A 66,589-nucleotide genomic window follows, 5' to 3' on the forward strand; every position below is an offset into this window, starting at 1 on the left:
GCGGATAAGTAGGTGGCGCCAATATTGTCACACCAAAGTGTAGGAGGATGGGGAAGAAAAATGCCAAGGTCACGAAGCAAGGATTGGAGCCAAATGAGTTCGGCAGCGGTGATGGCGAGGGTGCGATATTCAGATTCAGTGCTTGAGCGGGCAACAGTGCGATGTTTGCGAGAGGACCATGAGATGAGGTTGGGGCCAAGGAAGACGCAAAAGCCACCGGTGGATTTTCGGTCATTAGGGCAGCCGGCCCAATCAGCATCAGAGAAGGCTTGGAGGGTGCGAGAGGGGGACCGACGGAAAAGTAGTCCGTAGGAGATGGTGAATTTGAGATAGCGAAGGATGCGTTTTACAGCTTGGAGATGGATAGAGGTGGGGCGGTGCATGAATTGAGAAACTTTGTTGACGGCAAAGGAGATGTCGGGGCGGGTGAGGGAAAGATATTGGAGACCGCCAACAAGGCTGCGGTAAGAGGATGGGTCATTGAGTGGGTCCCCGGAGAGTAGAGATAGGGGATGGGCAGTGGACATGGGAGACTTGATGGGTTTAGCATTAGTCATGTTGCTTTTGCGAAGGAGATCCAAGATATAGCGTTGTTGAGATAGAATGAGACCATCAGGTGTAGAAATGGCTTCTATGCCAAGGAAGAAGTGAAGGGGGCCAAGGTCTTTGATTGCAAAGTCAACTCGGAGGGATTGCAGAAGTGAGGTGGTCTCGTGAGGAGTGGAACTGGTGATAAGTATGTCGTCAACGTAGATGAGGATGTATGTGGTATGTTAAGGGGTACACTGAGTGAATAGAGAGGAGTCAGAGCGAGATCCCACAAAACCAAGCTCAAGAAGACGATCACTTAGACGAGAAAACCAAGCGCGGGGAGCTTGCTTTAAACCGTACAGTGCCTTGTGTAGCTTGCAAACATGATTGGGGTATTGGGGATGAATAAAGCCAGGAGGTTGATCCATGTAGACGTCTTCGGAAAGCCATCCGTGAAGGAAGGCATTTTGTACATCAATCTGGCGAATAGACCATCCGGATGAGATTGCCAGAGAGAGAACTAAGCGAATGGTGGTGGGCTTGACCACCGGACTGTAGGTCTCGCCGTAGTCAATGCCATGTTGTTGATGAAAACCCTTCGCGACAAGTCGGGCTTTGTAGCGATCAATGGTGCCGTCGGCTTTGCGTTTGAGACGAAAAACCCATTTGCATCCAACAATGTTGGTATTGGGGGGTGGAGAGACCAGGGTCCAAGTACCATTGGTGAGTAACGCATCAAATTCAGTGTTCATGGCGGCGCGCCAGGCAGGGTGTGGAGCAGCAGAGGAGTAGCTGGTCGGTTCGACATCATCGGAGCAAGTGGTGGCAGTGAGTGCTTTTGGGAGAGGATACCGGATGAGTCCCTCTGGAATGGTCTTCGGTTTGAAAATGTTGTTCCTGGAGCGAGTTTGCATGCCATGTTGTCGGGGAGGAGGAGCTGGTGGAGCAGTTTCTGCAGGTGCAACCTGTGTACAAGAAGGAGAAATAGTGTTAGTAGTAGTAGGTGCTAATGAAGTGGGGGAGGTAACCTCAGCGAGAGTAGGAGGTGGTGGTGGAGTTGGGGGGTGACTCCGTGGGTTATGGAGGCTTGGAGGAGCGTGGGAGGGTGGGTTAGGGGAAGGAGGGAGAGAATAGAAGAGAGTGTGTTGAGAGGGTGGGTTCAAAGTGGAAGGGGAAGGACGAGAAAATGGGAAAGAAGATTCATCGAAAATGACATGTCGAGAAATATAGAGGCAGCCAGAGGGAAGATGAAGACATTTGTAGCCGCGATGGGAGGGACTATATCCGAGAAAGACACATTCGGTGGATCGATAATCTAGTTTGTGTCGGTTATAGGGGCGTAGGTGTGGCCAACACGCACATCCGAAAACGCGTAGAAATGTGTAGTTTGGGCGAAGGTTAAAAAGTGTTTGAAAGGGGGAGAGGTGATTTAGGACAGGAGAGGGTAATCTATTGATGAGATAGGACGCTGTTTGGAAAGCGTCATCCCAATAGGTTAAAGGAGTGGAAGAATTGGCTAGTAAAGTGAGGCCCATTTCTACTATGTGCTTGTGTTTGCGTTCTACAGACCCATTTTGTTTGTGAGTGTGAGGGCATGCTAAACGATGATGGATGCCATGTGAGGTAAAAAGAGGTCGGAGTTTTTGAAATTCACCACCGCCATCGGTTTGAATGGATTTAATTTTACGGTCAAAGAGCCTTTCGACATATGCCTGAAACTTAGGAAATATGGTGAAAACATCAGATTTGCATTTAATGGGATATAACCAAGAAAACTTGCTAAAATGATCAACAAAAATAACATAGTAACGAGCACCATTATTTGATAAAACAGGGGAAGGTCGGCGGGGCAAAGTGGTAGCTTCTTATTAGACGTGACGGGTAGGTGAAATTGAGACACAACTTGACGAAGTATTCGATCAGCAGGATGACCGAGACGCGCGTGCCAATCGTGATGAGAGGCACGTTCACTTGAAAAAACACTAGGTGGTGCGGCTGATGTAGAGGGGGACCATTGATAAAGTCCATTCTTACTCGGACCTTTGTGTAGAATCTTCCCGGAGATGCGATCCTTAACAAAAAAACAAGAAGGGTGAAATTCCATGAAAGCATTATTATCTAAAGTAAATTTTTGCACAGATAATAAATTTTTTGTAATTTTTGGAACATGCAAAACATTACGTAAAATAAAATTAGGTTGAGAGAATAGAGAGATGCCAATATTTTTGATGGCTAAGCGGGTACCATTGCCCACTTGAATTTGATCGGGGCCATCGTACTCTTCCGAGTGAATATTTAATTGATTTGAATCAGAGGTGACGTGGTGAGAAGCACCAGTGTCGGGATACCAGTTGAGATCCCGAGATGACGTGGCCATTGCATTGTAAGCTGTCAGATTTGGGCCAGGGGCTTGATGAGCTTGATTAAACCTGTTGTAACAGGTGAGGGCCGAATGGCCCAATTTTCCACAGTCTTGACATGTGGGTCTGGACCTTGAGGAGCCCATATGCGGGCTGGGCCCTGAGGAACCCAATTGATGATGTGGGTTATATGGAAGGGGAGAGGGACCCAAAAGTCCTCCCTGACTTCTGGACGCAGACGAGTGAAGATGATGAGGACGCCCCCGTGATCGTTGTCCTTGGCCGGAGGAGCGCTGGAAGGCTCGATGACTGTCACGGCCACGGTGGAAGTTGGGGCTCCGAGCTGCGACGTTGGCTGTCGGAAAGGAGGAGTCTTCTTGATGGTGTTTTGCAAGCCGAGATTCGTGGGCGAGGAGATGCCCAAACAGCGTGTCAATGGAGAGAGTCTCCACACGAGTGGTTACGGATGTTACAAATGGGTCGTATTCGGAACCCAAACCGCCGAGGAGATAGGAGGTGAGTTCTGCGTCACTGATTTGGTGTCCGGCAGCAGCAAGAGTGGTGGTGGTGTGCTTGATTTGGTGATAATAATCTGAGATACTCAAATTTCCTTTCTTGGCAGTGGTAAGTTGAAGACGGAGGGTTAATACACGGGCTTGAGATTCTGCAGTGAAAGATTTATCCAGTGTCTTCCATAGCTCCTGGGCAGTTTTGCAACCAAGGACCTGAGGCAGCAATTCATCGGAGATGGAGGACATGAGCATGCTGAGGACCAATTGATCCTGGCGGAGGCAGTGAAGGGTGTCAGGATCGGTGGAGGGACCGCCAGAAGAGTTGGAGATGGGTGGGCTGGGGGTATTTGTGCCGTCAACGTACCCATAGAGATCATGACCTCGGAGGAATGGTTCCACAAGGCCACGCCACGTCATGTAGTTTGTTTTATTGAGCTTGGTGATGGATTGGGCAAAACTGGAGAGAGGAGCTATGGGAAGGGCTTGCTGGGTATTGATGGGAGTGATGTTTGGGGTGGTTTCGGGGGAGGCAATTTCAGTGGAGGCAGAAGCCATTGGAGAAGAGCAGCAGGTGTTTGAAGAAATGCTTCAAAGGCGAGAAGAAAAAAAAAATGACGACGTAAGTCGCTCGTTCAAAGCTCTGATACCATATAGAATAGGTATTTTCTGTGTAATTGCTTGCTTGCATTTTCATTGATACATGATGAATTTATATACATTCTTTGAGAGATTTACAAAGGAAAGTATTGTACAAAATTAAATGACAGTTGCTTTGGTTTTCCTTTCTTGCACTAGCCGTTGGGTTGATTGGGTTTACCATAATTGTAGGATTTCATTGCCTTATTTTGGATGTAGCCGTTGCTTGAGATTCCTTGGGAGGATTGTGTTCTTGCAGGTCACACACTTGCCTTCTAGAGAATATGGACGTTGCCTTGGGAGGATTTGTGGAGTTGAATGTGTTGGTTCCATTAACAAATTCATCTATTGTCCATCTTTTGTGCAAATCCACCATTAAATCTATGCAACACACATGTGATCCAACAGATTCAATAATAGATTTGTCTGTCTCTTGTACAGAGATGGGGAAGATGAAAACAAAATATTTTTCTTTTTAATATGATTAATAAGACATGTGACATATGTTATTGGAGCACATGATTCTCATAAACATTTTTAAAATGCACATAAAAATCAAATACTCTAAAAAAATATAGATAAATTTAATAGACTGACTTAAATAAATTTTCTACTACTCAGCTCGAAGAATTTCTTTATCAAAGCAAAAATAACTCCACCTCCAATAGATGGGTTGCTGTTTATTATAATCGCATTATGTGTCCCAAATGCAGTGCTTAAGATCCCACATATAGTTTTCAAGATGCCACATCCCATAATAGTATGGCCATGTTGTGTACAGTGAATTTACCATACTTATCTCTTTATTGTTTGGTTATTTCACCCATAATTAAGAGAATTACAATAAAAATCGTAGTATATTTTAAACATTTTGGATTAAATTTTCAGCAATTTTATTGTTGAAATTGCTAATAATTATTATAATAAATGTAAAAGAGTTATTATGAGATCTACCGATTTGATCAATCAATAGGCCGGTGGAAATATGAACAACAACTTGCTGGAGATGGACTATTCAAACATTTTGCCTTGTTCTTATAGGTTCTGCTGGTCAGCGAATTTATGATATTGAGTACCACATTTATAGGTCCAACTCCTAACCAATATTGGCCATATCTGCAAGAACCATCTTTTTCTTTGTTAGTTAAATGAAAGTCCTTATTATTTGCCAGTGGATCCTACTTCCCATTAATGAATATGATCAAAATTTATTGTATAATCTAATGATATTGGACCCTTTTTTTTAAAAAATAATAATAATAATAATAATAAATTATTAAAAAAAAAAAAAAAAAAAAAAAAAAACAAGAGAGAGTTATCAGTATCACTGTGCATTGGGGATTGAAGCCTGTTTACAACAACGAAAAATAAATAAATAAATTATAAGTACAATGGCACAGAAAAATCAAGTTTAGCTCTCACTTGCTTTTCTTTATTTTAAGGCAAAAATACAAAATGATGTGTAATAAGCTCCCTAGTGATTAAAAAGTGACTTAGGGTTTATTTGGGTGTACGCTTAAGGAGCTTAAAAGTACGTTTAACACTAAAAAAGTTTATTTGAAGAAAAAAAGTAGTCGTTTGATAAAAAAAAATTGAAAACGCTTTTAAAAGTCTAAAAAACTTAAAAATGGTCAAAACACATTTGTCAAAAGCTTAAAAATAAAGTTTTAGCCAAAAAAACGTTTTTTTTTTTTTACTTAAAAACTTTATTTTTCAAACACAATTCCAAACATACTTTTAAAACTCTCGCTAGTAAGCATAAATGACCAATAACTTACCACCCCTGGTGACCAATAACTTAGCAATATTAATATGACACATGTCCCCAATAATACAAATATAAAAAGATAAAGAAAAAATATAGGAGGTGGTCGGACCACTCCAAATTAGCTGGAGGTGGTTTGACAATAGTTTCCATCAAGATAACAAACGAAAGCTCATGGTTAAAAGTTTATATTGAAGTCATTTTTAAACCCTAAAAAGCAAAATCAAACCTTCCCTTTAATAACCTTAATTTTACCATTTTGAATTTTTGATGCAAAAACCTGCAAACTTACTACATATCATTTCAAGAAAATTTCAACTATACTACTGCATGGCTCAACCAGTAGAACGTGAGAATTCTGCCTTGCTCGATACATGGTGGAGAACAAAAGCACAAGAAGACACAGGATATGCAGCATATAAATTATAATATTGTGATTGGGGGAGCACATTTAATGAAGAAAATGGCATCTGAGCAGCAAATTCGGCGGCATATATGCACTGTCAGTCTGTCTGTCACTATCTTTGTGTATGGTCCATAATCTTCGTAGCTTGCATGAAGGCATGAAATGATGAAAAGCCCCTTAATTAGTGCAGCGTAGGTGAGCCGCTTAAACAGCTTCAAAAGGCTCGCAATATAAGAAGAAAGGCCGATGGGACTCAAAAGAAGTCACTCAAGCATTGAAACAAACACACAAACTGCAGAAGTTTGCAGATTTAAACCGTTAATTAAGCTGTCATCTGTGTCAGCTGGTATAAGGAGGGCTATTCAGTATGCGGATTACGTCCATTTTCCAAGGGGCTCTTCTGAGCTTCTTGGTGTGCTGCTTGCTTGCTGTGAGCTGCTATGGTGAGGCCCCTTCAGGTACATGTTTGTTCTCAAAATTGACTAGCAGCTACTAGTACTTAGTGATATTTTAGAGTAAAATTGCTACTCTTTATGTGTTTTAAGTGACTCACATGAAAAACCACTTAAAATATATTATAAGCATACTTAGGATTGCAATATGCGTTAAGGAGCTTAAAGTACTTTTAATACATTTGTTCTCAAAACACAAGAAGGATATTTTCTGTAATTTTTTTAACGGTTTAGATTTAATTTCAAGTTTTTTACCAGAAAAATGAAGGGAGATAGTGGAATTAAGCATAGATGGTTGAAAAAAAACAAAAAAAAAAACTATAGAAAATCTCTTGGTAGTAGCCATATGATATTTTAGAATAATGTTACTTTTCACACCAATTTATCATATCGGTTGACGTGACAGTGTTTTAAGTAACGCTTTTTTTTTTAGTAATTGACATAAAAAAACTACTTAAAATACGCTACCGATATGAAATGTATATGAAAAGTAGTATTACTCGATATTTTAACATTGACATTCTTGCATCATATAAAATTATGGATGAATCACCCTGATCTTGTGTTATGTGTTTGTGTAGGGCTCACTGTAACCAATGATGGAAAGCCTCAAATTGAAGAAGTGGCTGCAGATCTCAACCCAGAAGAGAAATTTTATTTCAAGAAACATCTTCCACATGCCCCGTACTTCAAGAAACCACTTCCACCATTTAAGAAGCACCTTCCACCACCTATTCCAATTTATAAGAAGCCCCTTCCACCGCCCATTTCACTTCCACCGTCAATTCCAATTTATAAGAAGCCTTTTCCACCGTCCATCCCAATTTATAAGAAGCCACTTCCACCGCCCATTCCAATTTATAAGAAGCCTTTTCCACCGTCCATTCCAATTTATAAGAAGCCACTTCCACCGCCTATTCCAGTTTTCGAGAAACCACTTCCACCTCCTGTTCCTATTTTCAAGAAACCAATTCCACATGAGCATCCTTTTTTCAAGAAGCCATTTCCACCAAAAGTTCCAATTTTCAATAAGCCGTTACCACCACCAATTCCAATCTTCAAGAAGCCACTTCCACCACCTATTCCAGATTTTAAGAAGCCATTTCTTCCACCAATTCCAGACTTCAAAAAGCCATTTCCTCCACATCCCTTTTTCAAGAAACCACTTCTCCATCCAATTCCATTTCATAAGAAGCCACTTTTGCCTCCACTCCCATTTCACAAACCAATCATCAAGAAGCCTATTCCTTAGGAAATAAGTATTGCTTTAGTACTACTACTCAATAAATTAGGTGAGTGAAGAGTGGAAAGACTCACGATGAGTACTGATTGTTATTTCCCTTTATTTATAATGATGCTGCTGTAATTATGATTTGGTTACTATAAAATTAATAAAAAGTGACTTACGCTTATGAAAATTGCTAGTGCTTTCACTTTTACAATCAATCAACATTCAATCCTAATCAATAATCATGGTATTTCTTCAAGTCCAAACCTATAAAGGGCCACTTCTCTTGAGATCACTAGTTCATCAACTCCTCCGCTTTCACCCTATTGGATCACTCAATCACCACCTATCTTAAAAGTGAATTTAATCATTTAAATTGGATTCGGCTTACATGATCTTATTAAAATAACAGCATGTATGCAGTAGTTTAATCAACGGTCAAGATTGAATTTCTCAAAATCTCTCTTCATTTTCTCTCTCTCTCTCATATTAAAAGCTTCTAAAAGTAAGTTAACTTTAAGATTCAATCTTGATCGTTGATTAAATTACACCTTATATGTTATTATTAAAATAACAGCATGTAAGCCTGATCCATTTAAATTAAATATTTTAACACTCACTCTTATTTGTAAAATCAAAAAATACGTGAACTATTTTAATTGAAATGGGGGATAAATTATATAGTCCAGGTTAGAAGACATAATATTTGGTCTAATACTATGTTAAATTACAATTTACCCAAATTTTATGCTAAAAAATTCGATGAAGTAGACATTATAACAGTAAAGAACAACTGCCTCTTAGGAGCTTGGGCTGGGGATAACAGTAATAACATCAAATTTGGATATAAACAACCTTAGAAACGAAAGAGCAACTCAAATTAGGATATCAATGTAATTAATGACGGGCAAAGAAAGGGGAATGAAAAAATTATGTAACATATGCAAAGGCAGGACTGAAAAATCAGCCTAAAATACAAACCAAGGAAGCTGAACAAGTCAAACTCAAATTGGGCCCAAAACAAGCACAAGCAAAGAATCTATTTGATTATGTGATTTCGTAGGCCAAAAGCATAATTTTAAATAAAATTGTAAAAAGTGTATTGTTTAGACGTGCTTTTTTAAAAAATTACGATTTAAAATATTAGAAAAACTTGTAGTTTCAAATCACGGGTAAGAGGATGTGTTTTAAAAAACACACGATGTCAAAACCTAAAATGTGATTTTAAAGGTCAATTTGTGATTTCCCAAATGTTTAACTATGTTTTTAAAATCACCCGCTTTTAAATTGCTAAATTTTAAATTGCATATTTTGAAACTATAAATCCAAACGGACCACAAACACAGCTGATAAACAAAAAGAGCCTAATAACATCGTCCGACCTCGAGATCCATCCTCACAAATTGGCAGGGAAGGATTGAAATTTAAACAAAGAGTTAACCCTATTCCTCACAAATTGGCAGGGAAGGATTGAAATTTAAACAAAGAGTTAACCCTATTCCTAATCTAGAAAAGGGTATTTAAGAGCACATTAGCTACATTTCTGGGCATACCCCCCCAAGAAATTCTGGCATTCAATAAATCTGCTTTTCTATTAAAACATCAAACTCAAAAGGTTAAGCTTTTATTTGAAGAAGTTCAACTAATTAACACATAAACCATACCAAGTCATAAACCCAACTGAGCAGTGATTCTCATAAGAGTTTCTAAAGTCATCTGGCAAATATGTAAGTTTCTTGATATGCCAATTGCAATATTTCAGAACCAAATATATATAGGCTAGAAAATCATGTGGTTTCAGCAGAGACCCAATAAGAGATTGTATTTAAGATGTTACTTGTAAGACTAAACAAATCTTATACCTTGCTATGGCTGCAGGTGGATGGACAAGATACATGAGTGACATCAAATGCACTTAGAATATTAATGGGTACAGTCTATTTAACCCTCTCAAATTACTACTTCAATGACAATCTACCCCTCAAACTATCAATTGCGATAATTTACCCCCTAAACTACCAAAACAATGACAATGTACCCCCAGTTTTTTTAAAAAAAATGACGAAATTACCCTTACTAAAATAAAAATAAAAATAAAAATACTAAGTTTTAATATTTTTTTTTCAAAATTTTAAGGGTAGTTTTGTCTTATTGAATATATAGGGGTAATTTCGTAATTTTGCTAGCATTGTGGGGTACATTGTCATTGTTTTGATAGTTTGATGGATAAATTGTCGTAATTGATACTTTGGAGGGTAAATTGTCATTAAGATGGTAGTTTGAGGGGGTTAAGTGGACTTTACCTAATATTAATTAAAATGATAAATCAGCTTAAACTTTTGAAATAAGTGATGGTTTAACATAATATTAGATTAAGATTTCTGATTTTTAACCTTATTTCTGTCATTCACTTCTCTTTTCAATTAACTTATAATGGGTATAATTTGGATCATTCAGTGGGTACCAAAATTGGTGGTTCGACATTCGACAGTTCTGGCCGGCTTTCAAGCCCAAAGTACAGGTTGGGATTGAATGCTTGAGCCCGTAGAACGTGACAATGATAAATTTCGTCGGTGGATAGCAAATTTATAGTCAATGAAAGCACCAAAAGACAACCCTCATTCAATGACGCAAATCGCATCTGAGCAGCAAATTCGGCGGGCCGTGTCACTATCTTTTCCCCTTATTGCATATATTATATATTTTATATGGGTTAAATTTACTTTATTTCCTTAATTTGAACCCTAATATTTAAAAATTAGCAATGCAATCCTCTAATGTTTTAAATATTTTTAATTAAGATCCTCAGTTACCAATTTTCATCTAATTTGACGAAAATTTAAAAAAAGCATTGAGGGTAATTATGAATGTTTCAAACATTTTTAATTCCGACCCTTCGTTATTAATTTTCATTTAATTTGATGAAAATTTTAAAAAAAAAACATTGAGGGTAATTATGTAATTTCATAAATTTCCGTCTAAATTGACAAAAATTAGTAACGAAAGGTCTAAATTTAAAATTTTTGAAACATTAGGGAGTACATTGTCAATTTTTAAATATTAGCGTTTGAATTGAAAAACTATTGAAACTTCATAGGGGTAAACTAAATTTAACCCATTTTCCATTAACACCATACCATGTGTGAAGCCATTAGAGCACGTTTGGAACTGCATATAAAAATAGAATTTTTAAAGCAAAAAAAAAAAAAAAATTATAAAAAACATCATTTTTAGAACCTGTTTGAAATTGTATTAAAGAACATAAAAAGTATTTTTAATACTTACAATTGTGTTAAATAAAAAGCTGATATGTTTGGTAAAAAACTCTAAAAGTACTTCTTTTAACTTTTTTTACTTTAAAAATTGTCAAAATACACTTTTGGAAAAAAGCTTTAAAATCAAATTTATTCTGAAAAACTCTTTTGACTTTAAAAACTCTATTTTTCAACGCAATCCCAAACATGCTTTTAAGATTTTCTCAAAAGTGCATTTTAACTCTTTTTTAAAGTAAATAAAAAATCAAAGAAGTACTTTTTGTATTTTTTTTTTTTTGGCCGTGCACATCATCTTTTTATTTAGCACAATTTTTTTCAATTTTAAAAATATTTATTAAGCTTTCTAACAGAACTCAGAATTCCAAACAAGCTCTTATAGCATAGTGCCCGCTTAGAGTGCTTCACTATTATACGCTCTCAATATAAGATGCCTGAAGGCCATGGACTCAAAGACGTCGCTCAAGCCTTGAAACAAATTGCACAAGAGCAGCAAATTCGGCGGCACTGTCACTATCTTTGTATATGGTCCATAAACTTCGTACCATGCATGAAGGCATGAAGCCCTTAGTTAGTGCACCTAATTAGCCAAATCCGTTTAAACAGCTTCACTGAGATCACAATATAAAAAGAAGGCCGATGGGACTCAAATTAACTCACTCAGGCATTGAAACAAACACACAAACTGCAGAAGTTTACAGCTTTAAACTGTTAAGCTGTCATCTCTCTTCAGTTTACCATATATCACAGGGTGGTATAAGGAGGCTTATTCAGTATGCAGATTAAGTCCCTTTGCCATGGGGCTCTTCTGGGCTTCTTTGTGTGCTGCTTGTTTGCTGTCAGCTGCTATGGCGAGGCCAGTACTTCAGGTACATTTGTTCTCAAAACACAAGAAGAATATTTTTTGTAATTTTTTCAACGATCTAGATTTAATTTCAAGTTTTCTAAGAGAGAAAGTGGAATTAAGCATAGATGGTTGAAAAAAACTACAGGAAATCTCTTGGTAGTAGCCATATGATATTTTAAAATAATGTTACTTTTCACGCTAATTTATCATATCGGCTAATATGACGTATTTTAAGTAACATTTTTTTTTTTAGTAACCGACATAAAAAAACTACTTAAAACACGCTACCGATATGAAATGTATGATAAATGACTGTGAAAAGTAGCATTACTCGATATTTTAGCATTGACATTCTTGCATCATATCAAAATTATGGATGAATCACCCTGATCTTGTGTTATGTGTTTGTGCAGGGCTCACTGTAAACAATGATGGAAAGCCTCAAGAAGAGAAATATTATTTCAAGAAACCTTTTCCACATGCCCCATACTATCAGGAGCCATTTCCACTCTTTAAAAAACCATTTCCACCATTTAAGAAGCCTCATTCACCACACATGTCAATTTTCAAGAAACCACTTCCACATAAGCATCATTTTTTCAAGAAACCACTTCCACATAAGCATCATATTTTCAAGAAACCACTTCCACATAAGCATCATATTTTCAAGAAACAACTTCCACATAAGCATCATATTTTCAAGAAACCACTTCCACATAAGCATCATATTTTCAAGAAGAAACCTCTTCCACATAAGCATCATATTTTCAAGAAACCACTTCCACATAAGCATCATATTTTCAAGAAACCACTTCCACATAAGCATCATATTTTCAAGAAACCACTTCCACACAAGCACAAGCATCATATTCTCAAGAAACACCTTCCACATAAGCATCATATCTTCAAGAAACCACATCCACACAAGCACCATATTCTCAAGAAACCACTTCCACCAAAAGTTCTAATGGTCAAGAAGGCTTCAGATGTACCAATTTCAATCTTCAAGAAATCACTTCCACCACATATTCCAGTTTTTGAGAAACCAATTCACCCAAAAGTTCCAGATTTGAAGAGACCATTTCTTCCACCAATTACAGAGCCACTTCTGCCCTCACTTCCAGTTCACAAAACAATAATCAAACTCATTCCTTAGGAAAAGGGATTGCTTTAGTACTACTACTGCAGTAAAGTGAGTGAAGAGTGGAAAGACTCGGTGATTGTTATTTATTTCCCTTCATGTATCATCTGATGCTGCTGTAATTATTATTTTGGTTAATTTAAAATTATGAAAAAGTGAATTATGCTTACTAATATTGCTTGTACTTACACTTTTACAATCAATTAACATTCATTGGCACTAACTAATATTAGGCCCATAAAAGTTCCTTTCACTTATACATCAATGATGAACTATGGTTACATCCCAAAGTCGATGGTAATCACAAAAGTAAATAGGTGGCAAGCAAAACAATAAATACATAAATTAGTCCCTGCCATTAGAAAAGTTGACAGAATTTGTTAATGTGTCACATCATCACCAATCAGAGTGTGAAACATCTCACTTACAATATATATATATATATATTAAAAACAAAATATAAAACACAAATTAAAAAAACAAAAGGAAAAACAAGTGACAAAGGGTCTCAATTTATAAAAGAATTTGCTTGAGCAATGCAAAAGGATGGAGAGAAACAAAAAAGCTAGAACCGTGATTATGATGAAGAAACTAATGGTTGTGTCGAGCTCGAATCCGATTCGAGGAAGTTTACAGGCCGCAAACAAGGCGGACAATATGCATTGATCACATTCTCGTAGTTAACTTCCATCTGACCACTCTTCACATCAAGCTCATCATTTTCAACAGCATTCTGACCATAAAGAACAAAACATATCAGGTTTTTGGTGAATTATAACAAGTTAAAATAACACTTAACACTATGCAACTACTCCATGATTAAGGACTAAGGTATATGCCCTTAAAAGCCCCCACTTATTGGGGAAGAATTCCTGCATGCTAGAAATTTCATGAATTAGACTTGTGAGGAATAACTTGATAACATCAACCCTTGAAATGGCGACCCTTGTATGTGAGTATGATCTGGTCAATGCCTCTTGAAAGCTAGGGCATAATTGTAATAACATCAAATGAGGATATAAACAACCCCAGAAAGCAAAGAACTCCTCAAAGTAGGATATCAAGGTAATGGCAGGCAAACAAAGGGGAATCCGAAAATGATATAACACGCAAGCGAAATGGAATCATATTAACACATTACAATAAGAAAGATACATGGATTTGCCAGCCAGACAGAAGAGGTAGAGCAAGTTTAGGACCAACAAAAAAGAATTAACACATATTTTTTTGGTAAGCAAATAATTAACAAAACTAATGGCTTCTTGGCCTAGTGGTTGTGGGGTAAGCACTATGAGAACTCAATTGGAGCAAGGTCAAGAGTTCAAAAGATCAGTCAGTATGAAGTGAGAGACTCTTTACTTATTGAGAAACCATTTTAACCTCTTGGTGAAATATAAAGAGATTGTAAAGGACCAAATATACCTGGATAGAGTAATGGTGGAATGAGGGTAGAAACCGTTTCTTGCAGTACTCATTAAACATCAAAGTGAACAAGAGGAGTGGAATTGTTGATATGGAAGCAGCTGGCTTTGCCTTCAGTCCAAAAAGACCAATCATCGTGATTTGCATAAGAATGATCGCAATGAGAATATAAAGATGAATGTATGGCCAGTATTGTCCACATGTCTCGTACACAGTGTCATATACATCTTCAATCTGCAAATATTGTCATCATAATCCTTGAAATTTGTTACTCGGAGAACATAACCTAGTTAATACTCGAAGATTATTTCCTTCAATGTGTATATCAATCCTCCCAATGATAGAAGCAGATACTAAGAGTTCCATACATGGAAGTGTTGGAAACGTTTGATTCAACTCAAGAAACAAATGTTTCTACATACTACAGAACTAAATATGTCAAGATAGTTAAACCATCATGCTCAAATTTGAATAGTTTGTATGGAATTTCTTGCAAATGCTTTGACACCAAAATGACCATTTCACAAGGGACAACAGTTACTGAGTTGTTATGACTGTATGCAGAATCTCTTCTTTTCTTTTTTTTTGTTCAAGCATGCCCAGTTTTGCACCTGAAATTTAGAAGAGAAAAATGCCATGGGCATTGAAATGGCTTCCAATTGCTAACACTTGCTAGAATCATATATATTTAGTTAAAAATAATTGCAAGCTCATGTAATGGATGATAATTTGTCTTGCACGAAGAATTTTGTCATGAAGAAGCCTATATTGTTTATAAGGAGAAAAGTACAAAACCAACGAATGATTTTCTGCTTGGTTTTAAGTTAGATAATCAATTACTTACGAAGACTGGGACTAAAAGGGGCTTTACCATGCTTAAACAAGTATCAATTGAAGTGGGAAGGACTAAAAAAACAGAAGCTTAAAAAATCTTTCCTCTTCCGTTCTTTTTTGGCTGAGTTTTTAATGACTGCGAACTTGGCATTGTTAAAGTAATAATATGGCTCAAGGGTGAAACACTAGTACAGAGAAGCAGCCAATTACATATAAAATAATACAGCTGGTTGATATGAGAAAAGTAAGAAATTCAACCTGGTTGATATAAACAACATAGCCTAGACAGAAGTAGCCAATAAGAAATGGAAGCAGCAATGGTGCGACAACTGCATATACCATACCAATCAGTACAGACAAGGAGACCATAGGAATAATTCTAAAGTAGGGCAGCGAATAAAGATAAGGATTTTTCTCCCCCCGACGGCCAAATGTATTTGATTTTATAGCATGCCAAATAAGTAAGCCAGGCTGAAGAATCTCAAAAGAAAACCCTGAAAGCCCATCTGTCAAGATGTATGTAATGAAGAAATCTGCCTGAAACACAATATATTAGCTGTCGAACCTATAAGAACAGTACAAAGACAAACCTACTAAAGAGTCTGAATAATTTCCAAGCTTCCAATTTTATGCAAAATCTAAAACTAAATCAAGACAAGTAAAATAAATTTGGTAGTTCATTTTATGATGCCCTTTTTATCACAGTTTCAGAAAACAACATAAAACGACATGAGATGTAATGAAAGAAAAGTGAACATTATATGCCATAAAATGAATGAAGGTTAACCAGGCTTACTTGAGCAGAGACAGAACTAGCCAGACGACTAGGAAAACTCTTGGGATGAGTAAAAGATTCTCCGATTTCATCTAGTAAGGACCCCGATAACACGCTTAAAAAGAAAACATTTCCCACTAGAAAATAGAAAACCATGTTGCAAGCTTTAATCTCCTCCTTGCTCTTTGAGATACAACCAGCTAATTTAGCCATCCCAAACATTGCAAAGGGGACAATGTATATGAATCCTTTGAGAATGACACTAGGAAGATAACCTGTCAAGATAGAGCTTAATCCTGGTCTGTTGCATAATAAATGTGTTAGAAAAAGTTAAACGATATATTATTCGATTTGAAAACCAGAAAACATCGAGGCAACATGGTTTATTTTAAAGTTAAACACAACGTATAGACTAAGTACATGCAAATGATATCAAAGTAGTAAAAAAAAAAAAGAATACAAACACACAAAAAAAAAAAAAAAAAATGAATACACTCAATCTTAAAGTTCCTGGTGAACCTCAGATGTGAGAGAAACACCCTAATGTTACATCTATTAAAGTATTAATTAAATGATTGAATTTATTTATTCCTATCAGCTTAAAATTTTGGGATAAATTGTGATTTAACAACACCATACATGAATTAACTCCTAATAAAGTTTAAAGAGATTTGCCAACTCTGGTTATTTTGAGTTCTTAACTTGTATGGGTCATGTCACATTATGAAGTTTGAAAAAAATTTAGTGACTATCAAGTTGATTGTAGAAAAAAATGAAATTGAGGTTTTAAGATATAAGCAGAATAGATTCCACAAATATTAACTATCCCCACAAGGAGCACACCAAGAACAGAGTCCTTACATCAACTCTACAGCCATGGCTGGAGGGAACCATTTCTTTAGTTTCTCAAATTTAGCAATCCCTTGAACAGCAGTGACTGGGATGGCAAAGAAAATTGTAAGAAGTGATGCTGAAAGAACAACAACAATTTTGTTAAGTGGCAGTATCCTATAGGGAATCGCCAAGCTCCTCCATGATACATCCCTTGGCTCTGGAGCCATTTTAGTTATCCATAGAAGTGGATGCGAGTGCTGCTGAGATTGGGCGGCTAGTGCAGCACCCCAACGAGACTTGAATATAACAAAGGCAACAGGCAACTCCTACAAGAATGAAAGAACTCAAGATATGTAAAATTGGTGCATCTTCAAAAAGGCAAAATGTAACTTGTCCCAAAATTGTCTTAGTTATAAAGAGAGGGTTTGTGAGATCCACCAACAGCTTTTGCTTTTCTTTATCACTTGGGTGCTGGTGATTTTATAACTTGACGACTCAAAAGAACATTTCATGATGGATTGGTTTAACCTGTTCTACAGTCTTCTGTTACTGAAAGTTCATCTTAAATTTCAAGCACCCCAGAAAGAAAAGATGTACTACAAGAGTATGGTCTTAAGGAGGTGTAGCAGATGATTATTTTTATTTCTGCTTGACAAACCAGAAATAAAGTGACTTGTGCTTTAACTAAAACATTCACTTTAGTCTACTTACAAGTACTCCACAAGTATTTAAGCTTGACAACCCAGAGGATCATTGATAATTATATTTACTTATAAGGAGTTCAACAGAAGCTTCATTTTTATCACAAGTAAAATGACTCTAGGAAACACCCAAAAAAAAAAAACAATGTTAATTGAGGCAACAAATTCAGATTCCAGAAAAGAGGAAGCATCCCATTGAACCTAAGATCTCCCTCTCCATCCCATTCTTATAGAAAAATGAAATGTCATTTAAGCCAGAGCTCATTAGCATCCTCCACACATTTCTGAATTGAAGTGTAGAGACGTATGAAGAGAAAAGAAACTTATCCAAGTGGCTTAACTGAGAGAGTGCTACAAATACAAACTGTAGTTTCAAAGCAAAAAAAGAAAAAATGCACTCAGAATTTGTTAAAAAAACAGTAGTCTAACCATTATCCAAATGTTCAGACCAATTTAAATGCCCTCATCATCCATGCTAGTGTAAATTGTAACCATTGCCAACAACATAATTACCTGTTCCTTAATCACAATCTCATGCTGTAATTGGCGTATCTTTTCACAAAATACTTGAAGTTTTTCCTCTTGCAAGGATATCTTCACAGCATCTTCTCGAGCTGCATCAAAGAGCAAAGATTCTCTCTTATGTTTGTTAGCCATGGGCCTCTCTCTCAAGTCCTCTATCTTTCTTGCAATAGATTCTGCCTGGCTCTACATTTAAAAATATCTGTAAGAGGTGTCCATTACAAACAAGATAAAACTGAAAGGAATGATATCTCATGTGGGGCTATGATCATAAGGATGTTCACGGAATTTAATAGCTTTTCTTGAAGATTCCACATCTCATGTTGAAAAATTTAATGCACTAATGAAAAAAGTTTATTATTGTTGTGAGCCACCCCATCATTTTATTTGTAACCACTGATTCAAACTTGTTATTTTACTTCTTTCATTAGCACTTAAAATTTTGCCAATGAAAAATAAAATTAAACAACACACTGCGGCCAATTCTGTGGGACCGAAACTTAAATATAATTAGAAAGGTTATTCTTAAACAAAGCAAACTCTCATGCAAACAAGGCTAGAGCTTATTGTCCAGCTGTATGCTGATGTTCATGAATAAGAGAAAAGCTCCTATATGTGAAAATTAAGTTTAAAAAGTCTCTCACTTCACACCTCTCAGGCCAATTTTCGATTCGATAAAACGAACAGGTAACTGCAGGAGCAGGATGACGCAAGTGCCAACAGAATCAATCAGCTGAAGAAAATAAACACTTCATTTTAATATTCTAGGGCATTTATTTTAAGTCTCCATCATATCCACACTCATCAAGGAAGCTGAGCATCCCCAAAAGAAGCCAAAACAATTTAGATAATGTTTTCATGAAAATATTTGTTGTCATGACGTCCCCAACAACCAACCAGCAATAGTTGTTACTCGTCCATTGAGATCCTACTAGTCCAAAACTTTATATGTATTAATAAAACTATCCTTAGGGCAAAAAAACAGTTAGAAGTACAACTATATATCCGCAAGAATTGAAATGACAAGGACAAATACTGATACAGTAAATTATGTGGACATTGCAAGAATTAGCAGTTTCAAACAATTGAAACCTTACCAATAACTCCTCAATATCTTTTCCATTGTATAACATTTGATAGGAATGATAAGTGTACGGATGATGCTTAGAAAAGAAGTGATCAACAGAACACCCATGAGCCTTGTGTTCAGGGCAAAATGGAATTTCCTGAACTAGAATAGTAAACTGGTCAGGTCTATGCCTCAACTTCTTAAGTTGTTGAATCCTCTTAACCAAAATCTCGTTATATTCCTGGAGATGAAAAAATGGAGGATGTAAACTTCTCTGAATTTTGAAATAAAAAAACCAACAAACCATCTTTGTCTGTACAGGATAAAAGGAGTGAGACTTGCTTATACAGCAACTGTCACGCTAGAATTCCTCTACTAAAAGCATACCATTTCAGAGTGAACTATTAAACATATAGGTAGACATCTAACTGCACAAACTCACCTCATATAGCAGGTATAATCCATAGAAAGATATAAACCATAAGCATAAAAAATGTACCCAAAGTCTGCAGATTAGAAAAGGAAGAAATTCTGTAAGCAACTTTGCTTTTAATGTTGTCAGTTCAGCTTATATGATATGCTGTGCTGAATCAAAGAAAGTACCTAACACCAAGGAAACAATCTGTACAAGTATGATAAACATTTGTGCTTTTCATAGTTGTATATGCATATGTATGTATGTATATGCGGAATCACTCCCAGATATGGATATATAGCTAAAAAATAAACCAAATTCTACAAGTGAAATCTATGTTAAATCATTGATGATATCGAATCCTCACTTAATGCAGTTATACTTCCAAAATTAGAAGTATGAGATACAAACTTGAGGATTGAAGGGTATGCTTTTCTTGTTTTGCTCTTTCTATGTAGGAACATATCATTATTTAAGTCAATCTGAGAAAATCATCTACATATCTAGCATTAAATCCACAGGTTTTTTTTTTCCTGTTTTTCTCATGACATACAAGTGCACATACACACATAGAAATGTACGTGCATATCAAAATGCTATCCTGGTGCATATAATTAAATTAAAAAAGAAGAAAAATAGTTGCATCCAACATTTTAGGATCAACAGCCATAGTTGATGGTTCTTAGATTATAGATTTGGAACTAAAATCTAGAAAAAAAAAAAAAAAAAAAAAAACTCAGGAAATGATGTTGCAAGATGTTCACATTTTACTACATGCGGGTTTTTGTAATGGGTTTATGAGCAAGGATAAGACAATCTCACCTGTTAGAACCTCGACTAATGTTAGATATTGTAAAAGAATCCATGGAATAATAGGTCCGATATGGGGCATCCTGGCCATTGTAATTGACTGGGAGAAGCACCACCAATCCAACAAGAGAGCATACAACAAAAAATTTGATACTGCAAAATGAGCACATTCAGAATAAATGACGAGCTAAGAGAATCATTCTCAAGAAAAATTTGAAAAAATTCTAGAGTGTTCAAAGCATTGTTGATAAACTAAATCATTGCATACACCATTACGAAAATATAATCGCAGTAATTTCTTAGAATCAACTGCATTCATTTCTCCAATGTTTGAGACGACAACATTTGGCAAAGACACACACATCATAAAACTGAAAATGTAGAATAAATCTAATAATAGTTCAAGATTCTACATATTTTCTTTAAAACGAATCAAATTTACATTTCAATATTGGAAAACTACACCGAAGTTCACACTTTAGATATGAACAAGGTGAAATATTCGTGATTAAGCAATTAATCAGCATTCTGTGATTCAAACTATAAGTATGGAACATAAGACAGAAATAGCTGATGAGTTATTGAAGGAAATCCATTAAAAATGTAAGCTTTTTTTTTTTTTTTTTTCTTAAAATAAAGGTAACAGACGGAGAGATTGTCATTATAACTCAAATGATTTGGGAAACCCCCTGAAAGATTCATTAACCTTTAATTTATGCAGTATCCATTGAAGTCTCATTGTCTAAATAAGCCAACCAATTTTGTGTATGATTTGTACCCACCTAAATTCATAGACTGACCATCTCAAATTCCGAACAGACAACATTGAACTCACCAATCATTTGCAAACCATTGGATAGACAATTTTTCAATGGAAAAAACTTCCATAAAAGATATTCCAACAACCCATGTAGTAAAAAAAAAAAAAAAACTTTGGACACCATTTCTTTCAATATATATTCATTCATTCTGGTTTCAACCTTGACTAACAGGAAAGATTTAACCATATCTGCGCTTTTAAAGTCACTTATATAGCATAATCTCTCCATAATATTCTAACAAAAACCAACTAACCAAGGAATAGTAACGGAGAGAGTTCACGTAAAGAGACAGAAGAACTTCAAAAAAAAAAAAAAACTGACCCGAATTTGAAGAGTCTGATGATGACAAGAGCGTCAAGGCCGCCAGTTTCGAGGATTTCGTCTTCAGTGACACGAAAAGCACGTGGAATCCAAGAAACGGAAGGGAGGAAGCGACAGAGAGAGAGGGAGCGATGGAAGTGAATGTGGTGGCGTTGGGAGAGACGACGAGCATAGTAGATGGGAGCGGTTGAGGGCTGTTTCTTCAAGATGGAGAAGAGGGAGAGAACTATGAAGGCCAAGCCTATGTTAATGGCCGCCGAAGCAAACAGGCTATGTGGGTTCATTTTCAGTTTCAGAGACACACACTAGAACAGAGAGAGCGAAACAGAGATCTCTCTCAATGTGCGGCAACGTAGTGAAACAGAGAGACAGAGGATGCCACCTTTGGTGGTACGTGGCAGGGGGACATGCGACGAGGACGTTGGGCAAGCGTAACTGGTTTGGCTGCTTACTATTTTCTTATCAAAATTCTCGATAACTTTGCAGCTTGGATTGTTAGCAATTTATTTATCTGAATAGTTCTTAATCATCCTGAACAAATAAGCTTATAAAGACACTTTCATATTTACAGTTTTTTTTTTTTTTTTTTTTCATATTTACTGATCAAATTAGATTAGGCCATTGACCATCTCATCTAAAAAACAATTGGCATCCAGTGAAAAAAACCAAAGCCTTTTATGGCATTCGAAATCGCACCCCGCAAGACATATTCTAAGAGTCATTTAAGTGAGTAGAGCAGGGCATTATTGAACCTCAACATTGGGTTCCTGCGACTCAAACCCATGACCCTAACTTTGATACCATTTGTTGGATCGGACATTTGACCATCTAATCTAAAAACTAATTAATTTCTAGTAAGAACATTTTCAATGGAAGAGCTAAATGTTACTTTTATCTAAAATAACTCTTCAAATATTTAAATAATTTCCTACATTAGATTGGCAAAAAAAAAAAAAAAATGTAAAATAGATATTTGATTGAAATAACTATAAAAAAAAAAGCTAAATGTAATAGGACTTTTAAATAACTTCCTACTTCTCACCTGTTTTCTCATTTTCCCAAATATTTTCCTACTTTTTCTCTGCATGTTCTCTTTTTTCCATTTTTCCTCTTACATGTTCTCTTTTTCCCAAAACTTTTTTTACTTTTAATAATATTTTAATAGAATAGATAGAAATATAACTAATCGGATATAGAAACATTTAAAAATGGCTCAACTAAACTAAATAGAAGTGAGTTTTGAGAAGCTATTTTACATAAAAATATGGTTCCTCCATTGGGAATCCTTTAAGGGAAGCCAAAGCCTTTTATGGCATTCAAAATCGCATCCCGCAAGTCATATTCTAAAAGCTGTCCAAGTGAGTAAAGCGGCATTATTGAACCTCAACACAAATTACTAGCTATCCCGACATCAACTTATTGAAAATTTGGATCCCTATTTCCCGCCTCTACAATTTTTTTTTTCTTTTAATTTTTTGACATCTTCACACAAGAAAATGGGGGAAGAATTCGAATTAGTGATCTTCGCTCCATTAGAAACATTGTTAAATCGACAAATTTTTCTTACAGATTCGAGGAAATTCTTTATATATTTTTAACGCATTTGATTTTACATATACTTTTAATAATATTAAGGGAATATGTGATTCTATTTTCTAAAAATAGAATATGAGAATTGCTTGCTACAGATATCAATTAAACAGGTAAGTGTAACTTATTTTATAATATATAAATTAGAGGAAGGCACCACTATTTCTTAATGTTTTCAATTGGAGGTGAATGCTATGGTTGTGTTTGGCAAAGGATTGAACTGGAACGGACCGAACCTAAAAATTTAAAAAATTCTTTTCAAAATTAATTCCAACATTCTTATTTTTTACATCACATCAATCACTTTTTATTACTATTTAAATAAAAAAAATCACTACAAAACAAATTTTTTCATTTTTTTATATAAAATATTCATACTTTTTTCTTTCATATCAATTAAATCTTCTACGGTACCATTCCACTCATTTTTTTCATTCCATTGCCAAACACAGATATATCTGTAGGTCCACTGCAATGGAGAAGTTCTCAGACCTTTTTTTAAAAAGCATTCATTACATTTTTAAAGCAGATTTGATGCCTTAACAGCAAGAAAAGTGAAGGATTAATATTTGATTTACTTTCCAAGAGTTGTTCAAAAAGTAAACAAGCATTTGATTTACTCCCCCACATGTTTCTAAACAGATGTTATTTTACTGTCTAATTTCCAAATCCATCCATAAAATAAACATAGGCTCATTGGGTTTGAATGGATTGGGTGCCCTTGTCCTCTCTTCTTTTGCCTGCATTTCATTTTTAGCCTTTCTAAAAGTAATTATCCTGTAATCAAACTTGCTCCAAATCCCATAAAGGACACGTCTCTTTTTAGGAGAACATGATTAACGTTTTGCCTTCCACATACGATATTTTGTTATGGAGGAGAGTATGTGAGCCATATATGACATTCAACCTTTTGGAATTGACATTCTATGCAATACTCAAGGATATTGCGTGGGATGTGGCCAATTTATAGGTAATCGGCCACTCAGAATGACCAATTTCTAAATAGTTGAATCACTTTCAATGGTTTGAGAGGTATGGCCACCGCCACCTCCTTTTGTTGTCAGGGATGATTATGACGGCTTCTAATGGCTTTGGAGGTGGTCGCATCGTCCCGTAGTCCCTTGGGTGACTACCACTTACTCATCATATGGAACAAGTGTCTATATTCTATTAGTGATAACGTTACACATTAATGATTTTTGTCAAAATTTTAAACGGAAGTTTAATGTAGAAAATTTTGCTAAAAACTAAAGTGGGACTATGTTCTTGCCTTTGACTTTTGTTGGAAAGTAAAACTGAACTCCGCCCCCGTCTATGTTTGCAGTTTGACGCTGACTTCGCCCGAGGCAAAACAGCATCAACAATAAGTTCTTAGTCACAATATCAAAAATTTGCACACCTTTAAGAAGCTTTTTTAAGAACTTTGTGGGCTTTTAAAAAGGTTGACTTCGACCATCCTTGTAAACCACCTAGCCATTGAGAATGACTATAAAGGTGACTCGCAGCAACCCCATGAGCCTAACCAACCTATTATGAGTTAGGAACTTAGGATGACAGAATCACCCCTATGTTATAAACAAATTCAATTATACAAATAAAATGCATGTAGTTGTCTCTTGTCACATTGTAAATTTTTCATATGACAAATACTATGCACCCCTTGATAAAACCAAATGGTTAACAATTTTTTGTTTCTTGGGTGAGTAGAAAGGACAAATCCAACATAGAATACCAACAAATCCAACCGGGTTAACTCCCAAATCCCAACCCACCAACCTCAAATTCAACCTCATTGAGAAAAAAAAATGAGAACCGGGTTGACCCAGGAAGCCAGTGGCACTTTTCTTAAAAAAAAATTATTATTTGAGAATGTGAAACGGCAAAGCAAAACGAGTTGAAAAGATAGAGGAAACACGCAGGCCAAGCAAAACAGAGAAGAAAGAGGCAGAAACGCAGAGTTTGACTTCGTCTTCCCCACAAGGAAATGGCTGAAGAAGAGGACATATTATTGTTGTCATTTATTATTATTATTATGGCAATGAAGGGGTCAGAGCTGACTGACAATGACTCGCCGTATACCCTTCTCCATATGATTCCAACTGCAAAACTCCAACAACTTCTCCACACTTCTATCTCTCTCTCTCTGCCTCTGTGTGTTTCATATGTTTCTGAGTCAACAAGAGCAAGAAAGGCAACAAGAACAAGTTCAAGTCTTGGGTCTTTGCTTTCGCTTTGATCGGATTCATGTTTCGTGTTTTCTGGTCTAAGACGTAGAGATTGGGTATACAATTTTCGTAGTCTCAAGTCAAGTCTTTCTTGCATTTTCTTTGCAGGTTCAGTTGATTCTCATTCTCCCTCTCTCTCTCTACTGTTATATCCTGCTTGTTCTCTGGAATTTCTGTATATATATATATGCTCTTTATATGTTCTTTTTCTTGTGTATAATTTCTTATTTTTCTGGGATCTCTCTCTCTCTGTCTCTCACTTCCCACTATTTTTCCTTGTATACTCATCTTATTCGTTAATTTCTTCTTCCTCTTCCTGGTCTTTGCTTTTTCTTTGTTTCTGCCACACGCCCACAAACGCACGCAAACAAAGATACCTTTTTTCTTTTTGTTCGGCATCAAAACTTTTATTTTATCAATAGATTGAGTTCTTGCCCATCTTGTTCTTTAATCTCCCTGTCGCATAAAGAAATGGAAATTGTTGAGAGTAGAAGCTTTTCAGAGCTCATGTCAGAGCTAATTGCGTTGGCTGACGAGGTTGTCTCACTGGCAAAAGACTTCGGCACCGAAAGAGAGATTTTCACTCAACTAGCTGTGCATTTTGAGAAATTTTCTCCAATTTTCAATGAACTAAGGGACAAAGACAAGTTCATGGACAATCCAACGATTCGAAAAGCAGTGGAATCCCTTGAGAGTGAGCTTAAACGCTGCAAATCTTTGATAGAAAGTCCCTATTCGAGCACATCCGTTTCCCATGTTGAGGAAACATCTCATGATCTTGGGCGGTCGCTAGGCCTTTTGCTCCTTGCTAGTCTTGATGTGTCTACATCTTTTAAACAAATCACTGGAGATTTGCATAAAGAGTTGATGAATGTGAGGTTTAGTTCGAATTCGAGTCCAACTTCGAGCCGGGGATCGGAATTTTCTAGTGAGTTGAAAGGGGTGGGGGAAATAGTGGAGGAGAGAATTAGTCTTGATATTGATGATGTTGTGTTGCAGCTCAAGTATGGTAACGATGAAGAATTTAAATTTGCACTTTGGGGATTGAATGAGTTGATTGGAAGCCAAAAGGTTAGTAATGAATTGATTAATGATGAAGGGGTTATTCCAATTCTGTTTAATCGTTTAGGTTCAAGCAAGCCATACAATAGGTTGGCTATAATTCAAGTACTAAGAAGAATGGCTTCGAAGAATGCTGAGAACAAGGTATAGTACATGTGAAACTACTGTTTTTTTTCTTTATTTCCTTGAACTTTTTGATTGGAATACAAAAACTGCATGCCTGGTATGTATCTTATTAATTGAAGTCTACAGGAGAAGATGGCGGATGTTGGGTATTTGTCAATGCTGGTGAAGTCTTTGGCAAGGGATGTGGAAGAGAGGAGGGAAGCTGTGGGCCTGTTGCTAGATCTCTCAGATCTCATAGCGGTTAGGCGGCGGATGGGTAGAATTCAAGGGTGTATTGTTATGTTGGTTGCGATGCTAAATGGGGATGACCCTGTTGCTTCTCGAAATGCAGGGAAGTTGTTAAATAGTCTTTCAAGCAGTACTCAGAATGCACTTCATATGGCAGAAGCCGGTTATTTCAAGCCACTAGTGCAGTACCTAAAGGAAGGTGATCACGATGCCCCCCCTTTTTTCTGTGTGCTTGAATGTGCTATTCTATTTGTATAGTTTTGACCCTTCTCAACATGGAAGTAAAAGCATCATCACAGTTGGGTTCAGATGTGCATTTCTTAAGGATCATAACCATTACACACCCCCCCCCCCCCCCCCCCCCCCCCCCCCCAAAAAAAAAAACACAAGAAAACAAAGAGAAGAGAAACTGTTGCAAAATATTCTGCACATTGCATGAGTCTGAAATTGTCAAATTCTGGTTATACCGTTGGTGGGAAGACTGAAGAGGATCTGGATTTAAGTACTTGTGTGTGTAGTGAATGTATTTGAATACATTGCAGTATGACTATATGCTTTATATACCATTTTTATAGACGAGTATGTGTTCACCTTTTAAGACAAACAAGCAAGCCGGTGTTTTTAGTTCCCAAACCTTAGTATCTTAACTATGAAAACGTTTGTTGATAAATTTGTTGCTTCTCCTACGCAGCAAATTACAAAAAGTTGAATCTCTCTGATTAAACCATATGTGATGTATTTTCAGGTTCTGACATGAGTAAGATTCTCATGGCAACTGCACTATCAAGGATGGAGCTCACAGATCAGTTTAGAGCTGCCCTTGGAGAAGATGGGGCAATTGAACCCCTTGTGAAGATGTTTAATGCAGGGAAGCTGGAATCTAAATTATCAGCTTTAAGTGCGTTGCAAAATTTGTCCATCGTGACAGAAAACATTCAACGCTTGGTTAGTTCGGGCATAGTGGTGCCTCTGCTTCAGCTCCTTTTTTCTGTGACTTCTGTGCTCATGACTCTTCGGGAACCAGCATCGGCTATTCTTGCAAGGATTGCTCAGTCAGAATCTATTCTTTTTAACCAAGATGTAGCTCAGCAGATGCTCTCACTTCTGAATCTTTCCAGTCCAGTAATTCAGTGTCATCTCTTACAAGCACTCAACAACATTGCCGCCCATTCAAGTGCAGCCAAAGTTAGAAGAAAAATGAAGGAAAATGGTGCAATTCAGCTTCTCGTGCCCCTTCTCAAGGAAAATAACTCAAAAATCAGGAGTGGTGCCTTGAATTTGATTTACACTCTCTCCAAAGATTTACCAGAAGAGTTAACTGAACAGCTAGGAGAAACCAATATTAGTTGCATTGTCAATATTGCCTCATCATCAACATCTGAGGACGAAAAAGCTGCAGCAGTTGGCTTACTTAGCAATCTCCCCATTAGTGATAGGAGAGCAACTGATATACTTAAGAGGGAAAATTTGCTTCCAATATTGATCTCCATTACCAGTTCAAGCATTGCAACTTCAACACCCACAACATGCTGGTTAGTAGAGAGTGTTGCAGGTGTATTGATTAGATTCACAAATCCTTCTGATAAGAAATTACAGCTTCTCTCAGCAGAACATGGGGTGATTCCTTTGCTTTTGAAATTGCTCTCGAGCGAGTCACCGGTTGCAAAGTGTAGAGCAGCAACCTCACTAACTCAGTTATCACAGAATACACTGTCACTTAGAAAGTCTAGAAATTCGAGAAAGTCAATGTGGTCGTGTGTTCCTCCTTCTGCAGATGCATATTGTGAAGTTCATGATGGCTACTGCTATGTTAACAGTACATTTTGCTTGGTCAAGGCAGGTGCTATTTCCCCACTGGTCCAAATATTGGAAGGTAAAGATAGGCAAGCAGATGAAGCTGTTCTCAGTGCCCTTTCAACTCTCTTGCAAGATGAAATTTGGGAGAATGGAAGCAATTGTGTTGCCAAAACGGCAGGCATTCAAGCCATAATAAAAGTTTTAGAATCAGGGAATGTAAAGGCTCAGGAGAAAGCACTATGGATATTAGAGAGGATTTTAAGGGTCGACGAATACAGAGTGCAGTATGGGGAATCTGCTCAGGTAGTGCTTATTGATGTAGCCCAGAATGGTGATCCCAGATTAAAACCAACAGTTGCAAAATTATTGGCACAGCTGGAGCTCCTGCAGATTCAGTCTAGTTACTTCTGAACAATCCATAGCTTGTAAGCTAGATCTTGTTTGTGATTTTGTTTCATATAAATTTCTTTTAATTACTCCTTTATACATAACATTCAATTCTTCACTGTACATATGGTGAAAATAGGAGCATGATTGCATGGCTTGGGTTGATAGGAAAGGTGAGCATTCCCTCTGCTTGTTATTGGGATTTTTCTTGTCTATATTGATGTTATTAAGAAAATTCATATTTGCTGTATGCATTTTTCTAAAAAGAGAAGAAGATTCTTCGTATTTGTATCTGCTTTTGTTAGTGAAAATGTTAGAACAGCCATATTTAAAGGATTATTGATTAATTATGTGTCTTTACCGGCCTTAGAATTGTTATTTTGCCACTATCGTTGGATTTGCAAGGGAGTATGGTACTGTAATTTCAGCAATGTTGTCCTTTCCTAGTTCAAGAGAAAAACAAGTTCACTTGCGGTTCAAATTGGAGTGGCTGAACTATCTTAAAGGGAACTAAAAAAAACAAGTTCACTTGCAGTTCAAATTGGGGTGGCTGAACCACACCTTAAAGGGCGGATTGGGAATGACCAAACTGTTCTTTAGCTCCAAACCACCTCTTTGGTCACTAGGTGGTTCAGCCGCTTCCAATAACTAGTTGGAAAGGGAGTAAGACAAACCACTTCAATGGCAAAAGAAGGTGATTTGGCTATCAAATAGTCATCTATCCACTCTTTCTTTTGTGCATGTTGTGATTTGGGCAATTTGTTTAAGAACTTGTTTGGATTTGTGTTTTTAAAATGTACGATTTAAAAATAAGATTCTTAAAAACATAGTTAAACATTTAGTAAAATTGCAAGTTAATTTTTAAAATCGTGTGTATTTAAAAATACCCTTTATTGTTTGTGATTTAAAATCGTACTCTCAAATACTCTTAAATTGCGATTTTGTTTACAAATGCAGATTTTTTTTTTTTAAAAAAAAAGCACTCTTAGGTCTCAAACAGACCCTTAATATCAAAACTCTCCCAAAAAAAAAAAAAAAAAACACGGTGAGTGTGAAATAATTGTTTCTTGAACACTTCCGAAAAACGACGTGTACGTGAAAAAGCAAAAACACATGGAACTTCTAAGAAAAAACAAAAGGTGTTTGTGTAAGAAATTTTCTATCAAAAAAGCCGCTTTAAACGGGCTTTTTGACGCTTTCGCCGCTTTTTAGAAAAAGTGCCGCGTTAACTTTGAAGAGTCCGCCAAAAAAAAAAAAAAAAAAAAACCAGTTCTTCGATATAAAAGGCTATATATTGGTTGCAATCTGATCATGCTCTGCTGTGTACGATCGTCTATTTTATTTCCATTGAATTTTTTCCGTTGCAAAGAAGAAAACAATGGCCGATGTGGGAGGAGCGCTTCTCTCTGTTTTCTTCGATAGTTTATTAAAAAAAATGAATCTGGGGGTGCTTGACTTCTTTCGGGGACGAAAACTCGCCGATGGGCCCTTAAGAAAGCTGAAGATAGCATTGCTATCTGTGAAATCAGTGGTCGAGGACGCGGAGGACAAGGAACTCACGAAGCCTGCTGTGAAAGAGTGGCTTGATGAGCTGAAAGATGCTCTCTATGATGCAGAGGACATCTTGGATGAGATTGATACAGAAATCCGGACACGCGAGTTGGCTGCTGAATTTGAAACCACTGCAATAAAGGTACGAAACTCTGTCTCTGCTTATTTTAATCCTTTTTTCAAGGAGATGAAACCGAAGATGGAAGAGGTACTTGACAGATTGGAATATCTAGCAAAGCAAAAGGATGTCTTAGGTCTAAGACCAGGTGTTGGAGGGAAATCTTCAGAAAGATTGCCCTCCACTTGTTTGGTTGAAGAATCTGGTATTTTTGGTAGGGATGATGATAAGGAGAAAGTAGTTAACTTGTTGCTCTCGGACGATGCAATCGCTGGTGCGATGAGTGTGATTGGCATAGTGGGTATGGGGGGAATTGGGAAGACCACCCTTGCTCAGCTTGTATACAAGGACCAGAGGGTGAATGAGCATTTTGACCTGAAGGCATGGGTGTGTGTTTCACAGGAATTTGACGTGTTCAGGGTAACGAAAACAATTATAGAGGCAGTAACTTCGTCAAATTGTGATATTAAGGATCTGAATTTGCTTCAAGTTAGACTAAAGGGGAAGTTGATGGGGAAAAAGTTCCTACTTGTTTTAGATGATGTTTGGAATAGGAATTATGCTGATTGGGAGCTTTTAAGTAGACCCTTTAAATTTGGGGCACAAGGATGTAGGGTTATTGTAACAACACGTGATGACAATGTTGCATTAGCCATGTGGACTACTCTACCTTATCATCTAAACAAGTTAACAGAAGAAGATTGTTGGTCGCTATTTGCAAAATATGCATTTCACGATGGTAACCTTGATGCCCGACCAGAGCTAGAGGTAATAGGTAGACAAATTGTGAAAAAGTGCCAAGGCCTACCTTTAGCAACCAAAACAATTGGAGCTCTCTTGAGGTCGAAACTGGATGTTGGTGAATGGGATAAGATACTAAAGAGTGAAATTTGGGATTTAGCAATTGCCACGACAAACATACTTCCTGCTTTAAGATTAAGTTACAAATATCTACCTTCACATCTAAAGGGATGCTTTTCTTATTGTTCAATATTCCCAAAGAATCATGCGTTTGAAAAGGATCAAGTAGTCTTGTTGTGGATGGCTGAAGGTTTATTGCAAGGACTCAAAAACAAAACAATGGAAGAAGTTGGTAATGATTACTTTCTTGATCTTGTATCAAGATCATTGTTTCAACAATCAAGTGATGGAAAATCATGTTTTGTAATGCATGATCTTGTCAATGACATAGCAAAATCCGTTTTTGGGCAGTTTGTCTTTAGGTTGGAGGCTAACTGTTCTCAAAAAATTGTGAACAAGACTCATCACTTGTCGTATTTTAGAACAAGATTTGATGACTTTGAGAAGTTTAAGGCTCTTAACGAGGCTAAGCGGTTGCGCACTTTCCTGCCATTAGAATTTTCTGTCATGGACAACAATTTGACTAAAAAAGTACCACATGATTTATTGTCAAATCTAAGATGTTTACGGATACTCTCTTTGTCTCACTATGAGAATGTGACAAACTTGCCTAATTCAATTGGTAAAATTAAACAACTACGCTATTTGGACCTTTCTTTCACCTCGGTTAAAAGGTTGCCTAATTCTATGTGTCAGCTGATCAATTTGCAAACACTCAAGTTATCATGTTGTAACAATCTTGTTGGATTGCCAAGGGATATGCATAAACTCATTAATCTACGGCATCTTGATATTACTGGAACTGGCATAATGGAGATGCCGATACAATTGGGCAGATTAAAATATCTCCATACATTGACTACATTTATCATTGGCAAAACTAGTGGGTCCTGCATAGGAGAGTTGAGAAAACTTACAAATCTTCGAGGAAAGCTTGCCATTATGAATCTTCAAAATGTTGTCTCTTCTACAGATGCTTTGGATGCATGCTTGAAGGAGAAGAAACACATTAAGGATTTGGTGTTGGAGTGGAAAAATGATAATGTTGTTTTAAAAAGTCAAAGAAGTATACTTGACAGTCTCCAGCCTCATTCAAATTTAGAAAGTCTTACAATCAAATATTATAGTGGTAACAGTTTTCCAGATTGGGTAGGGCATCATTCATTCTCTAATATAGCATCTCTTCATCTATACGGCTGTAAATATTGCCTCAGCTTGCCACCACTTGGGCAGCTACCCTCGTTGGAAGACCTTTCTATTATTCACTTTGATGAAGTTGTTATAGTGGGTCGTGAGTTTTATGGCAACAATTCTTCAATGAAGCCCTTCAGAGCCCTGAAAGTTCTAAGGTTTGAGCGGGCGTTGAAGTGGGAGCAATGGTTTTCTTTGGGGGCTGAAAATGAAAATAGAGCTTTTCCTCATCTTCAAGAGCTTTATATTGATAACTGCCCTAAGCTAACAGGAAGATTGCCCATCCATTTTCCTTCTTTAGCTAAACTTGAGATCAGGGAATGTCCGTTGCTAGGGGCTTCACTCCCAAGGGATCCTGGTATATGTCAATTGAATCTAACATGTGGTGAGGACCTGTTAAAGAATTTGCCAGCTAAAATACAGGTTCTCAAAGTTGGAGGATTTGATGCACTAGATTCCCTAGCCATGGGAATGATGGAGTCCAACTGTTCTCTTCAAGAGTTAGAAATCTCTAACTGTACCTCACTTGTTTCTCTTCAAGAGCTTCGAATGCATGGGATCTTTTCATCACTTAAAACATTGTACTTGATAAATATTTATGATTCTTTGAGCTCCTTCCCATTGGACTTATTCCCAAACCTTTGTGATATCTATATCTTTAGGTGTGGGAATTTGGAATCTCTTACAATTTCAGAACAACGTGAACATGATTTAATGATCGTGAACATACGAATTATAGATTGCCCTTATTTTGTATCTTTTCCAAAAGGAGGAATATGTGCTCCCAACCTTACATTGCTTTGGGTCTGGAATTGTGAACGTTTGAGGTCCCTGCCTGATAAGATGCACTTACTTCTTCCATCTCTTGAGGAATTGCATATAGTTGATTGTGCAGAAGTTGAGTCTTTTCCTGAGGGGGGTTTGCCTTCTAATCTGAAATCAATTTCCATCACCGATTGTGACAACCTTGTTGCTGGACGAATGGGATGGGGCTTGCAAAAGCTCCCCTTACTTAAAAATTTGTTTATTTGTGGCGAAAGGGGAGATGTAGAGTCCTTTCCGGAGGTGGGATTGCTGCCCACCAATTTGACTGCTCTTCAAATAAAGAATTTTCCAAGTTTAAAATCTTTGGATAAAAGGGGGTTTCAACACCTCGCCTCTCTTGAAGAATTGCGGATTGATAACTGTCCTATGCTCAAGTACATGCCAGAAGAGGGCTTGCCTGCCTCCATTTCTGTTTTACTTATCAACAATTGTCCTTTGCTAAAGAAACAACTTCACAAGAAAAAAGGAAAAGAATGGTTCAAGATTGCTCATGTCCACCTAATAATGATTGATGATGAATTGATTGAATGAGCTAAATGTCTAGCAAGAATCTCCACTTAGGTACATGCTTTTTTCTAACATTTCCTCTCTTTTATAGGTTTCTCTTTGTTTTATCATTGTCTAATTGTTTTCCTTTTTGTTTGATTAATTGTATGGAAAATATTTGATCAACAGAATTTAGAAGATCTAAGCGCTCGATTATGACTTGACAAAGCAGATGTAGGCATATAGAATCTGATGCCCTGCTTCTCACATCATCTAATGCAATGTATGTGGATTTTCTGTTTCAATCTACTATGAATGCATTGTTATTTCTTTTTTGATCCAACATTTAGTTATTTTCTGATGAATAGTACTGAAAGACTAGTATGACCTGCTGAACTTGTTGTGTAGTGCCAAATCAAGATTGCCGAAATTTTGTCCTTTTTTTTTCTTCATAAGTGTGGGATCTGACCTACCATTCAGTGTCTTTTCTTGGAAAAGGTAACTTGTGGCAGCATAGGATTTTTTGTGGCTATACTGTATGGTACTTGTTAAAGCGGCTGATGGTTTTGGTAACAAAATGGCAGGGGGCCTACTATCCAACCCGCACTGCCCCAACTGAAGTTATTGCTGTTTCTTATGCCTTCAATAATCAAATTTTTGAGATGAGAAATTGCAGCTGGGTATTAGAGGGTGATATTATCTGTTGGCTAAATAATGCAGGTCCGTTTCCTATACTGCTTTCATTCTTTGTCCTCAGCGTTTTTCATTTGTTTTTTCCTTCTTTATTTTTTGAGTCAAATAAAATATTTACCTTTTTATGAAATCATTTAGATCTATTTTCACTCCCCCTTCATCCCAGAAAATTAATTGTGATATTTCCAGACAAAAGTTAAAAATAGAGACAATTGGCAGGAAAATTTCTTTGCTTGTTAAGAAAAAGTTCTAAATACAAGCTTAAGCTTTCGAAGCTTCCTTCGCTTAATTAATATTTGATCGTATGTTGTTTGTCATTCATCAAGAGGGTATTAGGATATCCAACAGTGTCAGTTATATTCATTCATCAAGAGGGTATTAGGATATCCAACAGTGTCAGTTATATTCCATTCTGTCTTCCATTGATACGCCCTGCAATTTGTACTTGAATTTCTTTTGTATCTGCTTGTTCAGTTAATTCAATAGCCTTTTTCATTACTTTTTGAAATGAAACTTTATTCTTTAATTGTCGAACCATAAATTCTGCGAGAATATTGGGGTGTCCATAAGGGTTTGTAATTCTTCTAACAACAATGTTGAGTTTTTTGTTTACACAATTAAGTTCTTTTTGTACATTCATTTGTGATTCTTTGATTCTTTGAGGCTCACCTTCTATTAGTAATTTTGAAAATCCCAATCTCCATTTCACTTGAAACGGAGAGGATCCCAATTCGTCTCATCTTACACTTTATGTCGTTGGCCTCTTAAACTAACTTATTCTTTGGTGTAAGTTTAACGAGTTGACCTCTACTATAACTAGTCGAGTTGCTCTTGAATATATAAGGCTCGAAAATCAAATTAAAAGAGAAAACAAAATGGAAACTAGGATAGTTCTATGACCAATTTAAATAGTTCTAATAAAAGGCCCTTCTAGACAAAGAAAATGATAATAAAAACAAATCTATAAAAGATCTAAAAGCAAAAATATAAGAAATACAAGACTAATAACTACTAAAGAAAGCAAAATAGTTGAATTACACAAAAATAAAAAGATCAACAAATCGCTAGAATGCTATAAATGAGGTAGCATTCTCCTTACTCAAGCCTCTCTTCTTTAGCTAAAAGAGGGAGAGATACTACCTGAACTATAATCAGACGAATTTCCTTTCTATGGAATGCAAGAAGTAAAATTGTTCCCTAGAATATGACTTTGTTATGCGGGAGATTACTGATAGTCTGATATGCACTTGTAAATGGCTTGTTTTTGGCAGGTGAAAGTGAAAGGCCTCAAGAAAGTTATTTTTTAGAGAGATTTGCATGTGGTGGTGACTGTCTTTCTCGACCAGGACCTTCCTCTCAAGTGGCACCTAGAGCCTTTTATCTCTTAAGCACGGCTTCTTCTAAATCACATTCTAGCTTGGTATGTTCGCAAAGTTCACCGCGGTGCGAATCTAGCTGGATGACCATATGAATTGACATAGTGAAAGTATTCCTATTTCCTATCTGCACCCGTTTCTCCCGCAGTTTGAGTTGTTTTTAGCTTTATACTTTGTCTTTCTTTGTTTGTATGCTTATTTGCCCAGGAAAAAAAGAACTGGTTTGTTTTGTAGGACACCCAAATGTCATTGTTGTTGGTCTGTATCTTGTATAATAAGAAAGTCTGTAAGCACAAAAAACTTCAATAAAGAGGGCAAAATTGTTGCTTTCTAGACTACTTTTTTGTTTTTTTTAATGAATAAAATAGTAATGATTGACATAGTTAACCTCACACCAAAAAGTAATATTCCTCAAAAAAATGAAAAAAAAAATAGTTAACCTCACACCAAAGTCAGCATCCAGGCTAACTTAATACTTAATAGGAAGGTGAATTAGGCCTCCGTCTAAGGCGACCCTAATTTATAAAGAGAGCTCTTAAGGCCTGGTCGATTTGCAAACAACTCATTTTACAGTACCCAATCCCCATATGACACCTCATCCATTCAAGAAAATTGCAAAACATCGAAATGAGAACAAATGCAGCAAATCAAAAAAAAAAATAAAAAAAAAGACCAAAAAAACCCTGTCCACCAGACCTAGCCGTGGGTCTGGTGAGACCCACGGCCTGGCCGGTGTGGGTCGTGGGTCTGGCCGTGACCTTCCTCAAGCCTGCTTTGAATCTATTGTGACCCGCCTCGATTCTAATGTCTCAAAACTCGTTTTTTGTTTCAAAACTAAAACTTAGAGATAGAAAGTTAACCCTTTAATGATTTTATTACCTTAAAGGCCAAAAAAAAAGTGGCTCTAATGCCGGAGAAGATGACTCACGGCCCACGGGTCTACATGACCTGAACATGGGTTTGCGTGACCCACCACCCAGCAACGAAAATGAGTTCAAATATAGTGTGTGTGGGTGTATGATATTTTTGTGATTTTTTTTGGATTTTGCTTATGTGTTGCTTTGTGATTGGGGGCTATAAATGTTGCCTTTTAAGGCACATTCGGACCAAAGTTAAACTCATTTATAAATGGTCCCTTAAAAAGGGTCTTTTTTATACTAAATTTATTATTAAAAAAAAAAGGGAGGAAAATTAGTATCATTTTTTAAATTTAAAAAGATTATAAACTAAAGTATGACCAGCTTTCATTTTGTATTTCTTTTTTCTCTTATTTTATTGAGAAAAGTACACATACCCGTCTTAAACTACTATGACATTATCAATGTACCCCCCCCCCCCCCCAAAAAAAAAAAAATAGTAGCAATAAGACAAAAATGACCTTAAAATTTTTAATAAGATAAAAATATCTTTATAAATTTGAAAAAAAAAAAGGTAAATAAAAAACATGGGCCACCCCTCAAATTTTTATTTTTATTTTCAAAAATGAGATCACCCCCATTTCACCAAGGGGTTAGGTTTTTTTTTTTTTTTTTTTCTTAAAATTTATCATTTTTTTTAAAAAAAAAAAAAAAAAAAAATTATGAAGGATTTTTCTGTCCTTAGGAGAACATTGACATTTTGTTGGTAGTTTTGGAAAAAAATTAACACATTTGGTAGTTTTGGGGTGGATATTGATAATTGGATAGTAGTTTGGGGGGAAGTAAATGCACTTTTCCCTATTTTATTTCATCATTTCTAGTCTTCTGCTTCTTTATTTCTTTGATATTTAATATTTTATACTTACTATTTGACGCCATTGATTATAACTTGTCATTGTTACAAGTTTCGATCCCTTATTATTATCACTGCACTGTTGATTTTAGTACACAACTAATTAGATCCTAATTACAATCAATTTTTGTAATAAAAAAAGGATTAGGCATATTATTAATTAAGAATAATATATTGACAAAACTTGAACTCAAAAATTTGATTAGTAATTTTACATCTAAAAAGGAGAGAAGAAAACATAGGAAAGCAGAGATTGGCCAACCAAGAATCATACCTTTGGGCTTTGGTCTTGCCTCCTTATTTTGAGATATGAGCATAGATCCCTTTAACCGCTTAGCCAAGTGTCACTTTTTGGTTGGGTATGTTATGGTTGTACAGAGCATCTTATTAGACTTCCCTACATGATCATGTAGTGTGGTCTCTTGATGACCCTTTTTTTCTTTTTTTTTCTTTTTTTCAAAAAAGCAGGAACAGTGTAATTTTTTTTCCTTGGGTGTGACTATCGGGGTTCCCATCCACTGTGGAATGTTTAGTTTGAGCCATAGCTACTAATTGGGAAGGCGAATTCGTCACCACAGCCCTACCAAAGTGGAAGTTGGTAAAGCTCATTCTTAATAGCATCTGATTCGCGGAATACTATCGCAAGCGAGTTTGAACTCATGACCATAAGGAAGAAAAGAGGAGGAGAATGAACCCTATCCCTTACTCTTTTACCAACTCAATTACCACCTTGGTGGTCTCTTGATGCTTGTTTGGGTACACCAATAATCTTTTTAGATTGCTTCACATGCGAGGGTGGAGCCAGCTTGGGGAGAGAGGGGACTAATGCAGCCTTTTTTTTTAAAAAAAAAAAAAATTAGGTTTATTAATTGCCTTTACTGCATTTTGACCCCTCTCAGTTGTCCAATTTTTTATTGTTATTTTTATTTTTAAAATGCAATTCTATTAACTGCCTACCGTGGATCTGGATCCTTTAGAATTCTTAGGAGAATTCCAGATTCTGAAATTCCAGAGTCTGGCTATGTTGTAATATATGTGTGTTACAAACAATTGTTTTCTTTTCTTTCTTTTAAGCCCTTTTATTATTTGCTTAATACTAATAGTTTTTTTGAAATAATTTTGTGACAAAAGCCATTTATTTTTTCATACGTTTTTTTTTACTATGGCATCAAATCTATTGATTTTCAGTTTTATTGTTTATGACCGTTGGTCATTAACAATTCCATGGGTTTTAATTCTTCAACAGTTTTGACCATTTACAAGATTTTATGGCATTGTTCATTAACAAGGTTTTACGGTTTTCTTCAATCATTTTGACCATTTGGTCGTAAAGTCTTTCAAGACTTTGGTTAGGAACAAAAAACGTGAGCTTCCTTTATATGTATACATTAAGCCAACTTTTCTTGGCTATGTGAGAAAAAAAAAAATACAAAAAGGAGCACTTGAGATATATATTTTACTTCTATGTTTTCAATTATGGATTTGTTGTTCTACAAGAAAAGATTTGGGTTGTTCTATTAGTCTTCGTTCTTGGAAGTGCGTCTTTAACGAAGGTAGACGCTATAATCTAATCCTGGGAGGTTGCGTGTCAAAGGATCCGATCGCACCGAGTTATATACTCTGGGAGGCACGAATCAACTTTTAAGGACAACGTTTTTGCGTGATTCTATAGCAAATTGTGAGATCTTTCTATACTCTACTTTTCACCTCTTTTACTTTATTTATTTTATTGTTAATATTCATATTATAATTATTTTATATCAATGAGAATTTATGCACCATCCAAAATTATTTCCAACAGGCTATAAAATTTTCATCTAAAGATTAGTGTCTTGCCACGTATCCTACTAATAATAAAATAATAAAGTAATTTTTTAATTTTAAAAATAAAATATAAAAGAAAATAATAATAAAATAATATATATATATATATATATACCCCAGTGGCTGGTTGGGGGTGGCCCCATGTTGAGGAAGCATCTCATGATCTTGGGCGGTCGCTAGGCCTTTTGCTCCTTGCTAGTCTTGACGTGTCTACATTTTTTAAACAAATCACTGGAGATTTGCATAAAGAGTTGATGAATGTGAGGTTTAGTTTGAATTCGAGTCCAACTTCGAGCTGGGGATCGGAATTTTCTAGTGAGTTGAAAGGGGTGGGGGGAAATAGTGGAGGAGAGAATTAGTCTTGATATTGATGATGTTGTGTTGCAGCTCAAGTATGGTAACGATGAAGAATTTAAATTTGCACTTTGGGGATTGAATGAGTTGATTGGAAGCCAAAAGGTTAGTAATGAATTGATTAATGACGAAGGGGTTATTCCAATTCTGTTTAATCGTTTAGGTTCAAGCAAGCCATACAATAGGTTGGCTATAATTCAAGTACTAAGAAGAATGGCTTGGAAGAATGCTGAGAACAAGGTATAGTACATGTGAAACTACTGGTTTTTTTTATTTCCTTGAACTTTTTGATCGAAATACAAAAACTGCATGCCTGGTATGTATCTTATTAATTGAAGTCTACAGGAGAAGATGGTGGATGCTGGGTATTTGTCATTGCTGGTGAAGTCTTTGACAAGGGATGTGGAAGAGAGGAGGGAAGCTGTGGGGCTGTTGCTAGATCTCTCAGATCTAATAGCGGTTAGGCGGCGGATGGGTAGAATTCAAGGGTGTATTATTATGTTGGTTGCGATGCTAAATGGGGATGACCCTGTTGCTTCTCGAAATGCAGGGAAGTTGTTAAATAGTCTTTCAAGCAATACTCAGAATGCACTTCATATGGCAGAAGCCGGTTACTTCAAGCCACTAGTGCTGTACCTAAAGGAAGGTGATCGGCGCCCCCCCCCCCCCCCCCCCCCCCCCCCTTTTTTTTGTGTGCTTGAATGTGCTATTCTATTTGTATAGTTTTAACCCTTCTCAACATGGAAGTAAAAGCATAATCATAGTTGGGTTTAGATGTGCATTTCTTAAGGATCATAACCATTACCCCACGCCCCCCCCCCCCCCCAAAAACCCCCAAAAACACAAGAAAACAAAGAAAAGAGAAACTGTTGCAAAATATTCTGCACATTGCATGAGTCTGAAATTGTCAAATTCTGGTGATACCGTTGGTCGGAAGACTGAAGAGGATCTGAATTTAACCACTTGTGTGTGTAGTGAATGTATTTGAATACTGTTGGGCCATGGATCTGCATATAAAGTCCAACGGGCCCTAAACCCGACCTAAGTTAAATGGGAAGCCCGACAAGGCCTCGGACAAGCTTTTACCAAGGAGGCTTCATAAACTGAGGACGTGTCGGACATGAGTCCGAGACTACTCGGCAGATACCAGATGCCAGATCCGAGACATAACTCCTCGAAAGCGATTAAGTCAAGTGCCAACGGTGAAACTGCCATTTTACAGTTAAGGATATGCAAATATTTAAACTCATCCCAGTAAACATTATCCCATATTCAAAAAAGCTTGTTACAACATAAAAGGTTATCCACTTGCAAACAATCCCTATACAAACGGGATAATCTATTATTCAAATTCAAAGGGTTGTTTAAACTTCAAACGAAAACCATATCACATGTCTCAGGATTCCTGCTCTTATCAAATAACTGCAAAACAGATATTTAGGGATAGGAATCCCGAGATGTGCGGGAAGCAAGTTCTACTCCATGCCTATAAATACAAGTCTCAATTTCAATCAAAGGTAAGCGCAATCCTAGCTCTGCAAACTTTAGTTGCTTAAACACTCTTTCTCATTTTCTGACTTAGGCATCGGAGCTCCCCCGCTGGGACTCCACCGGGGGCTTTAATCCTATTTATTCTCTTGTGTGTGTAGCCTGAAGCGTCCACGAAGCCGTCCATACCACCTCAAGGCGTGCCACGTCACCATTCCAGAAAACTGTGTATCAACAATTTGGCGCCGTCTGTGGGAAACTTTTCTTCAAGTTTCATTCACTTCATCAATTCTCATTATTCCGGTATGGTGAATACACGCTCCCAATCTGTGCGACAGCCCGACATACCTCCCGGGGCTACTGGAGCTCCTCCTAAGTTAGCCGATTTCATGAAGCAGATGACTGAATCTATGAAGGCTTTGCAGAAGTAGAACGAAGACCTCGCCACAAGGCTCACGATCGCCGAAGGCCAAAACAACCGAAGGGATCAAGAGCGGGAGGAAAGAAGTACCAAGAGGCAAGAAGAGAGGCTCGAGAGGGAGAGACGTGCTGAAATCCATAAAGGAAAAAGGCCCCAAGGTTTTGATGATGAAGATGACGCAAGTTCAGCTCAAGCCAACCATCACAATACTGTCTAGAACGAAAGAGGTAGCCAGCGAACAAACCCCGAAAGGTCTCATTGTACTAGATCTAAACGGGAGCAATCTGTCCACCAGGAGGACCGTCATACTGAAGGGTATAATGAGAGCAACGTTAATGCTAACTTGCAGGAGCTTAAGAAGAAATGTGAAGAAATGGCTCGTCAAATAGCTGATGGCGGAGATTAATCCAATGCAGGGGAACTCGTGGAAAACACAAATCTTCCCTTCACCCCTCGAGTCATGAATTTTCCTCTCCCTGACAAATTCAAAATGCCCCGAGTTAATCTCTATGATGGCACCGGGGATCCAACAGACCATATGGAAAGTCTTCGTGCACATTTCATTCTTCATGGGACCCCAGACGCAATTTCATGTAGGGCTTTTCCCCTAACTTTAGCTGGAGTAGCTAAAGATTGGTTCGGCAAACTTCCGGCTAATTCAATAGATGATTTCAAGACTCTTGGGTGCCTCTTCTTAAGTCAGTTTTTGGCTACCCGAAAGAGGAAGAAGAATCCAGCTTATTTGCTATCCCTTGTTCAGGGAAATGAGGAGTCGTTAAAAGATTTCATGCTCAGATTCAACTAGGAGAAGTTGATCATTGAAAATCTGAATGAGCAAATAGTACTTGATGCTTTGATGCACGGGGTAAGGGCTGAAGGGCCATTGATGGCCGAACTGTCAAAAAGTACTAAGTTAGTAACTCTCAGTCAGTTCATGAAAAAGGCTGATGAGTATATTAATCAAGAAGAAACCATCAAGGCTCTCATGAAGAACCAGAGGGAAGAAATTGAAGCCAAGAGTGGTATGGGGAAGGTAACATCGGCTAGTGTTGGAAAGAAGGAAGAGAAGAATGTGAAGAAGTCGGAGAAGATGGTCCCATCATACCCAAGGATGGACCCTCGAAAATTGCAGAGCACAAAGTTTACTCCATTGAATACTAGCATGACTGAGGTATTCATGGAGATAAGGAGGGATCCGGCCTTCAAATGGCCAAGCAAGTTGAAAGGCGATCCTAAGAGACGTGATTCTCAGAAATACTGTGAGTATCATCGCGACCATGGTCATCTAACTGAGGAGTGCATAACCTTGAGGTAGGAGATTGAGAATCACATCAGAAATGGGAAGTTGGTAAAATTCCTAGCAGATCAGAGGAATCCAAGAAGGAATGAAGAGCCTCAGTTACTAGAGGGAGACCGAGAAGCTCCCAGAAATCGAGAAGTAAGGTCGAAAGAGGATCAGCAGTTGAATTGATGCACAATCAGCAGGCGGAACAGAGACAAGATCAGGAAGTCCATCAGCCTCATCATCAGGATGTAGTAAGGGAGATCCACACCATTTCTGGAGGACTGGTTGGCGGAGGAATTTCTAGTTCATCTAGAAAAGCTTACACGAGGAGAACAAAGGCTGATGAAGAAGTCCTATCGATAAGCAGACCTTCAAAGGTAGCAAAGAAGAAGGTAATGGCTATATCCTTCTCTGATGAGGATGAAAGGGGGGTAATATTCCCCCATGATGATGCGTTAGTAGTTACGCTAACGGTTGCCAACCATAAAATCCACCGAGTCTTGGTGGACAATGGTAGTTCGGCCAACATTTTGTATTGGCCAGTCCTTAAACAGATGGGAGTCGATCGAGACAGGATTCAACCATTTGATTCACCATTGGTAGGGTTTGCTGGAGAACAAGTCCAGCCAATGGGACTCATCTCCCTCCCAGTTACAGTGAGGACAACTCCTTGGCAGTCCACAACTATAGTGGATTTCTTGGTGATCGATCGGCCATCTACATACAATGCAATCATTGGTCGACCGTCCCTTAATAAGTTGAAGGCTGTAACCTCCACTTACAATTTGATGATGAAGTTTCCAACCGAGGAAGGGGTAGGAGAGGTAAGAGGAGATCAAGTTACGACAAGGAAATGTTATAATATTTTCCTAAAGAAATCAGACCCTGCTCCTTCGACGATCGGCGTGGTGTGTAGCCGAAGCAAAGATCCCTTAAAAGGCGAGCATGCCGAGCCCTTAGAGGACTTGAAGCTAGGAGAGGGAAAGGTGGTAAAAGTAGGAACACAGCTCGCCTCGAAAATCCGAGGCGCTCTCGAAATTTTTCTCCAAGGAAACATGGAGGTGTTTGCGTGGACTCACAAAGATATGCCGGGGATCAATCCCGAGGACATTCTCCACCAACTCAATGTGGATCCAGGCATGAAGCCAGAGAAGCAGAAGCGAAGGAAGTTCGCTCCCGAACGGAATATGGTTATCGCCGAGGAAGTACAAAAATTGCTCAAGGCTCGGTTCATAAATGAAGTATATTATCCCGATTGGTTGGCTAATGTGGTGCTTGTCAAAAAATCCAATGGAAAGTGGAGAATGTGTGTGGACTTCTCAGACCTCAACAAAGCATGCCTAAAAGACAGCTTTCCTCTGCCACGCATCAATGCGTTGGTAGACTCGATAGCTGGATATGGCCTGTTAAGTTTTATGGACGCTTTTTCTGGCTACAACCAGATTTATATGCATCCAAAAGACCGAGAGAAGACTGCGTTTATCATTGACAGAGGCCTGTACTGCTACAAGGTTATGCCATTTGGTCTGAAGAATGCGGGAGCAACGTATCAGAGGCTGGTTAATAAGATGTTCCGAGACCAAATCGGGCGTAATATGGAAGTATATGTCGATGACATGTTGGTTAAAAGCGTGTTAACAGAAGATCATGTAGAAGACCTGCAGGAGACATTCAGAACCTTGAAGAAGTATGGGATGAAGTTGAATCCCACGAAGTGTACATTTGGAGTGGCCTCGGGTAAGTTTCTCGGTTATATGGTGTCAAACCGAGGAATAAAAGCTAATCCCGAGAAAATCCAGGCAGTTTTGGATATGCAATCACCTAAAAATACAAAGCAACTTCAGCAATTGACGGGCAGAATTGCAGCATTAAACTGGTTCAGCTCTCGGTTAATTGACAAATGCCTACCATTCTTCAAAATCTTAAGGAAGGCATCTGAGTGGTCTGCAGAATGTGAAGAAGCTTTTGAACAGCTGAAGAAGTACCTGACAAGCACACCTCTGCTAAGTAGAACTGTTCCCGGGGAAGCATTGTATCTATACTTAGTTGTTTCTCTAACAGCTGTAAGTGTTTCCCTTATCCAAGAAGAAGACGACGTTCATAAACCAGTCTATTTTATAAGCAGAGCATTGAGGGGAGCAGAAGAACGGTACCCTCAGATGGAGAAGTTAGCATTTGCATTGACTATTGCTTCCAGAAAGCTACGTCCGTATTTCCAATCCCACACTATAAGAGTCTTGATCGAGTATCCATTAAAGAAAGCGCTCAGAAAGTTAGATCTGTCTGGCAGATTAGCTGATTGGGCGATCGAACTCGGAGAATTTGATATTGAGTTCCTCCCAAGGAATGCTATCAAGGGGCAGGTACTGGCTGATTTCTTAGCAGAATTCACCAACTCACCTGTCGCCATGGAATGGCAGAAAGACGAAACATGGGTGGTCTATGTAGATGGATCATCCACAAGGAAGAATGGTGGAGCCGGTGTGGTATTAATCACCCCGGATGGAGAAGAGTTATGCGGTTCCTTGAGGCTAAAATTCAAGACCACCAATAATGAAGCCGAGTATGAAGCAGTTTTGGCAGGTCTCGGTTTAGCCCGTGAAATGGGAGCTGATTTCATCGAACTATGAAGCGATTCGCTGGTAATCATCGAACACATTCGGGGAGAGTTTAAAGCAAGAGGAGATAAAATGAAGCAGCACTTATTAAAAGTATAAGAATTGCAGAATGCATTCAAAAAATTCTGCATCGTTAAGATACCGAGAGAAGAGAATGAAAGAGCTAACAGGCTGGCCCGAATGGCGTTGGCACTAGCTGACGAGACTAGGCAGCCAGAGGAACCAATTCAGACTTTAACAGGACCTGCCGTTGCCGAGACAGTCCCGATCTCAATTACCAAGACCATACGAGAATGGCAGAGGAGTATAAGGGAATACTTGGAATAGGGAACTCTCCCATTGGATAAGAAGTCAGCAACGCAAGTCAAAACTAAGGCTGCTATGTTTACCATAATTAATGGAGTTCTGTACAAACAAGGCTTCATGCTACTGCTTCTCAAGTGCATCTCCAAGGAAGAGAGAGATTATGTCCTCCGCGAGATCCATGAAGGTATCTGCGGCAGTCACTCGAGAGCAAGAGTATTGGCACATAAAGCAGTTAGAGCCGGTTTCTACTGGCCAAATATGAGTCGGGATTCGATACAGACAGTCAGAAATTGGGATAAATGCCAACGCTTTGCCAACATTGCAAAACAGCCCCCAGAAGATCTGAGTTCAATCTCATCGCCATGGCCTTTCTCACAATTGGGGGTGGATATAGTAGGACCATTACCTCGGGGAAAGGGGGGTGTTTGGTTCGCGGTTGTAGCAGTGGATTATTTCACCAAATGGGCAGAAGTAGAGGCCCTAGTGAATATTACAGCCAAAAGTATTGAACCATTCTTGTGGAAGAACGTTGTATGCCGCTATGGTATTCCACGTGCGTTTATAACTGATAATGGGAAGCAGTTTGATTGTGAGTCATTCCGAAAATGGTGCTCAAAACTTTATGTAAGAAACTATTACTCCTCCCCAGCTCATCCTTAGGCAATCGGCATGTAGAAGCCACCAATAAGACAATTTTGAAGATTCTGAAAAAGAAACTTGGAGATCGGAAGGGAGATTGGGCAAATGATCTTCCAGAAGTTTTGTGGGCATATCGAACAACCAAAAGAATACCCACTGAGGAGACTCCATATGCCTTGGCTTTCGGGACCGTGGCGGTCATCCCTGCTGAGATAGGCTCGGGAAGTTACCAAGTCGAGTCCTTTCATTCCGAGACTAATGATGAAGGGCTCAAACTACACTTGGACCTGTTACAAGAGAAGCGGGACCAAGACTAAATAACCATGTCAGCATACTAGGAGAAAGTGGCTCGGTATTTTAATAAAGGAGTCAAGCACAGAAGCTTCAAAATCGGGGACCTGGTTTTACGCAAGACCACCATTGCTACCAAAGACCCTGCGGAAGGAAAATTAGCTCCAAACTGGGAAGGACCCTACAAAGTGATTGAGTGTAGAAGGGCAGGAGCTTACTACCTTGAAAGCATGGAAGGAAAAGCACTCCCCAGGCCATGGAATCCCAAGCACCTCAAAAAGTACTTTATTTAGCTTATTTCATTAAGGTGATTCTTATTTAATTTTCATTTGATTCTTATTTTCCCTATAATTTTCATTACGTTTTAAATAAAAGAATCTCTTGAAGTTTCAATCACCTTTTAAACATTTCAAAGCAAAGAAAATTAAAACTACCCTCAGGGTAAACGACTGAAAGATCACCAAAAAAGATTTATAACTTTCCCGAGACAAAACCTTCAAACAAGGTGTGTCCAACGAAGGTTAAAACTAATGACCTGTAAAGGACGTAAAACCTTCGAACAAGGTGTGTCTAAAGAAGGTTAAAACTAACGACCTGTAAAGGACGTAAAACCTTCAAACAAGGTGTGTCTAAAGAAGGTTAAAACTAGCAACCTGTAAAGGACGTAAAACCTTCAAACAAGGTGTGTCTAAAGAAGGTTAAACTAATGACTTGTAAAGAACCTAAAACCTTCGAAAAAAGTGTGTTCAAAGAAAGTCAAACGAGTAGCCTACCAAGAGCAGAAATCCTTAAAAAAAAAAAAGGTGTGCTCGGAAAAGGTTAAACAAACTTCAGAAAAGGTAATCTAACAAGAGTATGTTCAGAAAGCATTACTAATTCATTCCGTGAAATAAATGTAAAACACTTCATTAAAGTCTCAAGTTTGTCTTGTACAAACAACTTTATTACAAAAAAAAAAAAAAAAAGGTTTCGCCTTCTTTGGGGTCTTCAGAGGGAGCCTTAGAAGAAGGTGGGGGTCTCGGCACCCTGACCAAAAGTAGTCCTTTCATCACCCGAGGACTCCTCAGAACCCGAAAACGGCTGATGAGCAAATTTGTCAATCCCCTCAACATCGAGCATCAAATCCGACCCGAGACTGATAAGCTGTTTCAAAGCCTTATCAGAAATAGAAATGGTCTCAAGCTTGACCATATCAAGGTCAATGATGCGAGCATGATCCTTGGCCCAAGACCGAAAGGTCTCAAAACCAAGAATGATCCCATCAGCCCAAGCACTATCCTGAGTTCAGGCAGCATACGACAGTTGCTGTAAGTAGTCAGAGGATCGGGCCTCGGCCTCTTTAAGTTGTAGCTTCATCTCTTCAAGCTTTCCTCAGAAGAATTTAAGTCGCTCCTTAACAACTGCCTAACCTTTGATAACTTCTTCAATTTTCGTGTTTTGGCCGGCTGCCCCCGCCTGGGAAGCCTTTAACTGCTCCAAGACCTCCCCGTGCTTCTCCTTAAGTTGATGCAGGTCCTCTTTTATGATGGAATGATCCTCTTGAAGCTTTGAGTGATCAGCACGGAGAGTCTGCAACTCAGAAGATAGAGCCGAGACCTTGGACTCGGCTTGCTCCAACTCAGCTTGAGTCACCGACTTTTGCTGGCCAAGAAGGAGCAGTTCTTTGTCTTGCTGAGCCAGCATATCCTTCAATTTAGCATTCTCAGCCTTAGTAGCTACAAGCCTGCTACGGATGCTCTTGGATTCTGAGGCTAACTCCTAGAGAAACTTCCTCAAGTAGCAGTTTGAGACTACTGACTTCATAACTCCCTGCAATAGATAAAGTTAATCAAACAGAATATGACTCAAGCAAAAAGAAAACCTGAAGAGTGATACTTACACACAACTGATTGAATAACATTAATTCTGCCATGCCCCTGGCAAAGATGTCTCGTTCGCTCATCAAGCTCTCCTGGGGAACAAGCTCTATCAAAGCTTGAAGTGGGTTTCCCAGTAATTCTCCACCAATATGAGACAGGGGCTCTCCCACGGTCCATTCTACATTCCGAGGCTTCACCAGGGAATAGCCTGAGGCCTCGGAACAGACACCAGCCTCGGCCTCAGGAGCCGGGGTCGGAGCGCAAGACGAGGCCTCAAGCATAGAGGTCGGAACCTGAGGTTGCTCCTCGGCTATCGAGGACATCACCCGAGGCCTCACTTCTTCTATATCAGCATGCAGCCTATTCTCTTCCGCATCCATCCCCATCGAGCTATCCGAAAATAGGTCAACCAAAAGGTGTTGAATGTTGGGATCATAATGGACTGGTGACACCGACGCCACAGGAATAGTAGTAGTAGCAGCAGCTCCAAAAGGTTCTAGGGGGTTTCCGTCAAAGGATTGGCAGCAATCGGATGGTTAGCAAGAATGTTCTGGTAGGCGGATACAAGGGCCACATCAGGCTTTGGGTTAGCCTTCCTCCGAGCAGCCAAGAGATCTGCAAAAAGGGATTTTCTCTTTCAGGTCTCGACAGTAGGGTCCTTGCCCTTCACTAGCCTCTTTTTCTTCATCAGAGGAGCCTCACGTTACTCGGGTTCGTCCACCAAGTGTAGGGCTTTCCTTACCCTAGACTCGTTACCTTCTTTTTGCCTTTGTCAAGTATAGACTTCCGAGGGGTAGCGCCTGTAACATCCCACCCCAATGACACACAATATTGTCCGCTTTTGGCTCCCCTTGAACCAGACTTCTCAGGAGGTCACCCATCCTATTACTACTTCGGCCGAAGCACGTTTAACTGCGGAGTTCTGATGGGATCATGACCATCACGACTTTAAAACGCATTGTTGTCATTAAGGGTGTAGTATACATGTAAGCACATCCTCATCTCCATACCCAGGTGATGTGAGACGTCACAATCACCCCCTCTTAGGACCCAGCGTCCTCACTGGCGACCCTTATGGGATTAGCCCATTCTTGGCGTTCGCCCTAGCGAGCGCTCGCTAGCGACCTTCATGGGCTTGTGCACGCTCCCCCCATCTCAGGCTGGGCAATGGCTCTAATACCATATGTAACATCCCACCCCAATGACACACAATATTATCCACTTTTGGCTTCTCTCGAACCAAACTTCCCAGGAGGTCACCCATCTTAGTACTACTCTAGTAGAAGCACGCTTAACTGCGGAGTTCTGATGGGATCATGACCATCACGACTTTCAAACGCGTTGTTGTCATTAAGAGTGTAATATACATTTAAGCACATCCTCATCTCCATACCCAGGCGATGTGGGACGTCACAGCGCCTCGGGTGTTGGCTACCGAAGGGCCCATATAAACAGCTGAACCAGAGGGTCTCGAAACCGACGTCCTCTCTACCAACATATAGGCAGCGGTTCTGTGCACCAGTCATAACCAGTTGCTTGAAGGTCATGATAGACTCATGCCTATGAACCCAAGCCAAAACCGTGTTAACTCGGTCCGTCTCGTCCTTCGACAGACACAAACTCTTGTGGAGGCCCAAATGGGAGGTAGTCGTTTCCCAGGGCACTCGAGGCCCCTCTGCTTTCTCTCCAAGAGCAAATTCCCATTGCCCCTGAGCAAAGAAATATTTGTTTTTCCATTTATGGTTGCTGGTGAAAGTCTTATCCGTGAAAAATATTTTTCCCCATCTTGATTGGAAGCTGTAAAGCCCATCACTGTTGGGGTTCTTCTGGAGTCGGTACACCCAGAGAAATTCCGAAACCGTCAAGTTCTTTCCTTCTCCAAGGCCCATGGGCCAAACCACCACACAGACAAAAAAATCCTCCAGCCATTAGGAACTAATTGGTGGGGAGCCAGATTCATGCGACCAAGAAGCTCATGGACAATCTTGGGGAAAGGAAGCTTGAGGCCTGCCCGAAACATTTCTTCATAAAAGCAGACCTCGTGACTACCGGCATCCACGATGGGGCCCTTCTTCTCATCATCAAAGCAAAGTTTCACCATTTTTGGGATATAACAGTCCAATCTAATTCGGCGTTCATCAGCCAAGGTCAGATCAGGCTTCCACAAAGTTGGATAAGTTTTACCCAAACCGCCATCAGACCCTGATCCTTCTCCTTGGGACATAGTTAGAACAGAACAGAGAAGAAAAAGTGTGGAACAGAACAAGTGGCGCAGAAAATTGGTGCGAATAAGAAAGAAACCCTAAAAAAGAGAGGTTTTATAAAGCAGGGATAAGAGCGTAAAATACCAAAGCTTTTCCCGAGACGCGCGCAATAAAAGCGGCAAAAAAGGCGCCTCTATGAATTCTGCGTGACAGCTGACAACCGGCAACTGAAGAGACGCCTGTCTTGACACTAACAGGTGGAACGACCGATATGCCCTCGGTCAGGTCAATCGTCTCGGCAAAATTTGAAATTCAAATTTCCCGCCTCAAAGGTCTCGGCTTTGTTTTCTCAAGTACAGTTTCAGAGCGTTGATCCATCTATAAGTAAAAATTTCCATAATCTTTTAGATCAGGAAATTGGGGGTCTCGGCTTTGTTTTCTCAAGTACAGTTTCAGAGCGTTGATCCATCTATAAGTAAAAATTTTCATAATCTTTTAGATCAGGAAATTGGGGGGTAACTGTTGGGCCATGGATCCGCATATAAAGCCCAACGGGCCCCAAACCTGACCTAATTTAAATGGGAAGCCCGACAAGGCCTCGGACAAGCTTTTACCGAGGAGGCTTCGTAAACCGAGGAGGTCTCGCACACAAGTCTGAGACTACTCGGCAGGTACCAGATGCCAGAACCGAGATGCAACTCCTCGAAAGCGATTAAGTCAAGTGCCAAGGGTGAAACTGCCATTTTACAGTTAAGGATATGCAAATATTCAAACTCATCCCAGTAAACATTATCCCATATTCAAAAAAGCTTGTTACAACATAAAAGGTTATCCACCTGCAAACAATCCCTATACAAACGGGATAAGCTATTATTCCAATTCAAAGGGTTGTTTAAACTTCAAACGAAAACCTTATCACATGTCCCAGGATTCCTGCTCTTATCAAATAACTGTGAAACAAATATTTAGAGATAGGAATCCTGAGATGTGCGGGAAGCAAGTTCTACTCCAAGCCTATAAAAAGTCTCAATTTCACTCAAAGGTAAGCACAATCCTAGCTCTGCAAACTTTGGTTGCTTAAACACTCTTTTCTCATTTTCTAACTTAGGCATCGGAGCTCCCCCGCCGGGACTCCACCGGGGGCTCTAATCCTATTTGTTCTCTTGTGTGTGTAGCCTGAAGCGTCCACGAAGCCATCCGTACCACCTCAAGGCGTGCCACGTCAGCATTCCGAAAAACTGTGTATCAACAAATACATTGCAGTATGACTATATGCTTTATATACCATTTTTATAGATAAAGTATGTGTTCAGCTTTTAAGACAAACAAGCAAGCTGGTGTTTTTAGTTCCCAAACCTTAGAGTATCTTAACTTTGAAAATGTTTGTTGATAAATTTGTTGCTTCTCCAACACAGCAAATTACAAAAAGTTGAATCTCTCTGATTAAACCATATGTGATGTATTTTCAGGTTCTGACATGAGTAAGATTCTCATGGCAACTGCACTATCAAGGATGGAGCTCACAGATCAGTTTAGAGCTGCCCTTGGAGAAGATGGGGCAGTTGAACCCCTTATGAAGATGTTTAGTGCAGGGAAGCTGGAATCTAAATTATCAGCTTTAAGTGCGTTGCAAAATTTATCCATCGTGACAGAAAACATTCAATGCTTGCTTAGTTCAGGCATAGTGGTGCCTCTGCTTCAGCTCCTTTTTTCTGTGACTTCTGTGCTCATGACTCTTCGGGAACCAGCATCGGCTATTCTTGCAAGGATTGCTCAGTCAGAATCTATTCTTTTTAACCACGATGTAGCTCATCAGATGCTCTCACTTTTGAATCTTTCCAGTCCAGTAATTCAGTGTCATCTCTTACAAGCACTCAACAACATTGCCGCCCATTCAAGTGCAGCCAAAGTTAGAAGAAAAATGAAGGAAAATGGTGCAATTCAGCTTCTCCTTCCCTTTCTCAAGTAAAATAACTCAAAAATCAGGAGTGGTGCCTTGAATTTTCTTTACACTCTCTCCAAATATTTACCAGAAGAGTTAACTGAACAGCTAGGAGAAACCAATATTAGTTGCATTGTCAATATTGCCTCATCATCAACATCTGAGGACGGAAAAGCTGCAGCAGTTGGCTTACTTAGCAATCTCCCCATTAGTGATAGGAAAGCAACAGATATACTTAAGAGGGAAAATTTGCTTCCAATATTGATCTCCATTACCAGTTCAAGCATTGCAACTTCAACACCCACAACATGCTGGTTAGTAGAGAGTGTTGCAGGTGTATTGATTAGATTCACAAATCCTTCTGATAAGAAATTACAGCTTCTCTCAGCAGAACATGGAGTGATTCCTTTGCTTTCGAAATTGCTCTCGAGCGAGTCACCAGTTGCAAAGTGTAGAGCAGCAACCCCACTAGCTCAGTTATCACAGAATACACTGTCACTTAGAAAGTCTAGAAATTCGAGAAAGTCGATGTGGTCGTGTGTTCCTCTTTCTGCAGATGCATATTGTGAAGTTCATGATGGCTACTGCTATGTTAACAGCACATTTTGCTTGGTCAAGGCAGGTGCTATTTCCCCACTGGTCCAAATATTGGAAGGAAAAGATAGGCAAGCAGATGAAGCCGTTCTCAGTGCCCTTTCAACTCTCTTGGAAGATGAAATTTGGGAGAATGGAAGCAATTGCGTTGCCAAAACGGCAGGCATTCAAGCCACAATAAAAGTTTTAGAATCAGGGAATGTAAAGGCTCAGGAGAAAGCACTATGGATATTAGAGAGGATTTTAAGGGTTGACGAATACAGAGTGCAGTATGGGGAATCTGCTCAGGTAGTGCTTATTGATGTAGCCCAGAATGGTGATCTCAGATTAAAACCAACAGTTGCAAAATTATTGGCACAGCTGGAGCTCCTGCAGATTCAGTCTAGTAACTTCTGAACAATCCATAGCTTGTAAGCTAGATCTTGTTTGTGATTTTGTTTCATATAAATTTCTTTTAATTACTCCTTTATACACAACATTCAATTCTTCACTGTACATATGGTGAAAATATGAGTATGATTGCATGGCTTGGGTTGATAGGAAAGGTGAGCATTCCTTCTGCTTGTTATTGGGATTTTTCTTGTCTATATTGATGTTATTAAGAAAATTCATATTTGCTGTATGCATTTTTCTAAAAAGAGAAGAAGATTCTTCACATTTGTATCTGCTTTTGTAAGTGCAAATGTTAGAACAGCCATGTTTAAAGGATTATTGATTAATTATGTGTCTTTACCAGCCTTGGAATTGTTATTTTGCCACCATCGATGGATTTGCAAGGGAGTATGGTACTGTAATTTCAGCAATGTTGTCCTTTCCTAGTTCAAGAGAAAGAGAAGTTCACTTGCAGTTCAAATTGGAGTGACTGAATCACCTTAAAGGGAACTAAAAAAAAACAAGTTCACTTGCAGTTCAAATTGGAGTGACTGAACCACCTTAAAGGGAACTAAGAAAAAACAGGTTCACTTGCAGTTCAAATTGGGGTGGCTGAACCTCACCTTAAAGGGCGGATTGGTAATGACCGAACTATTCTTCAGCTCCAAACCACCTCTTTGGTCAGTGGCTCAACCGATTCCAATAACTATATAAAAAGGGAGCAAGACAAACCACTTCAATGGCAAAAGAAACTGATTTGGCTACCAAATAGTCACCGAGCACTGATTGGCAGCACGCGCGGGCGTGGCACGCCCAGTGCAAAAATTTTTTTTTTTTTTTTTTTTTTTTTTTTTTTTTTTTAAGTTCAACAGCACGGGCGTGCAATGCACGCCGCGTGCTGTTGATCTTTACCCAATAGTCACCTATCCATTCTTTCTTTTGTGTGTGTTATGATTTGTGCAATTTGTTTAAGAGCTTGTCTGGATTTGTGTTTTTAAAATGTACGATTTAAAAATAAGATTCTTAAAAACATAGTTAAACATTTAATAAAATTGCAAGTTAATCTTTAAAATCGTGTATATTTAAAAATACCTTTTATTGTTCCTGATTTTAAATCGCAATTCCAAACACTCAAAAATTACGATTTAATTTAAAAACACAGATTATTCTTTTAAAAACGCACTTCCAAACGGATCCTTAACATCAAAACTTCCCAAAATAAAATAAAAAAAAAGAAACACGGCGAGTGTGAAATAATTGTTTCTTGAACATTTGGACAATTTTCTACGTTTCTTCCAACTTAACTTCTGAAAATTGAAAACCACCGGCACCAAAAAATAAATAAATAAATAAAAATTGAAAAAGGAAAAGAACCAGTTCTTCGATATAAAGGCTAAATATTGGTTGCAATCTGATTATGTTCTGCTGTGTACGATCGTCTATTTTATTTCAATTGAATTTTTCCCGTTGCAAAGAAGACAACAATGGCAGATGTGGGAGAAGGGCTTCTCTCTGTTGTCTTCGATGTTTTATTAAAAAAAATGAATCAGGAGGTGCTTGACTTCTTTCGGGGACGAAAACTCGCCGATGGGCCCTTAAGAAAGCTGAAGATAGCATTGCTGTCTGTGAAATCGGTGGTCGAGGACGCGGAGGACAAGGAACTCATGAAGCCTGCTGTGAAAGAGTGGCTTGATGAGCTGAAAGATGCTCTCTATGATGCAGAGGACATCTTGGATGAGATTGATACAGAAATCCGGACACGCGAGTTGGCTGCCGAATTTGAAACCACTGCAATAAAGGTACGAAACTCTGTCTCTGCTTATTTACATCCTTTTTTCAAGGAGATGAAACCGAAGATGGAAGAAGTACTTGACAGATTGGAATATCTAGAAAAGCAAAAGGATGTCTTAGGTCTAAGACCAGGTGTTGGAGGGAAATCTTCAGAAAGATTGCCCTCCACTTGTTTGGTTGAAGAATCTGGTATTTTTGGTAGGGATGATGATAAGAAGAAAGTAGTTAACTTGTTGCTCTCGGACGATGCAATTGCCGGTGCGATGAGTGTGATTAGCATAGTGGGTATGGGGGGAATTGGGAAGACCACCCTTGCTCAGCTTGTATACAACGACCAGAGGGTGAATGGGCATTTTGACCTGAAGGCATGGGTGTGTGTTTCGCAGGAATTTGACGTGTTCAGGGTAACGAAAACAATTCTAGAGGCAGTAACTTCGTCAACTTGTGATATTAAGGAGCTGAATCTGCTTCAAGTTAGACTAAAGGGGAAGTTGATGGGGAAAAAGTTCCTACTTGTTTTAGATGATGTTTGGAATAGGAATTATGCTGATTGGGAGCTTTTAAGTAAACCCTTTAAATCTGGGGCACAAGGATGTAGGGTTATTGTAACAACGCGCGACGACAATGTTGCATTAGCCATGCGGACTACTCTACCTTGTCATCTAAACAAGTTAACAGAAGAAGATTGTTGGTCGCTATTTGCAAAATATGCATTTCACGATGGTAACCTTGATGCCCGACCAGAGCTAGAGGTAATAGGTAGACAAATTGTGAAAAGGTGCCAAGGCCTACCTTTAGCAACCAAAACAATTGGAGCTCTCTTGAGGTCGAAACTAGATGTTGGTGAATGGGATAAGATACTAAAGAGTGAAATTTGGGATTTAGCAATTGACACGACAAACATACTTCCTGCTTTAAGATTAAGTTACAAATATTTACCCTCACATCTAAAGGGATGCTTTGCTTATTGTTCAATATTCCCAAAGAATCACACTTTTGAAAAGGATCAAGTAGTCTTGCTGTGGATGGCTGAAGGGTTATTGCAAGAACTCAAAAACAAAACAATGGAAGAAGTTGGTAATGATTACTTTCTTGATCTTGTATCAAGATCATTGTTTCAACAATCAAGTGATGGAAAATCATGTTTTGTAATGCATGATCTTGTCAATGATGTAGCAAAATCTGTTTTTGGGCAGTTTGTCTTTAGGTTGGAGGCTAACTGTTCTCAAAAAATTGTGAACAAGACTCGTCACCTGTCGTATTTTAGAACAAGATTTGATGACTTTGAGAAGTTTAAGGCTCTTAACAAGGCTAAGCGGTTGCGCACTTTCCTGCCATTAGAATTTTCCATCATGGACAACAATTTGACTAAAAAAGTACCACATGATTTATTGTCAAATCTAAGATGTTTACGGATACTCTCTTTGTCTCACTATGAGAATGTGACTAACTTGCCTAATTCAATTGGTAAAATTAAACAGTTACGCTATTTGGACCTTTCTTTCACCTCGGTTAGAGGGTTGCCTGATTCCATTTGTCAGCTGATCAATTTGCAAACACTCAAGTTATCATGTTGTAGCAATCTTGTTGGATTGCCAAGGGAGATGCGTAAACTCATTAATCTACGGCATCTTGATATTACTGGAACTGGCATAATGGAGATGCCGATACAATTGGGCAGATTAAAATATCTTTGTACATTGACTACATTTATCATCGGCAAAACTAGTGGGTCCTGCATAGGAGAGTTGAAAAAACTTACAAATCTTCGAGGAAAGCTTGCTATTATGAATCTTCAAAATGTTGTCTCTTCTACGGATGCTTTGGATGCATGCTTGAAGGAGAAGAAACACATTAAGGATTTGGTGTTGGAATGGAAAGATGATAATGTTGCTTTAAAAAGTCAAAGATGTATACTTGACAGTCTCCAGCCTCATTCAAATTTAGAAAGTCTTACAATCAAATATTATAGTGGTAACAGTTTTCCAGATTGGGTAGGGCATCATTCATTCTCTAATATAGCATCTCTTCATCTATACGGCTGTAAATATTGCCTCAGCTTGCCACCACTTGGGCAGCTACCCTTGTTGCAAGACCTTTCTATTATTCACTTTGATGAAGTTGTTATAGTGGGTCGTGAGTTTTATGGCAACAATTCTTCAATGAAGCCATTCAGAGCCCTGAAAGTTCTAAGGTTTGAGCAGGCGTTGAAGTGGGAGCAATGGTTTTCTTTGGGGGCTGAAAATGAAAATAGAGCTTTTCCTCATCTTCAAGAGCTTTATATTGATAACTGCCCTAAGCTAACAGGAAGATTACCCATCCATTGTCCTTCTTTAGCTAAACTTGAGATCAGGGAATGTCCGTTGCTAGGGGCTTCACTCCCAAGGGATCCTGAACTCCCAAGGGATCCTGCTCTATGTCAATTGAATCTAACATGTGGTGAGGACCTGTTAAAGAATTTGCCTGCTAAAATACAGGTTCTCAAAGTTGGAGGATTTGATGCACTAGATTCCCTAGCCATGGGAATGATGGAGTCCAACTGTTCTCTTCAAGAGTTAGAAATCTCTTACTGTACCTCACTTGTTTCTTTTCAAGAGCTTCCAATGCATGGGATCTTTTCATCACTTAAAAAATTGCACTTGGAAAATATTTATGATTCTTTCAGGTCCTTCCCATTGGACTTATTCCCAAACCTTTGTGATATCTATATCTTTAGGTGTGGGAATCTGGAATCTCTTACAATTTCAGACCAACTTGGTCTTGATTTAATGATCTTGCACATACGAATCATAGATTGCCCTTATTTTGTATCTTTTCCAGAAGGAGGATTTCATGCCTCCAAACTTACATTGCTTTGGGTCTGGAATTGTGGTCGTTTGAGGTCACTGCCTGATAACATGCACGGACTCCTTCCATCTCTTGAGGAATTGCAAATAGTCGATTGTGCAGAAGTTGAGTCTTTTCCTGAGGGGGGTTTGCCTTGTAATCTGAAATCGATGTCCATCACCGATTGTGACAACCTCGTTGCCGGACGAATGGGATGGGGTTTGCAAAAGCTCCCATTTCTTAAAAATTTGTTTATTTGTGGTGAAAGGGGAGATGTAGAGTCCTTTCCAGAGGTGGGATTGCTGCCCACCAATCTGACTGCTCTTCAAATAATGAATTTTCCAAATATGAAATCTTTGGATAAGGTGCTTCAAGAGCTCACCTCTCTTGAAGAATTGCGGATCTATAACTGCCCTATGCTCAAGTACATGCCAGAAGAGGGCTTGGCTGCCTCTGTTTCTGTTTTACTGATCAACAATTGTCCTTTGGTAAAGAAACAATGTCAGAGGAAAAAAGGAAAAGAATGGCGCAAGATTGCTCATGTCCACCTAATAATCATGGATGATGAATTGATTGAATGAGCTAAAACTCTTGCAAGAATCTCCACATAGGTACATGCATTTTTCTAACATTTCTCTTAGTTTTATCCGTGTCTAATTGCTTTCCCTATATAAAACTTGTTGTGATGACCTGTTGAACTTGTTGTGTAGTGCCAACTGCCAAATCTGAATTACCATTCAACGTGTTTTCTTCTGATAGCTGCTATGCGGGAAAAGGTAATCAGTGGGAGCATAGGATTTTTTGTGGCTACTGCATGAAACTTGTTAAAGTGGCTCATGGTTTGTGGTAATAAATTGCAGGGTGCCTACTATCTAGCCTGTGGTTCTGATGCTTTTATTTGCACCCATTTGAAGTCTTCGGATAAGATCTCAGGTCAACAAACAGATCCTTCATGCAATGGATAAAGTGCAGCCGAGTTGAACTAGTCTCAAGTGTAGGTAGAGTTTGATTGTCTTTTGAATTTGACTATCATTTTGAATGTAATTCAGTTACAATAAGGTTCTTCCTTTCTTTATCCTAAGCGTTTTCTTCTGCTTTTTTTCTTCTTTCTTTTTGAGTCGAATAAAATATTTACCAAAACAAAAAATCATTCAGACTATTTTCTCGCCCCATTCCCCCTCCCAAGAAAAATAATTGAGGTATTGTCAGAAAATAGTTTGAAATAAGGGCAAGTGGCAGGGGAAGTTTCTTTGCATGTTTTTTTTTTAAAAAAAAAGTTCCAAGTATTCTTCACCTATATATGTTGCTTGTCATTCATCAAGGGAGTATTGGGATGTTCAACTGTGTCAGTTATATTATCTTCCAATATTCTTTCCAAATGAGTTGAAAAGGTTCTGTTGAAGAGACTTCTTCATGCTATTACTCAGTTAAATAGGTTTATTTTGTTGATTTTAGAGGTTTCTTAGATATTATGCCTTCTCATTTCTTGAGTGGAGTCATCAGTAATGGTTTGGATAATCTCAGTTGATCATAGGCTTGTAGATACCAGTTCTTTTTATTATTTTTATTTGAAAGAGAATGTGCAAAACAAAGGAATTTTCTTTATCTTAAAATTGAAGGAAAGGTTGAGCTCTGTTTTCCTCCTTTGCTGTTGTTGTGCTTCATTGTCACTGTCAAGCATTCTGCTGTCAGCTTTCTTTCAATATTCTAAATATAATGATATATCTGAATATTTCTAAGGAGACTACATACATTTTGGTGTAACCTTCATTTGTTGTTATTAATGAATGCTCGTTTCTATGCAATATCAGCGTGTACCAGGAGCAAGGAGGGGGCTTTGATATTGGGCCTTAGCCTCATATGTCTTTCACAGCTGGTGATACCACAAATAAACTTGGGCCCAATTGCCACCTAAAGGCCTACTCATTAGAAAGCTAAAAAGTCTAGAAGATAAAGGAAGTTAAACAATGAGATTAAGATAAAGGAAGGATACCAGACTCCATTTCTCCCTAAACTCTCTTGATTCTACTTTTTTCTCTATGAATGCTCTATTAACTTAATCATCAGAGTCTCCTAGCTGGCCTCTGGCCAGTGCCCCTCCGGTAGTCGTTTTCTTGTCTTGCAGGTGAACCCGTCTACCAATTCAGTCATGCAAAAATCTGCTTTTACAACAATTAAGATTGAAGTTGGCCCACATGTGTGATAATTGTTCCAAATATCCTGTTTTGCCTTAGAGCACTATCGGCAGAGTCCTCAACCTCATTTCCTTCTCTAAATGTAGGAAAAATTCTCTAAAACCTATCTACAACAAATTCCCTTTCCTATCCCTAAACCAAGGGAAAGCTATTGTGTTACCCAAAATTTAGGGAAGTACTTTACCTCCCCTTATCCTTATTTTATTACAAAAAAGGTTTTCTGTCTCCACTAACATTGATTTGAAAGATTATTTAAATGGTACAAAGCAAAGGTTAAGGAAAGTTATTGTAGAGTATTTGAAAATGGTTGAAAAGTAGTTTGATTTCTTAAATTTAAAGAAAATCTAAAAGAAGCTGTTGAAAGTGCTCTTTGGCTGATGCAGTTAAAATATTGAAGTTGCTTTATCACACATTTAAAATCTCATGACATAAAAATTTCAAAACTTTTGTAGAACAGCCTTGCTTGCCAAACTTGAGAAGTTTGGAATCTTTACAGCACTGATGATTCTTGGCCTCTTAGGAGGCAGGTTGCTCTGTGAGTACTTTTTTATCATATATGTTTCTGTGATTACAGTATGTCCTTTCTACTTGTGGTACAAATCATTTTGTAGAAAACCTGGATCATTCATTTTGTAGTTTTAACTTCAACAATTAGACCTTCAATTTGATGCATACATATTAACATTCATGCCAACTTATATTAGGTAGGAATCATATCACAAGCATGAAGATGCTCTTGTTAGGCAAGAAATTAGGCGAGAACTGAGAAAGATAAAGCAACTTTGTTTCTAGCACTCCAGTAATTCTTGGGTTTTAGTCATAGCACTCCAGGGTTGAAAAAAAATATCTTGCTTTTTTGTTTGTGATTTTTCTTCAGGATCATTGACAAAGCAATTTTGGATTGTACTGTTGTATATCTTTGGTATGACTTTGTTAGGGATATAATTTACCATGGTTCCCACTCAAATAGACAATTACATGAAAAATAATTGCACGGGATAACCACCCATTACTTCGAACGGGAAGTAAAACCCAAAAATTAAGAGCATTCCTAGCAGTCTCACCAAATTTTACTCACCAAAATAACAAAAAGTGCACTTTTGGTTATTTTAACAACTCACATTTTTAGAGCATCCACAGCAGTCTCACTATTTTAACAATCCACTTTTAGTATTCAATTTAAATATTATTTTTCAAATATTTGTTTATTCTTAGAAAAAAAAAAAAAAAAGAGAGAAACTAAAAACAAAAAAGAATAGAGAGAAATGAGTTGTTTAATCACTAGGTGAGTGAATAGTACTTTTTTATATTTGATAAGTAACATTCACTTTACTATTTTTTTTTTTTTTTTTGTTAAAGTAGTGAGTCTGAAAAGTGGACATTTAAACTACTTTTGTTAGATTGCCTCACCAAAATAATTAAAAAATAGTTTTGATGAGGCTGAAGGAGTGGGACATCTCCCACATACAGCAGTTGCAGAAAACAATATAAAAGGTAACATAGCTCCTAGTAAAACTGGATTTTTGGTCTTCTCTCAAAAACGGTGCCTTATTTAAAAAAGATTCTTTAAACATTATGCTAACTTAAGCATCGCAGTGTACTTGGTCTTTTTGGGACCAACGGACTCTAGTGACATTTAAAAAAAAATTAAAAAATTAAAAAAAATTTGCAAGTAACCTATATCGGGTCTGGCCATCAAAAAAATTGTTTCAATGTACTTATTGCTCGATTGGACTGCTTCCTGTCCTTAATTTTGGGTTGTTCTTCGTTGTAATTTTTGGTTTTTTTTTTTTTTTTTGACAACTTTTGTTATACTGAGAATTGAGTTAATTGTGGACAGTCTTATGTTGAAGACAACATATGGATGATCGTATGGGTTAATGAAATTATTTCAGTTCTTCATAGCAGGTAAATTTGGCTTTTGTTCTGCATGCTTCTCTGTTGCATTCGAGCCAATAAATACATTATCCTTTCCATTGCGGTATTTCTTTGTTATTATCATTTTTGTTTGTGTTGGTGTAAAACATTTTTTAGAAAGGGCTTTTCCTATTTTTGGGTATTTGGCACAAAATAAAAATACTGGTCAATCTGAAAATGTTTTTAGTTGACCAAATAAATAACATTCACAAGATGCACGTAAAATTATTTACACTTTTCTTCTACATAAACCATTTTCTTCTACAAAGTATGCCTCGGGTTGCTTAAATACTTGCAAGAGCAAGAGGGCCTTAGAGCACTAGCAGCTTTTCAACCATTTTTCCTTAATTTAAGGAATAAACCTACTTTTTGATTTTCTATAAAAAAATATTTTACAGTAAATTTTCGTATTTTTTCCTATATGAAAACATGTGAAGAAGAGAGAAGAGAGAATGATTTGTTTATAATTTAATAAAATATTGGGTATCTACAGTTTTTTTCAATGCATTGAAAAACACTGTAAATACCTTTTGTATAGGTTAAATATATATAGAGCTTTTGAGTGTGTTTTTGTGATTTTTTTTGAAATTTTTTCTAAACATAAATAAGAGAATGGCATATAGGAGGGCATTTGTTGCTAGTGCTTATAAGAGCCTTTTCGCAATTGTTTGCCAATATTTCAAGCAATATCCACCTGGTCTTTGTATTTAAGTGGGATTATTCGTATGTATTTAATGTAGTATTTCCATGAGGAGAGGGTTCTGATTTAGCCTTGTTATCAACTGGATAATATTTTATAAGAATACAAAAAATCTACTTAAGACGAGAAAACTAGGGTTTTTTCCTACAAAAGTTGGTTCGGTTGGTAGGCGAAATAAAAACCATGAAATCGGGTTTTCGAACCAACCCGAACCGTCACCGCCATTCAAAGCTTTCGAACCAACCTTTAACGCTAAAAAACAAAAACTATCACACTGCCCAATGCCCAAGAGCGGAATACGTCCTTACCCCCACTGTTTTGACCGATACACGTACACCTCTGAGACTGTACTTGAAAGGAGAGAGCAAAAGAGACTAAGTGATTGATACGAGAGGAATAAAAGTGCATCCAACTTGAGAAGAAAGCTTCTTACTTTAACCGAGAGAGTACTTGAAAAGATAGATAGAGAAGAAAGGAATAAAAATAAAAGTGGTGATCAGTTTGGTTGTGTTTGACAAACTATTTCATTCTCTAGAAACTATTGGAACATTATTTAAAAAAAAAAAAAAAATCAATATTAAAATTTTTTAATTTTTATTTATTTGTATATCATATTATTTATTATTTATTATTATTAAAATAAATAAAAAAAATCATTATAAATTTTTTTTTTTTTTACTTTTCAATACAAAAAATTTAAAATTTTATAGAACTTCAATCTATGCTAGCTACAATAATTAACAAAGGCAAAAGGGTTTGCCAACTAGTTGTAAATTCTCAAATTACAAAATTTAGATTATTTTTAGATATCGCAACACTAAAAAAATGTTATTTATTAAAAATGTGATATATTATAATTAATAATTGAGTATATTTTCATCGAGTTATTGCTCTTTATATTGTAAAAAAAGTTTAAATCAAAGACTAGATTTTGGTTTTATAAAGAATAAGAGTCTTTTCAAAAGTGAAGAAAAAGCTTTTTCAAAAGAAAATTCTTTATGGCTCCTTATTATGTGATATTTTTCAAGCATTTTGATGCTACAATGGTGTAAATTTCATAAATGTAGAGGATCTTAATTCCTATATAGTATGCTAAGATATTATTATTCATTTTAAAAGTCTAAATTTATGAATTTGAGCTTAATTATATTATATTAATTACTCACATTAATGACATATTTTTAAATGTTTAATATCCATATCAATCAAGAATCATACGTTTCAATGCTTAGAAAGAAAGACAAAAAAGTTGTTGATGAATGAGAAAACTTAGCATGAATTACCAAATCTGTACGTTACGTGTTGATCGGGAGAGCTGTAAAGTTGTTTTGCGTTACCTACTGCTGTGCTGTTTGCACCGCTTTCCTTCCATTTCCTTTCATTTCTTCAATTACAAAGAAGGAAGACATTTCCTTTCAATTAAACAACTACGTTATTTGGACATTTCTTTTACTGCAATTGAAAGGTTGCCTAATTCCTTGTGTAAGTTGATCAATATGCAAACACTCAACTTATCATGTTGTTATAGTCTTGTTGGATTACCAAGGGATATGCGGAAACTCATTAGTCTACGACATCTTGATATTACTAGAACTGACATAATGGAGATGCCGATACAATTTTTTTTTTTTTTTTTTTTTTTGACATGTCCGCACAAGGGGAGAGAGGGATTCGAACCTCTGTTTCCTTAAGCGTAATCTTAGCCGATTGAACTACCTCTTGGAGACAGATGCCGATACAATTGGGTAGCTTAAGAAGTCTACAAACGTTGACAAAAATTTATTATCGGCAGCCGTAATGGGTCTTGCATTGGAGAGTTAGGAAAACTTACAAATCTTCGAGGAAAGCTTGCTATTTTGAACCTTCAAAATGTTCTCTCTTCTACAGATGCCGGCTTGAGGGACAAGAAGCACATTGAGGAGTTGGTGTTAGAATGGAAAGCTGATACTATTTTTTTAGGAAGTCTTAGAATTATACTTGACAATCGCCAACCTCTAAACAAGTGTAAATTTTGTTGCAGCTTGCCATCGCTTGGACAACTACCCTCTCTGCATAACCTCTCTATTGTTGAGTTTGATGGATTTGTTAGAGTGGGTCCTGGATTTTATGGTAGTGGTTCATCTTCAATTATGCTATTTCAAGCATTGAAAGTTCTAAGGTTCGAGTTGATGTTGAAGTGGGAGGAATGGTTTTCCTTTGCTGAAAATGAAGGTGTAGCTTTTCCTCTCCTACAAGAGCTTTATATGCATGATTGTCCATCCATCTTCCATCTTTAGCCAAATTTGACCCCTCTCAGTCATCCATTTTTTTTTTTTTTTTAATTTTTTTAAATGCAATTCTATTAACTGCCTTCATTGCTTTGTTGCCCATCGTGGAACTGGATCCTCTGGAATTCTTAGGAGAATTTTCAGATTCTGGAATTCCAGATCCTGGCCATTCAATTTTCATCTAAAGGCTAATGTCCCGTTACGTATCCCACTAATAATAAAATAATAAAATAATTTTAAAATTTTAAAAATAAAATATAAAAGAAAATAATAATAAAAATAATATACATACACCCCACTGACTGGTTGGGGGTGGCTTCCCTTGGGGGTGGATCGGCCACCCCAATGGCCAAACCCAAAACTAAAAAAAATTGGGTTTGGCCCTTGGGGGTGGTTCGGCCACCCCCAAGGGCCATGAGGGTGGCTCGCCACCCCATATTATTATTTTTTAATTTAATTTTATATTTTTTAATAAAATTTAAATATTATTTTATCATTAGTGTGACATGTGGCGAAATACTAGCCTTTGAAAACAATTAAACGGCCAGGATCTGTAATTCCCCAGGAAATCGAGATCCTGCCCACCCTTAAAAAAGAAAAAGCCCCCTTTAATAAAAGCATGATTTAAAATTGTAAAAAGAAACCTTCAAAGCTCAAAGTCAATATGTGAATGCAATGAATAATGAAAAAATGTAAAAAGAAAAGATAAACTTGTCTGAACAAGCTTACTTTACAG

General features: G+C 37.8%; 6 protein-coding genes across 13 annotated transcripts; 5 read left to right on the forward strand and 1 right to left on the reverse strand.

Annotated features, from left to right (window-relative positions):
* The first annotated feature begins 6,459 nt into the window (after positions 1 to 6,459).
* Positions 6,460 to 8,080, forward strand: LOC132180103 (uncharacterized). 2 transcript variants are annotated; one of them, XM_059592967.2, is made up of 2 exons: positions 6,460 to 6,653; positions 7,244 to 8,080. In XM_059592967.2, the coding sequence occupies exons 1-2, from the start codon at positions 6,578 to 6,580 to the stop codon at positions 7,912 to 7,914; spliced, it is 747 nt and encodes a 248-aa protein (XP_059448950.2). In that variant the 5' UTR covers positions 6,460 to 6,577; the 3' UTR covers positions 7,915 to 8,080. The 2 variants fall into 2 exon arrangements, with proteins under 2 accessions (XP_059448950.2, XP_059448945.2); XM_059592962.2 differs by having other exon boundaries at positions 6,461 to 6,668.
* A 5,571-nt stretch (positions 8,081 to 13,651) lies between these two features.
* On the reverse strand, positions 13,652 to 21,958 carry LOC132167172 (Early-responsive to dehydration stress protein (ERD4)). The gene is made up of 10 exons (XM_059578076.2): positions 21,675 to 21,958; positions 20,545 to 20,685; positions 19,750 to 19,813; positions 19,336 to 19,548; positions 18,230 to 18,424; positions 17,043 to 17,341; positions 16,203 to 16,482; positions 15,665 to 15,943; positions 14,573 to 14,806; positions 13,652 to 13,883 (listed from the first exon to the last, which is right to left on the reverse strand). The coding sequence occupies exons 1-10, from the start codon at positions 21,956 to 21,958 to the stop codon at positions 13,728 to 13,730; spliced, it is 2,145 nt and encodes a 714-aa protein (XP_059434059.2). The 3' UTR covers positions 13,652 to 13,727.
* A 3,843-nt stretch (positions 21,959 to 25,801) lies between these two features.
* On the forward strand, positions 25,802 to 29,578 carry LOC132166441 (U-box domain-containing protein 24-like). 2 transcript variants are annotated; one of them, XM_088512916.1, is made up of 4 exons: positions 25,878 to 26,695; positions 26,804 to 27,104; positions 27,651 to 29,127; positions 29,229 to 29,578. In XM_088512916.1, exons 1-3 carry the CDS (start codon positions 25,961 to 25,963, stop codon positions 29,111 to 29,113), a joined length of 2,499 nt encoding a protein of 832 aa, XP_088369042.1. In that variant the 5' UTR covers positions 25,878 to 25,960; the 3' UTR covers positions 29,114 to 29,127; positions 29,229 to 29,578. The 2 variants fall into 2 exon arrangements, with proteins under 2 accessions (XP_088369043.1, XP_088369042.1); XM_088512917.1 differs by having other exon boundaries at positions 25,802 to 26,695; positions 27,651 to 29,578.
* Positions 29,579 to 30,393: 815 nt separating this feature from the next.
* On the forward strand, positions 30,394 to 36,525 carry LOC132167985 (putative disease resistance RPP13-like protein 1). Of its 5 annotated transcripts, none has more exons than XM_059579042.2 (5): positions 30,394 to 34,196; positions 34,311 to 34,404; positions 34,530 to 34,619; positions 34,706 to 34,841; positions 36,086 to 36,525. In XM_059579042.2, exon 1 carries the CDS (start codon positions 30,468 to 30,470, stop codon positions 34,164 to 34,166), a length of 3,699 nt encoding a protein of 1,232 aa, XP_059435025.2. In that variant the 5' UTR covers positions 30,394 to 30,467; the 3' UTR covers positions 34,167 to 34,196; positions 34,311 to 34,404; positions 34,530 to 34,619; positions 34,706 to 34,841; positions 36,086 to 36,525. The 5 variants fall into 5 exon arrangements, with proteins under 5 accessions (XP_059435025.2, XP_059435027.2, XP_088369120.1 ...); XM_059579044.2 differs by having other exon boundaries at positions 34,578 to 34,619; XM_088512994.1 differs by having other exon boundaries at positions 34,578 to 34,841.
* LOC132186352 (U-box domain-containing protein 24) lies at positions 34,682 to 54,181 on the forward strand. Its single transcript, XM_088512521.1, is given in 5 exon segments — positions 34,682 to 34,841; positions 39,905 to 40,116; positions 40,118 to 40,378; positions 40,484 to 40,784; positions 52,719 to 54,181. Coding segments are annotated over 5 exon segments (2,397 nt in total).
* A 1,414-nt stretch (positions 54,182 to 55,595) lies between these two features.
* Positions 55,596 to 60,616, forward strand: LOC132175118 (putative disease resistance RPP13-like protein 1). 2 transcript variants are annotated; one of them, XM_088513460.1, is made up of 4 exons: positions 55,596 to 59,385; positions 59,485 to 59,550; positions 59,635 to 59,772; positions 60,586 to 60,616. In XM_088513460.1, exon 1 carries the CDS (start codon positions 55,642 to 55,644, stop codon positions 59,353 to 59,355), a length of 3,714 nt encoding a protein of 1,237 aa, XP_088369586.1. In that variant the 5' UTR covers positions 55,596 to 55,641; the 3' UTR covers positions 59,356 to 59,385; positions 59,485 to 59,550; positions 59,635 to 59,772; positions 60,586 to 60,616. The 2 variants fall into 2 exon arrangements, with proteins under 2 accessions (XP_088369586.1, XP_059442937.2); XM_059586954.2 differs by lacking the exon at positions 60,586 to 60,616 and having other exon boundaries at positions 59,635 to 59,935.
* Positions 60,617 to 66,589: the final 5,973 nt, after the last annotated feature.

This window comes from Corylus avellana, chromosome 2 (genome assembly GCF_965113065.1).
Source record: "Corylus avellana chromosome 2, dhCorAvel1.hap1.2, whole genome shotgun sequence".
Taxonomy (NCBI): Eukaryota; Viridiplantae; Streptophyta; class Magnoliopsida; order Fagales; family Betulaceae; genus Corylus; species Corylus avellana.

Excerpts from the sequence above, each read along its gene's own strand:
- LOC132175118 (XM_088513460.1), top strand. The coding sequence starts at position 55,642 with ATGGCAGATGTGGGAGAAGGGCTTCTCTCTGTTGTCTTCGATGTTTTA.
- LOC132167172 (XM_059578076.2), bottom strand. The coding sequence starts at position 21,958 with ATGAACCCACATAGCCTGTTTGCTTCGGCGGCCATTAACATAGGCTTG. Across the intron at positions 19,549-19,749 it reads GATTATACCTGCTATATGAG|GAATATAACGAGATTTTGGT; the intron begins GTGAGTTTGTGC and ends TTTCATCTCCAG. Across the intron at positions 15,944-16,202 it reads CTAGTTCTGTCTCTGCTCAA|GCAGATTTCTTCATTACATA; the intron begins GTAAGCCTGGTT and ends ATTGTGTTTCAG.
- LOC132167985 (XM_059579042.2), top strand. The coding sequence starts at position 30,468 with ATGGCCGATGTGGGAGGAGCGCTTCTCTCTGTTTTCTTCGATAGTTTA.
- LOC132166441 (XM_088512917.1), top strand. The coding sequence starts at position 25,961 with ATGGAAATTGTTGAGAGTAGAAGCTTTTCAGAGCTCATGTCAGAGCTA. Across the intron at positions 26,696-26,803 it reads CGAAGAATGCTGAGAACAAG|GAGAAGATGGCGGATGTTGG; the intron begins GTATAGTACATG and ends TGAAGTCTACAG. Across the intron at positions 27,105-27,650 it reads AGTGCAGTACCTAAAGGAAG|GTTCTGACATGAGTAAGATT; the intron begins GTGATCACGATG and ends ATGTATTTTCAG.
- LOC132180103 (XM_059592962.2), top strand. The coding sequence starts at position 6,578 with ATGCGGATTACGTCCATTTTCCAAGGGGCTCTTCTGAGCTTCTTGGTG. Across the intron at positions 6,669-7,243 it reads CTATGGTGAGGCCCCTTCAG|GGCTCACTGTAACCAATGAT; the intron begins GTACATGTTTGT and ends GTGTTTGTGTAG.